At 44.0% G+C, this 63,150-nt stretch overlaps 1 protein-coding gene across 1 annotated transcript; it reads left to right on the top strand.

The window, feature by feature from the left end:
* The first annotated feature begins 21,740 nt into the window (after positions 1-21,740).
* On the top strand, positions 21,741-35,474 carry Nnmt (nicotinamide N-methyltransferase). The gene is made up of 3 exons (XM_031344053.1): positions 21,741-22,059; positions 23,239-23,446; positions 35,002-35,474. The coding sequence occupies exons 1-3, from the start codon at positions 21,906-21,908 to the stop codon at positions 35,432-35,434; spliced, it is 795 nt and encodes a 264-aa protein (XP_031199913.1). The 5' UTR covers positions 21,741-21,905; the 3' UTR covers positions 35,435-35,474.
* Positions 35,475-63,150: the final 27,676 nt, after the last annotated feature.

The following is a 63,150-nucleotide window of genomic DNA, read 5'->3' as shown; positions in this document are numbered from 1 at the left end:
TTTGAACTCAGGACCTTCAGAAGAGCAGTCAGTGCTCTTAACCACTGAGCCATCTCTCCAGCCCTTAAATGGGCTCTTGAAGAACAAATTCAGTTCATACACAAGACAAATATTCCTTACTTGGCATCTGTTTCCAGCTCAGAGCTCTCTGTCTGTGAGTCCTGGACCTGAGTCAGATTTCTATAAGGGTTCTTCACCCCTGCCCACACACACCCTTTAAGGACACCTATTCTGCGTATGCCCCCAGTCCTATCAGTATCTAGCACTGGTCTGGAACAGAAACCAATGGGTTGTGTAGGAAGGTGTGGTTCAGTAAGAACTAAATATTAATACCTGACTTGGGACTCAGTAGAGGGCTCGCTTAGCAAGTACAAGGCCTGGGTTCGGCCTCCAGCATCACAGAAACATTTTGTGGTGGTGCACATCTGTGCTCGCAGGTGGGGGCCATTCTAAGCTACAGAGCAGTTTGAAGCCAATCTAAGACACACGAGACTTTATCTCAAAAGTAAAAACAAAAATCCAATCAAGGTGCCTTCATCTCACTAGTGCCCATGGGTGTTCATAGGAGGTTTATTGGATACCAGGCAAGCTACTTAAATGATTCGAAGGCTTTCTATAGAAGAACAATAATGGGAGAGGAGGAGATTGGGGCTCTGACCTAAAATCCAAAGCCACTGAAATGCCTGGGGGTGGAGGAAGAATGTACAGTGATCTATTGGAGGTGACTAGACAGGAAAGGTGACAGAGACAAGTAGCTACAGAATGGAGGGCTCAGGGAAATCCCTTCACGGGCCACTTTGTCCTTCACTCAAGTACTTAGGGCTGGGTCTTGGGTTGTGGCTGGATTCCTGAGAGGAGTCTGATCAGGAAGGCTCCTGAGGATCAGACTGCCCTTCTATGAAGCTCCACTCCGTTCCATGGCTCCTTAGAGAAGCCGTAGCATCTAGTGGTTCACACAGCATCTGATATCTTGCAGGAGAGTCTTGAATTCACAGTAGATATCTACCTGGATTCTATGCCTCCCTCAGGAGGCAGATTCCTTTGTTTCTTCCCGAAATGTTGCTTGTTAAAAGAAGTGTGGGTCTCTTTCAGCTCAGGTGAGGTTTGGAGGCTTGTAGAGGACTATGCCATTTTAAAATCAGATCTTCATTCCCTTCAACCAGCACAGACCAGAGTGTGGGGCTGGAAAGGTGTGATGGTTGGCTTTAATTGTCAACTCAACACAATCTAGAGTCACCTGAGAGAAAGACCTCTGAGAGCATCCATGAGGAATAGTCTTAATTCTGTCATTAGGATGGGAAGACCAGTCCACTGTGTGGAACCATTCCATGGGCTGGGGATTCTCAAGTGTGTTGGAAAACTCAAGCTGAGAACTAGTTAGTGTGTATGTGTTCATTCACTGGCACCTGGTCTTTACTATGATATGATTGGCTGCTTCAAGCTCCTGCCACCTTGACTGCCCTGCAGTGATGGACTGGAACATGGAGCTGTCAACTAAAATGAATCCTTTCCCCCTTAAGTTGCCTTTGTTGGGCATTTTATCACAGTAAGAGGTAATGACACTAAGGTGTTACTGGCAGGAACTGGTCACCTTCAGAGTGTAGATCCTCCCTGAAGGAAGATAGTTGTTGCCCCTGACATATGTGGTGGGAGACTCTGAACAGCTCTAAGTTTCTAAAGTCAGATGCTCTTCATTCTCAGCAGAGGGAGCTACAGGGCATCTGGAAGTGTAGGGAGCCTCCTTCCAAATGCAGTGTGTGGCCTTGGCAGTCCTTACCGTTCTGCCTGATTGCCTCCGTGACTAGTGAGAGTGTCATCATGAGGGGTTTTCAGATTTGTCCCTAGAGGAGGAATGGCTAGAGCATTAAAAATCAAATAACGGACATTGTCCTAGTCAGCTTACATTGTCACCTTGGTTGGGGAGTTGCTGATGGACCTGTGGGCATATCTGTGGGAGACTTTTGACTATTAATTGATATAGGAGGGCCTCGTTCACGGTGAGAAACATCATCCCTAGGCATGTGGCCCTGGGCTATATAAGGAAGCTGGCTAATCATGAGCCAGACAGCAAGTCAGAGAGTGAGCCAGCAAGTGGCAGTCATCTGTGGTTCCTGCCTTGTCCTCCCTCGATGATGGACTGTGACTTGGGAGTGTAAGCTAAAGTAAATTCTTTCCTCCCCTAAATTGCTTTTGACTGGAGTGTTTTTATCACAGCAACAGAACGGAAATGACAGGTGTCTCTCCACAATACCCAGAAGAAGAAGAAAATCCAATATACTTCTCCAATTAAAAATTTCCCGCAATTAAATTTTCTAATATCTTTGATGCCTGCATCAATTTATTTGTTACCATAATACGTTCCCCCCCCCCCAGGATAAAACAAATGAACAGGATGCAAATAGCAACTAGTGGCATGCCAAGTTCAATAGCCCACTCTCCTCCTTGGATCTGTGGGCACGCAGCTCTGATTCTGATACACAGATACATCTGAACAGCGCACAGTCGTGCTTCCTGCTCGCAAAACTATTCATAATTTGTTTATTAGAACTACAGAGACAAGTAGTTCCTGGTGTGTTCCAAAAAAGGACCAAGACTTCCAGGCGCTTTGCCATCTGAAGATGTTTAAGAAGCAGTTAATTGCTCAGACATCAGATGGCAAAAGCCTGCAGGTAGGCAGATGGGTTCAGGCAAGAAAATCGCTGCCCCACTGAACAATAGGTTAGAGGCTGGGCCAGAGGCAGGATTATAACAAGACCCCTGGGTTCAGGCAGTCTTTTCTCCTCATGCCCTTTTTATCTTGCAAGTCTCTTACTGGGGTCCAAATGCTACTGCAATTTTATGTCAATTCTGATTGCTGAAAGTGCTGTTTGAGCAGGCCCCACACTTTCCATCTGAGCCCCACTCTGTCAAGGAAGGTACTGGAAATACAGCTGGTACTTAATGAATGTTCATTGATTGGCTTTTGGAGCATTAGATGATCTCAAAGGGACCTCTCAGCAGTGAATAATGAAGAGAGTAGGGAGCCAGTGACCTGTTCTTTCCTCCCAGGGACCCATTTCCACACGCTTTGCCTGCCCTCAGCATCCACACTGAGTCCTGAGCGGTGTCTATGGCTGTGAGTCTAGATGAAATCCCTCATTCTAGAGTTTATATTTCCAAGTTGTTCACTCTCTGCTGCCAATTCCAGCCGGTCTCGAGCTGGGTTAGATGGTGTCTTAGTTAGGGTTTTACTGCTGTGAACAGACACCACGACCAAGGCAACTCTTATAAGGACAACATTTAATTTGGGCTGGCTCACAGGCTCAGAGGTCCAGTCCAATATCTTCAAGGCAGGAGTATGGCAACACCCAGGCTATACTCCTGCCTGGTGCAGGAGGAGCTGAGAGTTCTACATCTTGTTTGGAAGGCTGCTAGAAGACTGGCTGCCAGGCAGCTAGGATAGGGGTCTTAAAGCCACAGTGACACACTTCCTCCAACAAGACTACACCTCCTGATAGTGCCACCTCCTGGGCTAAGCATATTCAAACCACCACGTTCCACTCCCTTATAGGCTTGTTTAAACTCGTTAGTCCACTGGGGCCATACCTAGCTGTAGCATAATGAAAAATATATTTAGTCCAACTTCAAAAGTCCCATAGTCTATAACAGTCTCAACAATGTTAAAAGCCTAAAGTTCAAAGTCTCTTCTGAGATTCATCCAATCACTTAACTGTAATCTCCAAAGCAAGACAGGAAACCAGCTGGGCAGACTCCAAATTCTGCATCTCCATGTCTGATGTCAGCAGTTTTCAGATCTCCAACTCCTTTTTCATCTTGGTTGACTGCAACAAACTTCTTTCTCCTGGGCTGGTTCCACTCCCTGTTAGCAGCTTTTCGGGATAGCAGCTAACCCGAAGCTCCGGCATCTTTAACATCTTGGGGTCTCCAAGTCAACTTCAACTTCACAGCTTCTTTTTCCAATGTCTGGAATCCATACATGATCTTCTGGACTCCTCCAAAGGGCTTAGGTCACTTCTCCCGCTCTGCCCTCTGTAGCACTCTAGGCTCTGGTTGACTCCACTCCACTGCTACTGCTATTCTTGGTGGTCATCCCATGGTACTGGCATCTCCAATACACTAGGATCATCTGCTGCAACCAGGCTTCACCAATAGCCTCTCATAGACTCTCTTCATGTGCCAAATCTCAACTTCTTTGCATGACCCCCTGCAACTGAGGCTGAATCTCCACCAATGGCCTTCCCTGGCCTCTCACCGTGCCAAGCCTCAGCTGCTCTCCATGACCCCTTCATATCTTCAAAACCAGTACCTGGATGATTCTTACATATTACCAAGTCTAGCTGAAGCACGAATTACAACCTTGGCTATCTCTGGAATGCAACTTCTCTGTGATCTCAGAAAACACTTCCCAGAAGGTTTTACCTTAGTGATGTTGTTCTCTTCTTAATCATCACTAATTTCTTAGCTCCAGCTAACCAGCATCAATTGTCCCAGTAGTCCCTTCTGTTCTTGACTCTAAAGCCAGAGCCACACAGCCAGTCAAAGCTGCTGAGTTCTGCTGCTTGTTGTAACTGGAACATGGCCCCCTTATTCTATAACCAGCTTCCTGTTTTCCAACTCCCTCACTATCTAAGCCTGGCTGTCCTGGAACTTAGTGTGTAAATTGACCTTGTATGCAGAGATGTGCATGGCTCTGTCTCCTGAATGCTGGGATTATGATCCTAAACTTTTCTCTACTTGGAATTTGCTCTATACCAGGTTGACCTTGTACTCAGAGATTTCCTTGCCTCTGTCTCCTGGGATTAAAGGTGTATACCACCATGCTTGGTTGGTTGAGATCTTTCCCCAAAGTCACCACTCTCTTAATCTGTTTATCTCCTTGAACATAGGATTCAGCTCCATCTCACTTCCTGGTGCCCCTTTATTACCATAATTTGATATTTTTCCTTTCTCCTTTGCATTAAAATGCTCTTCATAAGAGTTAACTTTAGTAATCACAGAACAGAATTTATATCAGGCTGTTTTCAGACTTCCTTTGTCAAAGCAATTAGTCAAAATCTTTTCACCTTAGCCTCAGGCAGACTTGAACAATAGCAAAAGGCAGCCATGTTTTTCATCAAACTATCACAAAAACAGTCTCTAGGATACATACTAGCATTCTTCTCCATTGAAACCTCTTGGGCAAGCAGGTCTACACAGTTTAAATGACCCGCAACACCACCAACTTCCACATTCTTACTAGGATGGTCCATTAAGCCCCACTTAAAGCATTCCATGGCTTTCCAAATCCAAAGTCCAAAAATCTACATTCTTCCAAACAAGAGCATGGTCAGGCCTATCACATCAATACCCCACTCCTGGTACCAACTTCTGTCTTAGTTAGAGTTTTCATTGCTGTGAAGAGACATCATGACCAGACAACTCTTATAAGGACAACATTTAATTGGGGCCAGCTTACAGGAACATGGCAGCATTCAAACAGGCATGGTGCAGGGGGAGATAAGAGTTCTCCATCATTATCTGAAGGCCTCTAGGAAAAGACTGGCATCCAGGCAGCTAGGACAAGGGTCTTAAAGCCCATACCCACAGTGATACACTTCTTCCAACAAGGCCACACCTTCTAATAATATCATTCCATGAGCCAAGCATGTTCAAATTACTGCAGATGGACTAGAGCCTTCAGGGAAATGTGCTCCTTCAAGCCTGGTGTTGGTTCTGAGAGATTAAAACTGTTGTTGTTTGAATAGGAAGTGCTCCCTATAGGTTCTTGTGTTTGAATATTTGATCCCCAGTGCTAGTGGCACTGTTGGAGGAAGTTGCTGGCCCTTTGGGAGGCAGGACCTATGTAGAGAGACTAGGTTATCCTGTCATCTCCTGGCCTTTCTTCCCTGTATTTTCTACTTGGTCTGAGGAGATAGAATGTGAACAAAGCATCCTTGTACTCTTGCAACTACAGCCACAGCTGCTCTGTTCTGGTTCCCTCTCCTCCACGGTGCACTGTATGCACTCTCATCCATGAGATCAAAGAAATCCTCCTCGGGGATTTGGTGAGGAGAAAAATAATGAACATAGAATGTTCTGGAGCAGATCCATGTAAAGGAATGCTATGGTCAGCATCAGCTATCATTCATTCATTTATTTACTCATTCATTCAGCTCTCCTGTGCCCGTGGGCTTTCTGGAAAGTCTCAGTCACTGTCTGTACAGATGAGACTATCTCGAAGCTGAGAACACAACTGAGGCACATGTCTGGCATTTGGTCTCCAGGGATGAAATGGGCACCTTCAAGGGAGCAGGGAAAGGACTGGGTTGTACCTCCAGAATACATAGCTCACCTCCAAGGATGTAATGGGAGCATCGTGTAGAACTGTCCAGGAAGATGAGGACTAAAAAAGAAGGGGAACAGAGGGGCAGAGAGGAAAAGGGGGAGGAATGAACCTACCTCCTGAGCAAAGGAAGGGACATAAGTAGCTGGCTAGAGACAAAACTGGAGCCATAAGGAAACTGTTCCGGATACACAGGCCAGGCCAGAGCACACATGAGCGAGTGAGAGCTGGCTCATGAGGAGTGAGTTTTCAGCTCCAATGGGTCAGCATCACTGCTATCCCAACATCAAACTCCAGAACCTTCACACCAAACCTAAGGAATCCCTGTGGGTCTCACAAGGTAACCTGTCCCCGTTGAGATTCGCAAAACACCGAGAAGCCCATCTCTGGAGTTGGGACTGGGGGATGGAATTACCAGTCATACACAGATGGTGAGTGGAATAGAATCTTTTGATTTCATAGACTTTCAAAGAATGAGGGAGATACACCATGGTGCCTCCATTCCCCAGATATATACCCCTCCCGGTAACACAAGGCATTTGGAGTTGATCTCAGATCCTGATATAGCTTTACAATCTGCAGCCTTAAAAATAAATACAGGACATGGAAGATTGTCTAAGAACCTGTTTTCTTTATATATCAACACAAATGATATGCTGAGAAGGCTGTCTTTAGGAAGTTAATGCTCCTGACGACGTTTGCTGAGTAGGGCTTGTGGCAGAGGACACAGATTGTAAAGGATTGGAGTCACTGTATAACCTCAGCAAAGGCTGTGGGCTCATGAGGCAGCTGTGCTGACTTCAGGCAGAGTCTCTGTCTCCCCTTGTACTTTCTTGAATTCTCTGAAACCCTGGGTCAGACAGAGGACAAACAGGCTGAGTGTCCGGCATCCTCTGTAGAAAGAATACATGAATAAAACAAATACAGCATAGAGTCAGTAGTCCCTGGGCTTGGTCAGTAGCTGGCTTCATGACCATATCTCCCTGTGGGTTTCACTTTCTTCACCTGTAAGATGTGTGACTGAGACCCAGGCAGTTTATGGTAGGGAGAGAGTGGAAACATTTGTCCCACGAAATGAGCATCACCCAGTAAGACACACTTTCCCTTCCGGAGAGAGCACCACAGACAGGTACTCGGGTATTGCAAATGGCCTGACAGAAATGAGGATATTCTAAGTGATGCTTGTGTGCCTCACTTTGGCTATTGGACTATTGGAACAATGGATCCCTGAGAAGTTAATTTCCCACTATCAGTCTGCCCACCTTGCTTTCTCCATTAACCTGCTTTATTCAGAGCCCGAACAGCAAATGCTTTCCACGTTATTATAGGAGATTGCCAGGTAAATAGAGATGTTTACTTCAAACAGGGAAATTTACAATATACTCCACTAATGGCTTGGGATAGTGAAAAGAGTTGGACCAGAGACATAAAACTACACTTCACTGTACTTTTGAGGGCTTTGCAGGTTTCGATAGTGTGAAGAGGGGTGAGCTCCCACTATCTCCCTAATTTAAAGGTAATTTGGGATTTGCACAGTGTTTTTAATGATCCTGGGCATTGAGTCTGGAATCCTACAAATCCCAGGCAGAGGCCGTACCACCAACCGCGGCCCCAAACCTCTCTCCTCCTTTACTTTTGCTTTTGAGGCAGTCTTTCACTAAGTTGCGCAGGCTGACTTTGAACTCCCTCCCTCAGCCAGAAAGGCCTTGGGCTCGTGATTCTCCTGCCTCAGACTCCTGAGTAGCTGGGATTGAGGGCCTGTACCACCAGGCACAGCTGGCATCTGCACAGTTTTTGGGCTCATGCCCTGTGCCCTCTATTGTTACCCCTTCTAAGACTGAAGGCTTGCCTAATGAAGAGGTGGGCCTCTGCACAGGACGATGTGGGGGTTCACCTTTAGCTTCCTCCTTGGCTCTGTGATCTCTGGTGTGACATCAGTATCTCAGAAGCTCACTTTCCTCACCCCTAAAATGGAAACAACAGCTGTGCTGGCTAGATTTTGTCAGCTTGACACAAGCTATAGTCATCTGAGGGGAGGGAGCATCACCTGAGAAGTTGCCTCCATATGATCAAGCTGTCGACAAGCCGGTGGGGCATTTTTGTTAATTGGTAATATGGAAGGGTCACCTCATTACGGATGGTGCTGCCTCTGGGCTGGTGATCCTGGGTACTATAAGAAGGTAGGCTGAGCAAGCCTTGGATAGAAAGCCGGTAGGGGTAAGCTGCACCCCTCCATGGATCAGGTTTCTTCCCGTACTCCCTCCAATGGTGGACTATGGTATGGAAACATAAGCAAAATAAACCCTTTCCTCTCTAGAGCACTCTCCTCCTTCTCTTCTCTCTCTGTGTGTGCTCACCCTTTTTTTTCACTTACTGCTCCCCTCTTTCTCTCTCCTCATGACAATAAAACTTGCCTTTATATATTTAAAAATCAATCAATCAATCACAATCAATCAATCAATCAATCGAAAACCTGTTCCTTCCCAAGTTGCTTTTGGTTGTGGTTTTATTGCAGCAAGGACAGCAGCTCTCTCTGATATTGTGATACCCCTCTTGAAAATGAAGAAACCTGGAGCTGGGCACACAGACAAAGTGAACCTCATCCAGCAAGGCAGGTTCTTTTTGCAGAAAGGGTGATCTATGACCCAAATCAGGCTAGCAAGCATGTGTGGACAAGAAAGCCTCTGTCTTACTTGGCTCTTCCTCACTGGGTAAGTGAGGTCCAACCTCATACTAGGCGAATTTGGAAAGCAGGGCTATAGAGGGAGTGAGTTCACGGATTATGTAGAGCCTGGGAAATAAGGAAGCATGCACACTGCTTTTAACGTGGTTTTGAGGAAAGACTGTCGTTCCCAGACCTCTAAGGGCACATTGCTAGTAGACACATATACAATGTTATGTATAAAGATCAGGGGCTGCCTCATGTATATGTATGGATAAGGAATCATGAGGAAAGTTAGTGTATCCATTATATTTCTCACTGCTGTAACAAAATGCCCAACAAGAAACAGTTTAAGGAAAGAAGGCTTTGCTCTGGCTTCTAGTTTGAGGAGATCCTCCTGTCATGGCCAGGGAAGCAGTAAGAAGGAAGTCACACACAGTGACAGTGGCAAGAGGCTGGCAGGTCACACCCTGTTACAGTCCAGAAGCAGAGCAGGAAGGAAGTAGGGCCAGGATTGGCTGCAAAACACCAAGGTCTGTCTGAAAGGAGACTCCGCCTCTTAAAAGGCCCACAACCTTCTACAACAACAGGGCAGGATCCTGGGGGGACATCCCACATTCAAACTCCAGCAGCTAGGGAAGCCCTTTTATTTTCTTGGTCAATATGGTCCACCTAACCCCATCTAGTGAAGAATTTTCTCAGGAAATGGCAGTGTTTTTTTTTAAAATATTTATTTATTTATTATATGTAAGTACACTTATTTATTATAAGTACATATATATTATATGTAGCTATCTTCAGACATACCAGAAGAGGGCATCAGATCTCATTACAGATGGTTGTGAGCCACCATGTGGTAGCCGGAATTTGAACTCAGGACCTCCGGAAGAACAGTCAGTGCTCTTACCCACTGAGCCATCTCTCTAGCCCAATGGCAGTGTTTTTATAAGCCGAAATTTAAGAAAAGTAAAGAGAAGCAGAGCAAAGGAAGGGTAGGGTCCTGTGGGGGTGGGGGAGAGTAGGGGTGTGGGTATGTGTGTGTACTAAGATTGAGCCTAAAGTTCTTCAGGAAAAAAACTAAAGACCTTTGGGTGCGAAGCCTCTGCATTTAAAGGTTGTCCCCAGGTGAGACCTTCCTTTGGTGGAGCTTTGTGGGAGGTCTTTAGGTGACTGGGGAAAAACTCCAGAATCTTGGGGAAGACCGTGGGACTCTGCGTCCTTCTTTCTCTTTGCTTCTTGGCCACCGAAGTAAGCAGTTTGCCTCTGGGCCATTGCTATCTCATGGTGTACCATTGCCATTATTACCTCCAATAGACGCCACCTGATCTTGGATTAGAACCCCTTTGTGACTGCAGTAGCTTTTTCTTCTTGTTTGGAGTTAATTGGTTCAGGCATTTTGTTACAGTAACATGAGCACATACAGGGACAGTGTCTTAGAAGGCACTACTAACACATTGAGTACCTGGGGTGGCTGAAAAGGCCAGTGCTTCAGTCAGACAGATGAGTGTGGAGGCAGCAGTTGGCAGGGATGGTAAGTGATGAGAAATTAACTTATTCAGCAAGTGTTCAATCAGAGGGGAAGAATTTGTTCCTGAACCCCAGACATCATCTTCCTCTCCTCCTTCTCCTTCTTCTTCCTCCTCTTCCTCCTCCCTTTACTTTTCTTCTCCCTCCTCTCTCTCTCTTTCTCTCTCTCTTCCCCCCTCTCTCTCTTTCTCATTTTGGATTTTCGAGACAGGGTTTCTCTGTGTAACAGGGCCCTGCCTGTCCTTGACTCACTCTGTAGACCAGGCTGGCCTCAAACTCACAGAGATCTGCCTGCCTCTGCCTCTTAAGTGATGAGATTAAAGCCATGCACCTCCATGCCCAGCTCAACACCATCATTTATATTGAAGGGATCGATACTGCAAAAACAGGGCCTTGAAAATTTTCAGAGGTGGGGACTTCCAGGTACGGTAGTGCACACTATTAATCCCAGCATTCAGGAAGCAGAGGCAGGTAGATCTCTGATGTTCAAAGCCAGCCTGGTCTACAGAGTAAGTTTGAAAATAGGTGGGGTTTCATGGATTCAGATTTCAGAGCAGGGGAGACATCGAGGGAGGTAGCTGGGAGCACTGAGCTCCGGAGTAACCACGGTCCATCGGTCAATATTTATTCAGCTTCTGACATCATCTGCCAGGCACGAAGACTGTGAGAATGGGTAGTAACTGTCACCACTGTCCTCTCTGGGCTGCCAGGGACTCATAGCGGCCATGCTGCAGAGGCACAAGTGTGCACAATAGACACGCCTAAGTTGAGGAGATAAGGGATGCTTCTCACAGAAGCAGCCTCAGCAGACCCTCGGGCTAAGAGTAGGCGCTGGGCTATAGGCAGGCAGTGTGGTGGAAGTGGAGGTGGGCTCTCTGCAGATGGATGAAACAGTGTGGCTTAGATGGGAGCCACAGACAGGCTCGCATACACAGACATGCATGGAGACTCGATGAGGAAATGTCCCAGTGTTAACTTGTGCCAGCACTGGCTTGTCAGGCTCACATCTGAAGACTGAGTTCCGAGAGCAGCAGGACATAACCTCCTATGTCCTTTTTTTAGTTTCCTATACGGTAACATATGAAGGGACTCTAGCCAGCCCCAGTTTGGCAAACATGGTTCTGGCAGGTTTTGCCCTTTACTTATTCCCTCAGCCTTGCTAACAACTCTTAGATTCCATTCCTAAAGCTAGTCACCAAGGTCTGTTTCTTTATTTGGCTACTTTCCCCCCCCCCCCCAGGCTGATCACCAAAGTCCAGCTACCAAAGTATTGAAGTCCAGCAATTGAAAGCTGCCTTTGGCTGCCCTAATTAACCTGTCCAATCAAAATCAAACACCTCATCCTATCATGGGGGTTCCCCCCCACCGTTTACCTTTAAAAACGGCCATTTGCCTATGAGCCACATCTGTGTCCTCTCTATCCAGGGCAGTCCTTTGTCCTCTGGGTGAAATACCCCTTCCCCTCTCCCTTCTTCTCTTTCTCCTCTCCCTTGTCCTCTGCCAACTCTCTTTGTCTCTTATTCACTGCCTTTTGCTCCTCTGGGGCAAATGAATCTCCTTTGTGCTGAGAACGTGGTCTTGGGGCATCTTGTACTGAATACCAGTCCCATCAACATACATTTTTGACTCGGTGATCTATGTTACAGGGCTATGAGAGTCACACATATGTACATATACTACTTGCCTTCCGTTTGTTCTGAGATGACTCGTCACAGAAACACAGCATGTGCCTGCTGTGTAAGGCTCTGCCTCATTCTAGTTGGGAGGGAAGATATGGCAGATAATAACAAATAAAGACGGATGCTTTTATGTGAGAATCCATGAAAAAGAATAAACAGAGTGGTACCACTGGGGATAACAGAGGCTGGGGAAGGCTGTGAACTGGGAATTGGTAGAAACACATCAGAACTTGAGCTCCCATAGGCAGCTGGCATGAGAACAGCATCTATACACCTGGTGCTGAGCCCAAGCCTCACTCTGTAGCAGAACTCCTCAAAAGTAGGACAGGAATTGCTTTTGGAACCCAGGTGTGCTGGCTCATGCCTGCAAGCCCACCACTGAGGAAACTGAAGCAGGAGGAATTCCATGATTTTAAAGCCTGCTCCTTGGATGCACAGCAAATACCAGACCAACCTGGGTTATAGTGTGAGTGTCCAAAGAGGGCAGGGAAGGGCCTTAGAAAGATGGCTCAGCAGTTCTGTTCTTGCAGATGACCTGGGTTCAGACACCCACATTAAACAGCTCATGACTGCCTATAACTCCAGTTCCAGAGGACCTGATACCATCTTCTGGCCTCTACAGATACCATGTACACATGTAGTACAAATAAACTCATGAAAACACACACACACACACACACACACACACACACAAATTTTGAAAAGAAAGAAATGCTTCTCTAATCAGGACCTACAGGCAGAATGGAGCAGCTTGCAGGATAGACTCGTCTGAGGCTCCCACAGAGAAGTTGCCTTTTAACTTGTCAACCTTCCCTTCTTCCCCTCAGGTCACCCCTTGAATATCTGTCTCTCGTTGTGAATACTGGCCTGGAAGGTGCTTTTCTGGTCCTAACAGAATGCTGCTTGGACACTGCCCTGTAGCCATGACAACCAGAGCAGTACAATACAGAAGTAGCCAGGTCTCTGGTTATGATCATGGCACCACTGGTACTCCCTAGGGAGGGTCAGAAGATGCTCCTCTGTATTTCAGCTCTTAGTTCCCTTGGGGGTTGCTAAAGAATACGGAAGTGAAAAGTTGATCAAAGGCTGGACTCCATGATGAGCCTCCATCTTTTGTGGTGATGAAGCTGTTCGGAGCCACCCACTCTCCTGTAAGCGGTCTCCTACCTGTGCTTTGCAGGAAAGGCGAAAACAAATGAACAAACAAAACCCAACAACACTGGGCTCACCAAGCTGGATTTTGGTGAAATCGTATTTTGATCTTGCACTGTTGCCCTTCTGGGGTGCCTGGATGTGGGTCTGCATCTTTCCAGGAAAAGCTGTTAAGACACAAAGCCCTTGGGAGGCTGAGTTCTGTTCCCACTCTTAGACCAGTGGGAACAGAGCTGGAGTTTTCTTGGTTTTTCTTTCTCTGGGCACAAGGGGGCAGCAGAGCTCTGAGCTTAGCAGGCTTCAGGGTCAACGTGGCTAGGCAAATCCTTCCTTCTTCCTTTACTAGACCACTGCCTGCTTAATGCCTCTTGCCCTCCTAGATCCCAAGCCCTGAATGGGATAATCAGGAAGAGGAGGTGGTGGAGGCCGCACGGAACATGCGGCCTTCACTTGAGCATGTGCAGTATGTATTTCCCTGCCTCCACAACAGACACTAAGGCCCAGGGAATCTCATGTACTGGGAATGTATCCTGGAGGAGATACCAGAGCACAGTCACACCAGATAACCTTTGCAAGAGAAAGTTCTTTTCAGCTCTCAAACCTCCCAAAGGCCACGGAGTTAGGGCCAGGTAGCCAAGCCCAGTGGGCAGGGCATACCCAGGCAATTCTATTCTGCAGTTATTAAGGCCAGAGCAAGTGTGCTGTCCTTTGTGAGGCATGGAAAGCCTAGTGGTGGTTGGTGAAGGGAGGGTTCAGACAGTGAGAGCAAGAGATTAAAGTCAAGAAACCATGTGGGCGCTGAGAGAATTCCAGTTCAAAGAGGTGAACCCTTAGTGTTGCAACCAAGAACAGACTCGTGCCCCATGAGCTGGCTATGGGCCTCTTTGGCCAGTTGAAAGGGCTTTCCAAACAACTTGGGAGATTTTCATGCGTGCTTTTGGAGAGCTGACTCTGCAGGCAATGAGCAGCTGGGACTGGAGGCAGGGGAGGAGAACTGGAGGCCAGAAAATGGATTTTAAAGGGGTCTTTTTCCTTGCGTGGGTGGGGCTTCCATTTCCCTGTGCCCAAATAAGCATTTCTTGTGCAAACTGTGAACCAATAGAGACATTGATAAAGGAGGCTGAACTAATTAGAGATGCCTCAAAAGAAACACAGTTTCAGAAGCAAAAACTGCAAGCAAAAAAACTTGCTTAGTTAGTTAGGGTCCATCAAAATTAGGTTTCTGATGGAGTCAAACTGAGTAGGCAGACAGGCCAAAGGAAATACTTGGAACAGACGCAACCCAGTGGCCCCATCCTGGCTAGAAGAGACAGAGAAGGGCTGCAGTTCTAGCAACAACAAGATAAGCCAAGACCAAAAGGACTGAGGGTGTGGCTGGGAAGTTTCCAGAGATTTCGACAGCCAGCGAGAATGGATTTTTGGCAGAGAGTATTTAACTTTCACCATTTTTCTTCACGTGTGAGAAGGGACTGGAGGGAGGGTTGGGGCCAGACCAGCTCCCAGCCTCCTTGTCCTAAGGGATCAGTGGATGACTTTGCTTGGGTCAGATTCTGCAACCTTCTGATTCAGTCCCATTTTCTCTCCTTTCTTAATGCCTCAACTCTGGGATCCTGGCTGATCAAAGAGCCGCACAAGAGAAGAAATCTGAGTGTCGAATGACCACAGGCTGCCTCCCAAGCCTCCAACCCACTCACTGGGGGGAACACAAATGAGCACTTATTTTGTGAAGCCTGTGATCTGTGGGGCTCATCATATTGTTTGGCTAAACTCACTGACATGCAGGCTTGGCTGCTGTCAAATTTCTCAGAGAGAAGCAAAAAAACCATTAAAGTATATGTAGATTATATTAAGAATAGAGGCTGGGGAAGTGTAGTGATGTAGCAGCTGGTAGGGATATGCTCCCTGTGCCCTGGACTGTCCGTGGCCTGACCCTACTTGTCCTTGGGGGTTGGAGATGAGGTGTCGTGGAATCAGCAGCACATACTCCAGGAGCCGGTGAGAAATGCTGCAGTAAGTTCATCTGAATGCTGCTGCAAGCCCCTTTAATACCCTTCTTCTGTGCCCCCCACTGGTCCCAAGAAAGCATCTCTTCCAAACAGCAGTTCCTGATTGGCTGGCATTGGCAGACAGTCTTCAATTTGGTCCTCCTGCAAGAGTTGCCTTTGTGGCTGCACACACACACACACACACACACACACACACACACATGCACGCACGCATGTGCGTGCCTGAGCTCTGCCTGAGCTGCATTTTCTGTTCCCTTCCCCTCTATCCTGGATGAATTTTTAAAGATTTGTTTTACTTTTACTTGTGTGTGTGTGTGTGTGTGTGTGTGTGTGTGTGTGTGCTGGTGCCCACAAGAGAGACCAGAAGAAGATGTCAGATACACTAGAACTGGAGTTACAGATGATTGTGAACTGCCCAAGGGGGATTTGGGGAACTGAAAAGGGGTCCTCTATCAGATAAGAGCTCTTCTTTCCAGCCCAAATGGCCCCATGGCTGCTAAGTGATTTGGCCCCATTGGATCAAGAAGCAAGAAGAAGCATGCTGTATCTTGAACTTTAAACCTGTTTGGGAAGACTTTGTTTGGACATAACTGGATTTGGGTGGTCGTGGGTTGCTTGTTTGATTTGATTAGAGTTTGAGAGAAAAACTATGGGGCAGGCAAGCTGCAAATCATAGTAGCTGCTAGAAGGAGGGGGATAGAGAAAAAAGAAAGTCATAGTACAGTCAGCAATAGAAGTCTGAAAACAGCTGCATGGAGAAAGATTGGGTGTGGCGGGATGGTTCTGCAGAGAACTTCCCAAGTGAGAAAGCCCAAGAGAATTGGGGCCAGTGTGCCTTTGGCTTTCATTGGTATCCAAGGAAGAGACAGAAAAAAGAAAAGTTAACACTTTCCAGGCAGATCTCAGAAAAGCAGGCAGGCTTAGCCATGAAGATTGCAAGCAGCTGAATACAGGATAGATAGATAGATAGATAGATAGATAGATAGATAGATAGATAGACGATAGATAGATGATAGGTAAACAAATGCTAGATAGACAGATAATAGATGATAGATAGATAGATAGATAGATAGATAGATAGATAGATAGATAGATGATAGATAGAGCAAGCATGCGACTAAGAGTTTCAAACCATTGCCACATAAAGATGACTATGGGATGGATGTTGGTTAACACTGCAGGATCTTATAAGTCTTCCTTTCTCTTGTACCTGTAGTGGAACAAGTCTCTTCTTCCTCCAGCTGGCACTGGGGGTGAGGGGTGTTTCACTACGGTGACAGCTGACATGAACACTCATTGCTTCTCTTTGCAGCCTTCCTACTGTTTAAGCATCCCTAAACAGTAGTTCACTTTTGTCTGCTTTGTGCTTCATAGAAAGGGAGTCTACAAGGTTCTCTTGTGATTGGCTGTTTTCATCCCATGTCACTTGGAGAATCCCCAGCTGATGCCTGCAGCTGCCATGGACGCCTCATTCTGGCCTATTCCCACTTGATTCCCTCCGCTGTTGCTGGGCAGTTACATTGTTTCTAGTTGGGGCTGCCATGGTTCATCTTCATTTACCATTTGAACGAATGATTTATGACACATACTTCCAGGTGTGTCCTTCAGACAATTCCTGAAAGGGTTAAGTAAGCAGAGAAGACTCAGCTTGGGGGCGGGCAGCAGCATCATCCCATTGGCTGAGGTGAGGGAGAGCCAAACACCAGCATTCATGTCTTTCTGCTTCCTGTCTGTGGACACAATGTGACCAGCCACATCACACTCCTCCCACTATACTTTCCTGCTGTGATGGTTGTATTCCCTCAAACTATTAACCAAGATAAGCACCCCATGCCATAAGTTGCTTTTGTAGGGTATTTAGTCACAGCAACAAAAATGTAATATAAAAGGGAGATTCCAAACAATGCTGTAAAGGACACCATAGTTATGCCCCTGGTTTTCTCTGGGCATGTACCTTGTAACGCAATCTCTGAGTCTGGTGTATGCACACACTCATGTCTATGGTTAATGTGAATAATTTGATCATTTGTCTATTCTCTGACAAGTGTGTTTGGTTCTGGTCACATGTCACTTGTGCCCGTTTGATGCACGTGTAGATATCTCACTATGGTTTAAATTATATTTCATTGATGAAATTATCATTTTATAGTTTTTGGTCATTCCTTTGTTATAAAAGGTCTATTCAAGTCTTCTCTTTCCATCTTTTATCTTCTTTTGGGTTTGCAAAAGTGTCTTTTAAATACTGTATGCCAGACTGGCCTGGTGGCTCACACCTTTAATCCCAGCACCTGGGAGGCAGAGGTAAGGAAATCTCTATGAGTTTGAGGCCAGTCTTGTCTACATAGACCGTGTTTCAAAAATTCAAAAATAAGTAAATGAATGAACTATCTTAGCTCATTGTCAGCTCTGTATACATAGCTTTTCTTATCCTGTCAGTTGGTCCTCCTATCCCCTGGAATGGACATTCCTTGTGCATGGAATGGACATTCTTAACCGTCATATACTCAAATTTATAAGTCTTTCACTTATTAACAGCTTTTGTTTCTGGAAGAAATGCTTCCCAACACCCAAGGCTATGACAACATTCTCCTATATCAACCTCTGAATATTGAGACTTTTGCTCTTTACATGTAACTGGTTAATAAGACTTAATTGACTCCTGCTTGCAGTGTGAGGCGGGGCTCTCACACCGTTCTCCTCCCTACAGAGGATAGCTGAGTAGCTATCCAAGGGTTACCCAAGTCATCTCTTTCCCTGGTGATCTGCGCTACCTCCAGAGCATATGTTAAGTGTACACAGGATAGGTCAGTCCACAGGCCCTCCACTCTGGTCCATGGATGGGTCAATTTATCAAGCCCAGTGCCAATACTACTCGGCCTTAATGATGATAGCTCCCTAATAGGTGTTTATATCTGGTACAGGGAGTCCCCCAACCTTAGTCTTCTTTTCTGAGAGTTCCTACTCTTGGCCCTTGGCACTGCCATATAAATTTTAAAAACAGCTGGTCAAGTTCTAGGGAAAAAATCCTATTGGGATTTTAATTGGGATTTTACTGAGTCTGTAAATCAATTTGCAGAGAAATGACATCTTTACAATGTTAAGCTGTCTACTCCATGGAGTGGTGTTTTTCTCCATTTATTCAGGTCTTCTTTAATGTCTTTCAATAAAACTTGATACTTTGCTCCATTAATGTCCTGTATCTATTTTGTTGTAGGTACTTCATATTTTTTTAATGTCACCGTGGGAAAAGCTGATTTTGAACTTCATTTTATAACTGTTGCTAACTGAAAAGGAATTAATTTTGTCAGCTGATTTTGTACCTGGAAGTTTGGCTTCTAGTGTTTTCTGGCAAATCTGTAGCTACTTTTTATTTCCTAAATAAAGGACCATGTTCATAGTGGATCCTCTCCTTCTCTTTCTAATCCTATTTTTTCCTTTATTTTTTCATCTTCTATGGTTCTAATACTTCTGGTAGATTTGATTTTATTAAAATTGATAACTGTTGTAGGATGTAGTTGTACATGCCTTTAACCCCAGCATAGCAGGAGGTAGAGTCACATATATAGCTATGAGTTCAGGGCTAGCCTGGTCTACATAGCAAGGTCTAGGCCAGCCAGTTCTTCATAGTGAGACCCTATCTCAAAAACAAACAAACAACCCTGATCATTGTTAACACACAAATTTGATCTTATGTCAAAGAGAAAGCTTTCAAATGCATGATCATTCAGCCAAACGTCTGTGCATAATAATCTTTATCAGTGGATCAAGGAAGCCTCATTGTATCCTATATGTGAGAAAAGTAATTATTGTGGATGTACACCAAGTTTGAGCTTTCTTATTTTGCATCTGTTGAATAAATCCAGTCATTTCCCCTGTAATGTGCAAATGTGGTAGCTAGTATTCATTGAATTTTAATTGTTAGACTGTTGTGAGTCTCAGGGATAAACTGCTTTGCTTGTCATGTATCTGTCAGGAACAGGCTTTTGAATTAGGCTCGGTCTAAAACAGGGCTGTGACCAAGTCAAGTAACTGAACCACGCCTGTGCCTCAGTCTCCTCACATGCTGACATGGAGACAACAGTCCTAACTCACACAGCTGCTGTCAGGTTTAGCAACATGTGAACAATGTTGCAGGCACTGGGATATATTAAGCACCACAGAAGTTTTAGTGGTTTAACTGACTAGGCGATAGTTAATTTAGAATTTTTGTAAGAGTAAGTTTTAGTTTGTAATATTTCCTTTTTGTACAGTACTTGGATTTTTCCTAAACTTATACGCACAGTTGTTGAAGAATTGTGTGTGAGTATAATTTAATCTTTTCTTCCTTCCTTTTTTGTGTGCATGCATGGGTGTGTGTGTGTATGTGTGTGTGTGTTCATTCTGAAGCACATGTATAGAGGTCAGAGGATGAATTGAGAGAACTGGTTCTCTCTGTCCATCTTGGGCTTCAGGGGTTGTTCTCAGACTGTTGGATTTGAAGGCAAGCTGACCTGAGGCACCTCTCCAGGCCTGAATGTAATTTTCAGTTTAATTTATTTAATACTAATAGCATTATTTGAAATTTGTAGGTGTTATACCTTCACTAAGGAACTTATAAACCTAATTTTTATAATGTATTGGCCTAATTCTAGTTGTAGAGCCTTATTATCACTTAAATATCAGTGTGTCAGACAAATCAGGAGGCATTTCTCCCTTCATGAGTAACTGAGATGTTAGAATCCTATTCTCATTTCTGACGATGGATGTAGGGAACGTGGCTCTTGACTGTTTGGAAAGGCCAGAATGTAGGTGCATTCAGTCGATGAGCTGATGTGCAGAGAATAGAGGCCTCTAGCCCCACAAAGACAGGCAAAGGGACACAGAAACAAGGGAAAATAGCTAAGCTGCCTGGTTTTTGTTGTCATTCTTATTTTCTTTTGTTTTATCAACCAGTTACATTTCCTATAATTTGTTTTTATTATATTATCAACCAAAAAAAAAATATTTTTTGAGACAGGGTCTAACTATGTAACCTGTGGGCCACCTTCCATTCCCAACCTTAGTGGAGATTCTTTGGATGAGCCTTTATGCCGTGTGAGCAAAGAGCTCTTGCTTAATCATGACTCATGGGATGCCAGGAACTTACTGCTTTTGCATTTGGTGTAACAGCTCTGGCTGGTTAATCAAACACTATTTTGAGCAACGACTCTGTGAAGCAACTCATGGTGTAGAGCAAGAAATACAGACTCAAGGCACAGCCCCTAGTCTACTGGCCAGTTCATCACTTCTATAATAGTTGTGAGAAAAAGAATTGACAGACAAATTCAGGAACAAATATATGCTGGTCCAAAAATGAAGGGTTTGGCTAGACAGGGTGAATTCTAATTAGCATGTGAACCCAGAAATGGAAACTGAAGAATTCTTTAAGGAAATTGAGGTTTCTTGGAGCTTACTTTGAAAGAACTGTCAAAGTTTGAATTCACTGGGAGCAGCAGGGACCCTGGGGGAGTGTGGAGCAGTGGCAGAGGTGGGAGCAAGCCACAGATGCATTGGGCTGGCCTTGAACTTGCTATGTATGTAGCCAAGGATGAACCTGAACTTCTGACTCCTAGTGCCAAGTGCTGGAATTACACGCATGCAGCACCTGGGCAGGTTTATGCAGTGCTGGGGATTAAGCTTTAGGCTGAAATGCATGGTGGGCAAGCACTCTACCAACTGAGTTATGTTTTCAGCTCTTAACCATGTTTTTGATTGATTAAGTTGATGTTCAGACTTTTTATTGTATCTTCTGATTATTCTTTGGCAATTTCATACATTTTCGCCTGCATCCTGATGATATCCATCCCTGGCTAACTGCTTATACTCTTCATATACCCTCCTTCCATGTTCATGACCCCTCACACAGCTTTAGAACTCATTGGGTCCTAGTGGTACTGCCTGCTGGCATGTTGGTTGATCTTGTTAGCTTGGCCTTGTGCAGGTAACCGTAACCGCAGAGTGCTCAAGAGTGCAGCCACCATACCGTATCTAGGAAGACACTGTCCATGTTTTAAAAATTAATCTTTCCAGACCCCATCTGAGATTATTTTTCTCTAGCCAACATTCCTTAGCCATGAGCTCATTTCCTTACTGCACATTCTCTTTTCTTTCTTTTATACATTCAAACTGAAACCCTTCTTTGGGACTCTTCATTCCCCCCTGGGAAGAATCCTTCCAAGAACAAGAAGACTACTGGATTGTCTGGAGAAGACCCCTCTCTGAACTCAGGGCTTCTGTAGGTTTGCAGTTAGCTTTCACCACTGGACAGAGGGCTACATGCCATGCAAGGCCCTCCCACTGCCACTCCTCTCTTCTCCTAAGCTCCCTTCTCCAGGAATTTCATCACTTCCTGGAATAGCCTGCACATCTGAAGTCTATTTCACTGTTAGTACTTAGCAAACATCAGTCTCTAAGGGATGGGCCGAGCTGGAGGAAGATTGACAGCTCTAAGACTCTAAAATCCAACTTCACAGGGTGACTCCCTGCTTGTGGAAGAGGGGACAGGAGAGCATTGGGCTGCTGCACGGAGCTGAGACACGATGGAATCTGGCTTCACCTCCAAGGACACTTATCTAAGTCATTTTAATCCTCGGGATTACTTGGAAAAATATTACAGCTTTGGGTCCAGACACTGTGCAGAAAACGAGATCCTCAGACATCTGCTGAAAAATCTTTTTAAGATATTCTGCCTGGGTAAGTTTGTCTAAATATGAGTCCCATTGTGTCTTGAGGGATGACTGGACTTGTGTCTAGTCATCACTATTAGACAGTCTCTTGACAACAATTAATTGTTCAATGAGAATAAAAGTTAGTGTTGGCTTAGCTATTTTACAGTTTACAAAGTTATTTTATGTCCATTGTCTTTTGTATGGTTGTGAAAATGGAGGCCAGGGGGCCTGAGTGCTAACCTTGTAACTACAGTGACTTTTCTAGGTGGCTTGAAGGAGCCATTTCTCCTCACAGAACAGTTTAGAGAGTCTAAGAGAGCTGAGTGGGTGGGGATCACAGGACTCAAGAAAGAAAGATTGACAGCTCTAAGACTCCAAGACCCAACTTCACAGGATGATTCCCTGCTTCTGGAGGAGGGGCCAGGAGAGCATCGGACTGGTGCACAGAGCTGAGACACAGTGGAATCTGGCTCATCATTGAGGACAGCCTGGACTACATAGTGATTTTGCAGGGTAGCCTGGGCTATAGAGTGAGACCTTGTCAAAAAAAAAAAAATAGAGAAAGTAAGTAAGGAAGGAAGGAAGGAAGGAAGAAAGAAAGTTTAATTCTACTCTTGATTGAAAGGAATGTTTGTTTACTCATGAGGTAAAGATCTCCCCAAATATTAAGAACTGGGTGATTTGATCATTAATTAATCTCAGTGTTTTAAATTTTTTAATTTATGTTCCTGTGTAAGCGTATGTGTACATGTTCCATGCTGGTGCATACATGGGGCCAGAAGAGGGCATCAGGTGTTTGCTTTTATCACTTTCTTCACATATTCCTGGAGGCAGGATCCCCTCCTAAACCTGGGGCTCATGTGTTGGCTAGACTGGAAGCCATTAAGCCCCAGAAAGCCTCTCCTCTCTACTCCTCTCAGAGATGGGATCACAGGTATTTGTGAGATGCCTGACTTGTTACACAGGTTCTGGGATCTGAATGCTGGCTCTCATCGCTGGACCATCTCTCCAGTCCTTAAATTCAGTGGTTACACAACAACAATGATAACAACAACAACAACAAACATGGCACAATCCCAGTAAAGACAGTGTAACTTCATCTCTGCCTGTCCCCTTATGATGCCTGATTCCCTGCCCCTTTTCTGTACCAGGCGGATGGACTGATTGACCTTGGCTCTGGCCCCAACCCCCTCTTCTGTTCAAGGTGGTGTAAAGGGAGAACTCCTGATTGACATTGGCTCTGGCCCCACCATCTATCAGCTTCTCTCTGCCTGTGAGTCCTTCACGGAGATCATTGTCTCTGACTACACAGACCAGAACCTCTGGGAGCTGCAGAAGTGGCTGAAGAAGGATCCAGGAGCCTTTGACTGGTCCCCAGTGGTCACCTATGTGTGTGATCTTGAAGGCAACAGGTAGAGGGATGGGTATCTACCCTTCAACTTTCTGGAGGGACCTGGATGTTTCTATTAGCCAAAACTACCACTAAAATCCAGATAAAAAATGCAAACTAAACTCAAAGACGGAGACCAAAGAGAACTCCGGATGGAGGATGAGGGCTCAGGAGAATAGCTGGGCTCTCAGATGTACCACCTCAGTACTATTTTATTACCAGTCATCCAACACAAAGGTGGTAGCTCTGTGCGTGCCTAATGCTCACACTGCCAGAAATGGCAAAACATCGACAGGTGTATTTTTTAGCCAACAGAAATAACGTGAAGCAATTATGGGGAAAGAATTCATTACTTACCATCCATAAAGTTAGAGTCTTTAGGATCTGGGAGATGGTCAGTAGGTAAAGTTCTTGTCACAGAAGTTGCCCTTTCTCCAGTGTGTCTTCTTAGCATCTTTATTGAAAATCAGCTGAATGCAGGTCCATGGCTTAGTCCTTTACTGTCTATTCTGTTTCATTATTCTGTGTTTTCTGGGTTTTGTTGTTGTTGTTGTTGTTTTGTAGAATGACTGTGCTGGTTTGGTGATGCTAGCTTTTTTGTTGCTGTTGCTGTTGTTGCTATTGTTGTTGAAGTTAAGTAGTACATGATTTCTGATATTTTCTTGGTGCTATTTGGGCTTTGTGTGTATAGTTGCCTAAAAATTCTAGAATTGTTTTCTAGTTCTGTCATTAGTGTTTTAAGAGGAATGGTATTGGCTCCACCAATTGCTTTGCGTAGTATGGACATGTTCATGATCTTGGTTCTTTAGGTCAGTGAACAGATCTTTCCATTTTGTTGGTGTCTGCACTATTCTTCTCCATTGACATTTTCAGTGTAGAGATCATTGGCTTGTTTTAGCTAAATTAATTTTGAATTTATTTATTATGTTCATTAATATAGTAATAAAATAATATTAAATATTATATTTACCTATTTATAATAGCTATTGCAATAGGATTGACTTCTTGATTTCAGTTTCAAATAATTCTCTATTGGGGCATGATTAAAGGAACTAGCATCTATCCATCCATCCACCTATCTACCCGCCCATCCACCCATCCATCCATTTATCCATCTACCCACTCACCCATTTATTTTTCTGTCCATTCACCTATTCATCCACCTATCCATTCTTCCATGCATCCATCCACCCATTTATCTGTCCATCCACCCACCTATCCATCCATCCAACTATCCATCCACCCATTCATTCATTCATCTGTTCATTCATCCATCCATCTATCCATCCATCCATTTATCTGTCTGTCCATACACCCATCCATCCTCCTACCCACCCATCCATTCATCCATCAATAAATTTATTCACCTGTCCACCCACCCATCTATCCATCCACCCACCCACCTGTCCACCCACCTGTTCATCCATTCATCCACCCACCTACCTACCTACTCACCCACTCACCCATCCAACCAAATTAGGTTGAACAACTGTGATGCATCCCATAATACTAGCTCTTAGGCCAGAGCAGAGAATGAGATAGGAGAAGTCCTTCTGTCCTTTAGCTCCTATCAGAAGTCAGACAAATGTCTGATCATTTAGGGCCTTTGAGGCCACATTTAAGATTATGGCATTTAGTAACAAGTTGAGAGGCTGTTTTCATATGTCAATTTAACTTAGAAACCTCTTACACACCTAGCATAAGTGAGGATACATTCTCAAAAATGAAGGTGAATCTTACCACTCTGTTTTTAATATGAAGTACATGACTCCCAGGACAGAACTGGTATAACTTGCTACGAGCATTTGGACACTATCACAATGTATTAAGCAAATAAGGACTTGACCAGGATTGATAGAATTTAAGAGAAAATGTATTAAACAGAAATTCTCTGCCACTATGAGATGACATATCTTTCTGAAGTCCAGAGCACATGTCCTGAAAGCCCTGGGAGCCGCATTCCCACTTTGCCTAGACATCACAGCCTACATCTCATTCAAAGACGGACTCTCTTCAGTCTAGGAAGATACTAAAAGAATTGCTTATCCCCAATAGAATCATCAGTTCAGAACAATTGCCTCTTAAGATGCACTCCCATCCCCATCACTTGGCCTGGATGAGGAACTGTACTTTTGGCAGGAAGTGCCTGCATCCCTTCCTTATCCTTGCACCAGATCCAGCAGCTTCAACTATTTTGAGAGCGATAGTGATCCCATTCAGCTTATGTCTCTCTCACATCTCCAAGTACCTCTATCAACCGCAGTCTATTTCCCCTGAGATTATTTCTTCTTTATCTGGAGATATTTCTTGTGCTGATGGCTTCCAAGGATAATACGAGCTAGCTGCTTTCTTCTACTGCTTTGGGAGTACAACTCGGACATTTAAAAAATCATTCATTTCATAATTATTTGAAAGTTTTAAACATTCAGTTACCAAACCCTCACTGTAAACCATGAGATATTAATATCATTAATGCCCCAGGTCTTTCATGAGCAAGGAAAATGAATTCTTTTCTTAAGGAATTATATAAATAGGAGTTGGCGTGATATTAGGAGCTTTTAGGGGACTTGCTGCTGTTGCAGGGGGCCTGAATTCAGTTCCAAGCACCCACATTTGGGTAGCTGATAGTGTAACTCCAGTTTTAGAGGATCCCTCTTCTGGATTCTAAGGATATCCACAGACACACACACATACACATACAGAAAAAAGAAAAGAAAATTTAGAAAAGAAATCATGGAAATTATGTGAGCTAGCTTTTAGCCCCTTGGAACACATTGCTTAGCTTTGGGATCTCCAGATTAGCAGCTTCAATGTATCCTTGTAGCAGCATGTTTGAAATGCAAGTTCTGGGGCTGGAGAGATGGCCCAGTGCCCAAGAACACTGGCTGCTCTTTCAGAGGACCTAGTTTCAATTCCCAACATCTGCATGGTGTTAATTACTGTCAGTTATCCTCCAGTTCCAGAGGACCTGACACCCTCTTCTGGCCTCCAAAGGCACTAGGCACACATGTTGATGCTCAAACATATATTCAAGCAAAACACCTATAGATTTTTTGTTTATTTGTTTTGTTTTGTTTTAAGAAGGAGAAATACAGACTTTTAGGCCTCACTGACTGTCCACAGAGCTTGGGTTTCTACTTCCATGAGATCTGCTGAGGTGACCGTGTGGATAGGTGGAGAGCTACATCTAGAGTCAAGATTCTTACAGACCCAGGGGAGGGGAAGTAAGTCATGGGTGTGCTGTCCAAGCTCTTTTCTCCACCTTCCATACAGCCAATGGTGGGTTGGGGAGGACAGAGACTTCCAGGCGCCCCTTTAGAAAGCAACTGGCCTCACTGAGCCTCCGAGGAAAGAGCTGAAACACTGAAGAAGTGGCTGTTCGCTGAAGCCAGAGCTCTCCCCACTGAGGTTGGTAAGGGTTAGGCATGGTGGTATACTTTGGTTATCCCAGCACTCAAGAGGCAGACAGCAGGATTATCAAGTTCAAGGCCAGCCTAGAGCCACAGAATGAAGTTGAGCCTAGCCAAGGCTGCAAAGCATGTGTTTATTTCATTACTTTATTAACCTAGCTGTCCGGTGCTTTTAATTATAAGTTCATTACAATCAATTTTTTATATTTAAAAAAAAAGCAAAAAAAGGGGGGGCAAAGCTGTCACAAAACAAAATAAAACAGATACCATACTAACAACAGAGTTGGTATATTGTCCAAAATTATACACAGCTGTGACAAGTTTGTTCTTCACTCCAGTGTTCTGTGTTTGTTGCAAGTGTTTCTGGATTTTCAAACCCACAAAAAGCTTACTGATACTCCTTCTCATCAGGATCTTGATGGTCATGGCGACTGTCCGCATGGTCACGGTTACTGTCCGCATGGTTGCGGTGACTGTCTGCATGGTCACGGTGACTATCCACATGGTCATGGTGACTGTCCGCATGGCCACGGTGACTATCCACATGGTCACGGTAACCGTCCGCATGGTTGTGGTGACTGTCCGCATGGTCACGGTAACCGTCCGCATGGTTGTGGTGACTGTCCGCATGGTCACGGTGACTGTCCACATGGTCAAGGTGACTGTCCGCATGGTCACGGTGACTGTCCGCATGGTCACGGTGACTGTCCGCATGGTCACGGTGACCGTCCGCATGGTCACGGTGACTGTCCGCATGGTCACGGTGACCGTCCGCATGGTTGTGGTGACTGTCCGCATGGTCACGGTTACTGTCCGCATGGTTGCGGTGACTGTCTGCATGGTCACGGTGACTATCCACATGGTCATGGTGACTGTCCGCATGGCCACGGTGACTATCCACATGGTCACGGTAACCGTCCGCATGGTTGTGGTGACTGTCCGCATGGTCACGGTGACTGTCCACATGGTCAAGGTGACTGTCCGCATGGTCAAGGTGACTGTCCGCATGGTCAAGGTGACTGTCCGCATGGTCACGGTGACTGTCTGCATGGTTGCGGTGACTATCTGCTGACTGATTCTTTTATGGAGATGTCTCTCTTTCTCAGATAGGCACTCTCCCATCTCTCAGGTATATTAGCTTTCTGCAAATACTGATTGGATTGGTTAAGAAACCTTCAATTAGCCATTTCCACTCAATTATAAACATCTCTGTTTGTAAGTCTCAAAGGACCTGAAAAGTCAGTGTACCCAGAGTAAAGTGATGACCCTCCTGATCTCCTCCATAGCTAGTATCCCTGGCTCCCCGAATGACATCACTAGACAATTAGTTGCATGACCCCGAAGCCTGGAGGTCAATCTTGTCATGGCCTTCTCAGTTATGGACCACGTCTAACCAGTTCCAGCTTCTGTCCTCCTTTTCTTCTTGTGTGGTCCCTTTTGTCAGTGTTATTCTTGAAATATGTACCTACCTCTTTATCCAAGCTACCACTCCTAAGGAAGTAGACTCCCATCCCCACTCATCCCCACGACTGTCCTTTCACTCACTCCTCTACATCTCAAGACATACTTCTGATCAGGACCCTCCTCCCTGTTTTGAAGCAAAGTCTTCCTTGGTGGCCTACAACTTGTGCTCTTGTTTCTGCTTCTGGGATATTTTGATTACTGGCATGTGTCATCACATCTGGTCATGACATACCTTTGAGTGTCACCCTTTTGATGTCCTAGGAGAGAAAGCAAAAATCCCAGTTTTGGAGACTTGTCTCAGGGTGTAGCCCTGATCACTTAGAACTTGCTTTGTAGATCAGGCTGGCCTTAAACTCACAGAGATTTGCCTGCCTCTGCCTCCGGATCCTGCTGAGATCAAAGGTGTACACCACCACACCTGGCCCAGAAAGTAAAAATGTAAGCATAATTTACAAAGCTTTCTGTTGTCAGGCACCTAGTGTTTCGTTGCCTGACAGTCCAGGCCCACCTGCACACGCTGCCCCTTATGTCTTGCACTGGGTGGCCTTTGTACACGCTGTCTTCTCAGCCTGAACCATCTTTCTCCCCTTGCTCCTCTCTCTGCCTCAGACAATGATGGCATATGTCTTCTCCACATCTCTGCTCACATGGCTCTGTTTCTTTCCAATAGATCAAGCCGGGATCCCAACATCCCATGCTCTGTTCCTCCTTGAATTTATCTGTTGATTTCTATTTTGACGAGTAATCCTTAGGTTAACTATTTTCTTTCGTTCCCTCTGTAACCTCCAGGGAGACAGGAGCTCTTTGTCTTTTGCTCATCCTCGAGTCCCCAGTACCTTTGAGTCCCCCAGTACCCATCCAGCACATAACAGAGGTTTAGATGTAAGTGTGAAATAACTGAATGGATCTATCCTGTCTTTATGACTCCACGGTTTTCCACCTGATTCAAGTGTGGGCTGTGCAGAAGGATGATGGGCAATCCTTCCTGCCTCTTATCAAGTTGGTTTGCCTTCTCTTTGTTATTTAGAGATAGGGTCTCCTGTATCTCAGCTGGCCCCAAGCTCCTTATGAACTTAAGAATGACCTTGAACTCCTGATCCTCCTGCCTTCAACTCCCAAATGCTGGGATTTAGGGCATGTGCCACTACACCAGGCTTCTTTAGCCTTTCTTTCCTTGAGATGTTTTGATGGCTTTGTCACTGGAGGGTTTGTTGGAGTCTCTAGGGGTGGGACTTAGGCAGGGAATCATAATGGAAAAGTCCCTTATGGACATTCTGACTTAACAACATCTGCCTTGCCTCTCAGGGTAGGCAGAATCTCAAGATGACTACTGGGTATGGGAAGACATCCTCACAAAGGGCTCGTTCAGGAGTCCTTACCTATTCTTTCCTTCTCTTCCATCTTTGTGTACATAGCATATTTACAGAGGAAATGGCAGTCTCTATTTGAAAGGATCGATCTTAACACGGAGAGCAATGGCCACGCTGCAGTTAGCTTTCTGTAAACCAAGCGCCATGCTGTTCTGGTGTGTGTTTATCACCTAACTGTGAGTCTGAGTGGTAATTTCCCAAGTCTCCAGGCGAGTCCATTTCCCTGTGGGTGTGATCCGCAGTCCTCGAGGAGCCCTGAGGGGTAATCTTTACACAGCTGTCTTGGCAACTGAATTCACCAGTGTTTGCTATGAGGCCAAGGACAAGCAGGTACCTAGGCAGTGGGAGCGCCTAAGAAACTCCCCTCCTCAGATTGGCACATTTCCTGTGAGCTTTTGAGATTTCACAGTGGGTTTCACCATGTGGGAACAATTTTCGTCATCATCTGACTGGCAGATGCTAGTTCTGTGGTAATTTGCGTCTTTAAAATAGCTTAATACACAATAAAGCACAAAGGTCCACTCTGCTTCTGACGTAATCAGTTAAATACACATTCTCACGATGTCCCCGACCTACAGTAACATTTTAAAACATCCAAAAAAAAAAAAAAAACCTCACAAACAAACAACAACAACAATCAAAACCAAACAAAACCCCCAAAACTGCCGTGCTGTATTTCCTTAGCCTATTCTATACGCTTGTTATGTCTATGCGCAGACAGGTAATTTCATTTTTTTCTGATCTACTTTCTTTAACTATTTAAATCTGTTTCTCATAGCTGTCTATTGTTTAATTATCAGCTTTCCTTCTTAGTAGGTTCTGACAAGTTATCTGTGTTTACAGGATTAGGTGGCAGCCTTGGAACAAGTCTCCCTACCTTTAAGATAACAGTTGCTCTATGCCGCCCAGTACTGTGAGGAGTTCCCAGTGTAGGAGATTTCACCCTAGGAGACTTTTAAATGAGGACAAACCAAGACAAATTAAGCCAAAGTGGTTGTCATAGGACTGTCTTCATTCCTGATAAGGAGCAGGTAGACCCAACCAAGGGGAATTTTAAAATGTATTTTTATTATTTTAAATTATGTATACATGTCTGTATGTGGGTATGTGCCGATGGGTGCAGGGACCCATGAAGTCCAGAGATGTCAGATTCTCCTGAGCTGGGGTGTCAGGAGGTTGTGAGCTGTCCAGTGTGGCCACTGAGACCTGAATTCAGTTTATAAACTGATGACATCACTGCTCCATGGTATGGCTAAGAAGAAGGCTTTTATTGTAGATATGAGCGAGAGAACAGCCAGAGGCATCTAGAAGAACCCAAAGCAGAGAGAGAGAAAGAAGTGCACTGGGTATGGCCAGCATACTGGACAAGACAAGGGCTCTTTGCAAGATAGGGGAGAGTAGCAGAGGATAGAAAATAGAGAAAACATGGTAAAAGAAGCAGGGACAGAACACACACACACACACACACACACACACACACACAGAGAGATGGACAGACAGAGACAGGCAAAGACAGGCAGATAGACACACAAATAGACATGCACACACAGAGACATACACAGAGAGACGAATAGACAGAGACAGACAGACAGACACACAAATAGACATACACACAGAGAGACAGACAGACAGAGGCAGACAGACAGGCACACAAATAGACATACACACACAGACACACACAGAGACAGACAGACAGAAGCAGGCAGACAGACACACGAATAGACATACACACACATAGATACACACAGAGAGACAGACAGACAGAGGCAGACAGAAAGAAAACATAGTGAGAATAGCAGGGTTATAAGGAGATTGAGTACCTGGGGGACAGAAGCCAGGCCTGTGAGCTAGAGGGAGTGTGGGGTAGGGGAGGAGGTGAGAAGGGCTAGGATGGCAGCAAGGACATTGAAATGTGTAGCAGGTGCTTGGGATACTGAAGGAGCCTGGAAGCCAGTCTGAGCTTTGATATGCTGATAGGCACCACAAGTAGCCATTTGTCCCATCTGCCAGAGGTAAGGGAAATGACTCCTTCTGGTAGATGGGAATCAGTTTCACAAGTTTCTAAGGAATGCTGGCTGGCTATTATCTAACTGTCAGAAATCCTCCAATAGTCCAGGTGCAGCTCATTGGACTGCCTTTTGGAAGTCTGGGGAAATGGAGTTTCCTCTGGCCCTGACACTCAGATCCTCTGCAAGAGCAGGATGTACTCTCAACCTCTGAGCCATTGCTCCAGCCTCCACTTTTTATTCCCTATGTAGACACCAGTGTTTGTTGTAGAAATTCCCTGTAACAACTTGCTAAGCCTCTGCCCTTTCTGTGTATTTCTCACTCTCTCCTCCCCTCCACTTCTCTCTTTCTCCTCCTCCTTCTTCTCCACAATATCGCTACATAACCCAAGCCAGCCTGGACGCACATATTACCCATACTGCTCTTGAACTCACAATCACTCTTGCTTCCCTTCAGCCTTGTAAGAGCTAGGACTGAAGGTGTATGTCACCCTTCCTGGTTGCCCCCTTTAGAGAAGGTGGCTTATTAAACTTGAACCATACCATCAGTAGATACATTTAAAGCAGGACCCAGTGGTTTCTAGTGTATCCACAAAGTTGTGTAATCTCACCTCAAGTAATTTTAGAATATTTTTGTTATTCCCCCAAAAACCCCTGTGCCACTTGGTACTTGGTGTAATTTCTCACCCCTCGTCCCCTGTCAAATCCCTTAGCTTCTGGCAAGCTCTGCCCTGCTTTCAACCTCTTCAGCCTTCCAGGATGTTGTGTGTAAGTGAGCCTGTGTAGCACATAGCCTTTGGTTTCAGGCTTCTATTAATATAATGTCTCCTGGGTCCACCCATGTTATAGTATACACCAAAATCCACTGCTGGCCATTAGTATTCTCAAGTGTGTGTCTCCCACAGAGGAGTTACCGGTATATAGGCTGATGGGTATTTGGACTGTCTTGGGTCATTCAAGAACACACATCTACAAGTTTTTATGTGGGTGTATGTTTCTCTGAGGTATACATCTATGAATGGCATTCGGGGCCATGCAGAAAACTTAAGTTTAACTTTTCCCAGAAATGTTTAGACAATTTTCCAAAGGAGCTAGACTATTTTAAGTTCTTACCAGCAGTGCATGCAGGTTCCTCGTCAATGCTTGTTATCTGTGTTTTTCCTGCTAGCTCTCTCAGTGGATGTGAAGTATGACATTGTGGTTTGGTCATGTTTCTCCGATGGCTCCTGTTACTATCCTTTCCTATGTTCTTAATCAAACCACTCCTATGAAAAGTTATGGTAAACTCCAAGGACACTGGCAACGAACTGGATACCCCAGGCTTAAAATTTTTAATCAAACACTCAGGCTAGCTGTCCATGGAGCACTTCTCCCACCTCAAGTCACTCTGCCCAAAGGCAGATTTACATCTTCCTCAAAGCATGGGCTTTTCCTCAGGAGCACAAGTTGTCCCAACTTAAGCTCTTCTTTCTTGGCTGAGGTTGGAGCACCCTCTTCTGTCCATCAAGCTTTGCCCTCAGGTGGCCATCTCCACTCTGGGGTCTGCATCAGACAACAAGCTGTGTTCCCCAGTGTACAGCTGCACATGCACCAGGTGCTTTGCCAAGCATTTTCGTCTAAAGGTTCTGCAGCAGTAAGCAGGGCTTCCAGTGGAGCTCAGAGCTCGGTATATCACACAATCACTCCTTCCTCCTTTCCTTTCTGACTTTCTGCTAGTTTCCCTTTTCTAGATCCCCTCTTCCGTTTCTCCACTGGGCTCTATGTGTTTATTTACTTGGTCCCTTCTTTTCTCCCCTAACAGACACAAAACAAATCCTGCGTGCCAGTTGGCCTTTCCTTTCCATAGCTAATACCTGAGACGGTTGATATACAACAAGGAAGACTTAGTTTAGCTCACAGTTTCATGTTGCTTATAGGTCTTTGGTGGAACATCATGGTAGGAATGACTGATGGAGAAAAGTCACTCGCTCTCTCAAGAGAGGGAGAGAAGACACCCAGGCTCTATAAATTGCCTTTGAGAGCATGCGCTCTACCTTCTAATGGCTCTACCACCTCTCAACAGAACCGAGCTGGTGACCAAGCCTTTAACACAACAAAGCCTTAGAGGAACATTGCAGATGTTAACTTTAGGACCATACATGACCTCATCTCCAGCTTTCTCTTCTCCATTGACCAGGAGAATGACCTGTTAGGAAATAGATGGCTATCTGCAGTCAGGAGAAAGGAAGTGATTCTAGACCCTGTCCTGTGCTGCCTGTGTCCTGGACTACTCACTGCCCGACCCTAACTGCCCTTGGAGATTGGAGTGAGGTGGATCAGCATCAGTGACACAGTCTGCACCACAGCAAGCCCTTCTGAACGCTGCTGCAAGCTCCTTTAATACCCTCCACCCAGGCCCCACTGGTCCCAAGAAAGCATCTCTTCTAAACAGCAGTTCCCGATTGGCTGGCATTGTCTGCATCCCCAATCCTTGGTCTCTCAGGCAGTCCTCAATTAGGTCCTCCTACAGCCATAGTGATAAGATCATCAATAGGGCTTCTTTCTTTCTTTCTTTCTTTCTTTCTTTCTTTCTTTCTTTCTTTCTTTCTTTCTTTCTCTCTCTCTCTCTCTCTCTCTCTCTCTCTCTCTCTCTCTCTCTCTCTTTCTTTCTTTCTTTCTTTCTTTCTTTTTTTGAGCCAGAATCTCACATAGGCTCTTATAGCCCAGAGTGCACTGGTATTCATTAGGTAGACAGCTTCTGATCCTCCTGTCTCTGCCTCTACCTCATGAGTGTGTGCTAGACTTGTAGACAGATAGTACCACATCCAATTTCTATGATGCGGGGGATGGAACCCAGGACGTAGTACATGTTAGGCAGGCACTCTTGTCAACTGAGCCAAATTCCCAGGCCCCATGATCAACAGCTTCTAAACCTGTTTCTGCTGGATCCCATCCCATCATTCATAGATAGCTTCTGTAACAACAAATCATTCAGCACTTACTCCTCATTATTATTTACTGTGTGAGGGTCAAGAGCTACCACCTTGCAGTTTGACAGAGGTCAAGGACAGTACTAATACTTTAAAAAATATAAAAATAAAAGATCATTCCATGGAGAGCAGTTCATTTTAGAAGCAGATAGGACTGTTGTGACTATCCACGCCATTATTTGCTTTATAAAGAGATTAGACCCAGCTTTGGATCATACGGTAAAATGCAGACACCAGATTGGGACGAACTTAAAGTCCACAGTGTGTACCACACTGACATACTCAGACCTGACCAAAGAGATCTGGGATCCCCCATATCTAGAGCAGCAAGTGACTTTAGTTTGAATCTGTTTTTCAGAACCAAGGGACCTGAAAAGGAGGAGAAGTTGAGGCGGGCAATCAAGCAGGTGCTGAAGTGTGATGTGACCCAGAGCCAGCCTCTGGGTGGGGTCTCTCTGCCTCCTGCTGACTGCCTGCTCAGCACACTGTGCCTGGATGCTGCGTGCCCTGACCTCCAAGCCTATCGCACTGCCCTCAGGAACCTGGGGAGCCTGCTCAAGCCAGGGGGCTTCCTGGTGATGGTGGATGCCCTTAAGAGCAGCTACTACATGATTGGGGAGCAGAAGTTTTCCAGCCTTTCCCTGGGGTGGGAGACTGTTCGAGATGCCGTGGAAGAGGCTGGCTACACCATTGAGCAGTTTGAGGTGATTTCTCAAAATTACTCTTCTACCACATCCAATAATGAAGGACTCTTCTCCCTAGTGGGGCGAAAGCCAGGCAGATCTGAATGACATTCTATGATCCCAATTAAAGGCTTGCTGGTTCATTTCAGGCTGTGTCTCTGAATGCAGTGCTCACTGTGTGGTGTAGAAACTGAATGGGGAGGGCAGGGGTGTGGTTAAGGGTTGGGTGGGCAATCAAGGATGAGCTCATGGACCATTCCTCTGTGTTCTGTACACATATTACGGCTATGGAACCCTCAGGGGAGTAACTGAGAAATCTGGTCTCCTCTACCTGTACTCACAAGAGAATGTTTCACTACCACAAATATGCAGTTACTGCCACACCTGTGCATCACACATGAATCAAGCTCACACCTGCCTGTGGAGACATCAGTTATTCATGATTAACCTCCCAGGGAGCTGCTACATCCTTCTCTTGTGTTCTTCTTGGAGAGATTGGCACACCCAAGCCTCCAATGCTGATGAATCTACTCTGGGCTCAGCCAGGATCTTAATGAGCCACCTACCCCCTCACCAGCACCAGTCTAACTTCAAGGATTAGAGGAGAGCTGATTGGTTTTTCTTCCTATTCATCCTAGTGGTCTGTTGTTTTTGTTTGTTTGTTTGCTTGTTTGTTTTCTAAATCCCATCTCATTTTCAAATTCTATCACTCCGTAGACGTCTCTCCTTAGGAAGCCATCTAACCAACTCGTGCCTCAGTTTCCTCATTCACAAAATGAGACTGGAATAGAACTGCTGGTTAAGATGATGGAAGTGAATTACAAGCCAGAAAGAATCCAGAGGAATGCTTAATACTCACCAGACATCCGGTAAATGGTGATGGTTAGATCTTCATTATTATCACAATCATCATAATCCCAATTTTGCTATCAGTTGCCAAAGCAGCTGAGAAGAGATGTTTCCATCTCCATATAGGAGAGGAGCCCTTCACTGGGTTCTCCACTGGTGTGCTTGTCAAGAGCATCCATGAGAAAACAGTTCCCACACCACGTGCCACCAGGTCCTTCCTGATTCAGGAGCTCCTGTGCCAGGTCCTGGGCATGTAACTGAAGCCCCCATGTCAGCTGGCTCCAGAGCTCTATCTTTGCAGACAGTGACATGACAGGTGCTCCCAGATGCTGCCAAAGACAGCACTCTCTGTTGCCCCCACCCAGAGGCCACCTGCTCAGCATCCCTGCTCCGTATTACCAGCTTGTCACTTCTGGAGAGGGTCATGTGGAGAAAGCTACTACCCTGCCTATGTGTCAGAGCCATGCTGGCTTTCTGCCCAAGCAGCAGAGTAGTTTTTCTGTCTAGACCACGGTTGGCCAAGAGCAAATGCTTTCTGGCATCATAGATCATACAATCTTTTCTTATTTGTTTGTTTGTTGAGAGAGGGTCTCATTGTCCTTGAACTCAGAGACCCATCTTCCTCTGCCTCCCAAGTTCTGGCATTAAAGCCTTGATCAAGGCTGCTCAATCCACAGTTGGAGCAGAATCAGCTACAGATGACAGTTAAATGAAAAATCGAACTTTACCCGCTGAAATATCTGGGTAGGGAGATTTGGATCAAGGCTTGTGGTTTGTAGACTTTGGTGGGCCTAGAAACAGCCTTACCTGCAGCTCAAGTTTAATGAAGTTTCTTATGAACATGTTGGTTTAGCTTGTGATACTCGGTCAAAACTGTAAGGGAGCTCAAACCCTATACGAGGGTCAGGCCAGGGGATTGTCCATACCCTTTCTTTCTCTTATTGCTGTTTCTCTCTATCTAAACCCCTCAGCTTGAAAGCATCCCATAAATACAAACAGAAAATGGGAGAACAAGCGGGGGCAGGGGAGTGCCAGATGAAGTATCCACTACATCAATATTTTCACACTGCAAGTTACCATCCACTGGAGTATCATAAAATCAATTGACAGTCACAATGCACATTATAAAAATGACAGAGAACAAACTGGACAAAAAAATGCTAATAGTGGAGCAGCGTGCAACAATATTTTATGAGGTTTTGTTTTACAAATCTGCATATCTCTCTGCTCACATACTGACCTGCACTTAGACACAGTTAAGTGAGCCCTGTAGGCATCCTCCACCCAGAGTTAGCTTCCTGGCTGTGTAGCCATCTGAAAGATGGTTATTACATTCCTGTTACTGATGTTTTCATTTCATTTCTGTTGCTGTGAGAAATTACTCTGACAAATAGCAGGTAATGGGAGAAACTTACAGTTCCAGGGTGCAGCCCACCATTGTGGGGAAGTCAAGGCAGAAACTTCCAACAGCTAATACTACCACACTCACAGGAGCAGAGAGAAACGAATGTACACACCATCCATTACTTGCTTGTTGATCAACTGCTCAGCTCAATCCCTCCACTCTGTGATAGTTTAGGACTCCCTGCACACACTAGGCGGCTGGGTCTTCGCATATCAGTTGATGTAAGACAATCTCCCCACAGACATCTCCCCAGGCCAAGCCAACGCAGATGACTCTTCACTGACACTCTCATTCTAGGTGATTCTGGGTTGTGTCAGGTTGCCAGTTAAAAGCCAACCGTCACAACTTGATGATGTGCTACTGGGTTATGATATAGCATCCATTTATTTCTGACTGTGATCCAAAAGGTTGAAAAAACACTTGCCTATACTCTGGGCTTCTGAGATTGGATGACGAGAACTTACATTTTTCTTTCAAAAGATGTTGTTTCTTTCTCCTAAAGAGTAACTAGTGGCTCAGAGAAACTGACACACAAACAGATATAACACCAGGAATGAGAGAAGGGCACAGATGAAGAGGTAATAGGTAGTAGTGGGTGCTTGAGGGGAAGGTGCCAAAAAACCACAGTGTTTGTTCTGCATCTTGCAGGCCGAATAAAGGTGTGTTTGGCAACTAGGGAGGGAAGAGGAGCCTAAGTACAGTGTGTACCAAAGCATGAAATGACTTCTGCCAGTAGCAGATCCGCCCTTAACTGGCTTGTTCTTTCAGTAAAACCCAGACCTAAACAAACATTTGGCTTCTGTTTTTGCCTTTTCTGAAATCAAATAGACCAACCAAGTCATGAGCAAACAACAGATTCAGGGGTCACTCTTGTCCCAACTTGTAAATGTCTTTGACCTCTGACCATGCTTGGCTTTTCCTAGCAGGCTTTCTAAGGGAAGTGTTGAAGAGTTTCACCCTGAGCAGACTTGGATGATGAAGGAGTCTGGAGAGCCATGCATAATGCCCTGGGGAAGAACAGGGAGAAAGAAAGCTATTAAAGAGGTGGTTAGGCCATTTAGTGTTATGCAGCCCAGCCTTGGTAATTCCTATCATCTGGCTGTCAAGAGTAATCAAAGGACATGTTCATGATATGGCTTACTAGGCTTCGCTTTGAAGACTGTGACTACCTCTCTAATTTCAACCTCCGGCCAACTCAGAGATTCGAGGCAACCAGTAAATCATGTGGAGGGAAGGATGTTGGAGATTGAAGACAGAAAATATGATCATCATTAGAGTGCCACACCACTCTCATCAGGCTAGAGACCCGTCTTGAAAACAGGGGCAATAGGCATCTCTCAGGACTGGATTGAAATCAAATGAGATGCCCATAAAGTCATTCCATAACCTGCTATGCTATATTAGAAATCTGCAGTATAATTAACTCCTTCTAGAACAGCTGTTGAAACACAAGGTGTAGCTGGACAGTGGTAGCGCATGCCTTTAATCCCAGCACTTGGGAGGCAGAGGCATATGGATCTCTGAGTTCGAGGCCAGCCTGGTCTACAGAGTGAGTTCCAGGACAGTCAGGGCTATACAAAGAAACTCTGTCTTGGAAAAAATAAAAAAATAAGAAAAAGAAAAAAGAAAAAAGAAAAGAAAAAGAAATGCAAATTGCTACATTCATTAGATTTTCTTAAGGAACACTTGGAATCTGACCTTATTTAGAGCTGGGCACTCACTCAGAACTTATTTACCACACTCTCACTACATTCTAAATCTTGTCTCTGGCTTCATGCGAACTAAGGGATATCTGGGGGGAGGGCAGAGGTCATGGAGTCTCACAAAATCTAGAAAGTATGTGTGCTAGTTAGCTTTAATTGTCAAACAGCCTCTAGTCATCTGAGAAGAAAGCCTATATTGAGGGATTGCTTAGATTAGATTGGCCTGTGGGCATGTCTTGGGGGATTGTCTTGATTGTTAATTGATGTAAAGGGGCTCAGCCCACTGTAGGGAATACCATTTCCTAGGCATCAGTGGTGGTTCTGGGGGCTATAAGAAAGACAGGGGAGCATAGAGTACCTTCCATGATATTTTGCTTAGGTTTCTGCCCAGACTTCCATTAGTGTTGGACTGTGATCTGGAAATGTAAGCTAAATTAATCTTTTTCTCTCCTGAGTTGCTTTTGGTTAGACTGGGGTGTGTGTGTGTGCTTTTCTTTCTCAGCAACAAGATAAAACTATAACAGTACACTATACTAAATTGGTCTTTTGGTGCTCAGGAATCGTCAGCCTTTTCTGACAGAGTCCATCCATATGAGACACAGCGGGCTTGCCTTACAGCTGTGCCTCTTGGGCATAGCCCAGGTCTGTGCAGCTCAACTTCCTTACAAAACATGTTCACCATCTATGCTGCATTTTGAATACTACAGCAAAGAGAAGCACCACTGTGGACGGACTCATGAGCACATCCTGCTTCGTATTTTCCAGTAGGAGTAAGAATCTCAACTTTTTGGTCCTTCCTCTCTTCTTTGCTGGCCAGTTTCACGCTGAGTGGAAGCACATTGCTTGATCTCTATGAGGCCAGCAGAGGGCGCACACGGCTCTTACTAAAGCCCTTCCAAGCCTGAGACCATTCACACCAGAAGGAATTTAAATAGAAATTAAACCTTCCAAAACAAGAAACCTATTTCCTTTGGACACTCTACTTATGAGGTTGCTAGGAAAAGGGGACGAGTGCTCAGCACATTTTTCTCTAACAAAAAAAAATATGTGATTGCTTTCGCACATATAAAATTTTTTCCCTTTTGGGTCTATACACAAAATGCAAATTTTAATCACCCTGTACAGAGGCTCCAGGCCAGTTTAGCATGAGAAATGTTGAATATTAGATTATGTGGTTAACTTACCATCATCTTCTATTTCCTGTTTATTTAACAAAGGGACAAGAGGTTTTTGTGCTTTTGCAAATCTTTTAATATTCAAAAAAATCAAGAAGCATTTTGGTGGTTTTGGTTGCTAAAAGCCTAGGGTCTAGATTTTAATTTTAATTTTAATGGTGTCTGATAAATAAGTGGGAAGACTTGGGCTGAATTGCAAAGCTTCCACAGACCATTGAGTTAATATTACCTTTGTTCTGACTTAAGGGTTGAAAACCAGAAAATAGTTTCTCTCCCGCTTAGATACCATTTCTCCCTTTTCAGGGAAAAAAGGCCTTTGGATATTTAATAAACAGGTAGGTTGTTTTTAGCCAAGTGACTTTATACTCTGGAAGAGCAGGTACATAAGCAGAGCAACACAGGGAGGAAGACAGATAGATGGTCCTAGAACAAACTGTTGGCTGATCGCTCCCTACTGATCAACGAGGAGTCTCTGTTCCCCTTAACTTATCCCCACCTCTCCAACTTTCTAAGTGCAGTAAAGTTCAGCAGTTTAATATGGACCTCTGCCCTTGCCAAATCAATATATTGACTACATCTCTCTAATGTGAGTCAAGCCTTGGAAAATGAAAAGCTAAAACCTTTTGTTTAATTGATGAAAAGCTGAGACTGGGGTCAAGCCAAAGGACTTCCACCTCTGAAGGCCCTGTTTTCCAAGGCACAACATGAAGGGTTGAATTATGTACCCACAAGGTCCAGTGCTCTGTGATTTTATTCATTAAAAACCATGCTTTTTGGAAGAGAATTCTAGCACAAACGCCACCAGAATTAATCTCGTCGTTAGGTTTCAAGTAAAGCAGACGGGGCTGAAGCTCAGTTGGTAGTGATTTCCTAGTGTACACAAAGTCCTGGGTATCACAGGAGATCTAGTGTGGTGGCTCGTGCCTGGAATCCCAGCACTCAGGTGCGGAGACAGCTGGAGAGCAGAAGTTCAAAGTCATCTCTGGTGGCTACATATGAAATTTGAGCCCAGCTTCAGACCTTATCTCCATAGAATTGTTCTTTTTTTTTTTCAAGTGAAATTAGCTGTACCCATCCATCATTCACACAACCCATCATTTCCCTCAGCTTCCAGGGGTGGAGGTGGGGGTGGCTTGTATTTTTCCTGGTGACCCCTGGGTCAGAGATTGCCCTTATGTTTCATTTGGGAACCATCTCTTTCTGATCTTGGCCTGATCTCTTTTCTGTGTATCACTACCCTGAGCCTATGGTCTCCAGGAATCCTACTGGCTATCACATACTTGAGCTATAGACTTGACCCAAGCTTCAAGATTTCAAGATAACGGGGAATCATTCACTCCGTAGGATGAAAGCAATTTAATCTTGGTGTCTGCACTTAGCTACGGTTCTTCATAGGAATAGAACGAATGGAGTGTATGTATAAGAGGGGGTTGATGAGATGGTCTTGCATAAGAAGAGACTGGAACATCTTATGATGCTGTCTCCAGGCTACAGAGCCAAGGAAGCCAGTAGCTGCTCTGGGTAAGAAGCTGGAAGCCTTGGAAAGAGGAGCCAATAATGCAGCCCCAGGATGAGTGGGGAAGGCCTCTCTAGCCCACCTCAGGGGTCAAAGGCTGAAGAATGTGGAAGTCTAACGTCTGTGTGTGACAACCACAGCAAAACCTGAGCTAGTCCAAGAAAAATCAAGAGTAAGATCCAAAGAGAGGGGAAGTGAACAGCAGCCCCCATCCCTAACCTAGAAGCTATCAAAGGAAAAATTAGTTTTCTCCAATGGAGTCTCACTGGGTATATAAACCACACCTAAGGGCATGCCCCGTGCCCAGCAGTAGATGACCAATAACAACCAACAGCAAAATTAATTCAGTGGTATTTTTGGAGTGTTTTGTGTTTGTTTGATTGATTTTTGTCTTATAATGCTTTGTCTGGGCATATTTTTCTAACCTTACAGGTCTTTTTCTTGTATACTATAGTTTTCAATTTTGTGTTTTTATGGGATTTCTGTGTGAGCAAATGTGTGTATCTCTACATCTATATGTGTTTCTTGTGTATTTTCTTTGCCCCCTTTTTCTGTTTATTTTTTATCTCTTCCTTCTTTCCTTCTTTTCCTCCTTCCTTTCTTTCTTTTTCTTTCTTTCTCTTTCTCTCATAATTTATCTTTCTTTCCTTCTTTTCTTCCTTTCTGCCTTCCTTCCTTCTTTTTTCTTTCTCCTCCTCTTCCTCTTTTTCTTCTCCTCTTCCTCCTCCTTCCTCTCCCCCTCCCTGTATTCCTCCCCTTCTCTTCCTTCTCTCCATACCCTTCCTCCTCCTTCTCCCTCCTCCTCTTCTCCCTCCTCCTCTTCTTCCTCTTTCTTCTCTGCCTGTTTCTTTTCTAATGAGAGACAGAAAGGCAGGGTATGGACTTGGGTGGATGGGGAAGATCTGGGTCAGGCTAGGAAAGGGAAAATGTGATCAGAATATTCTGTATGAAAAAAGAAAAGACTGGGAGCAAAAGCTTTCTCTTTCCAATTTGTTTTCACATCTTATTGATGGAGAGAATGTTCAGTAGGATCTCCCCACTAAACTCACACTCCCTCATGCCAATCATCTCTGGAAATACTTTCAAACACACAACAAGATGTAGAGAGAATATCTTGTGTATTGTATGGATGCATCACTTGTCAATTAAAAAACCCATGACCTATGGCTTAAGCAGGGAATAGAAGGTGGAACATCCAAGAGGCAGAAAGAATTCTGGGATAGAGCCATGTGGGAGACCAGTCCAAGAAGATGTGAGGAGATAGATGCATGGTGTCTGAGCACAGGTAACCAGCTACATGGCAGAATATAGGTTAAAATAATTGGGTTATTTTAGTTATGATGTAGTAAGAGAATAGCCTAGCTGTATGGCCAAGATATTTGTAAATATATTTTGAGTCTGAATCTTATTTCTGGGAGCATAGTCTGGGAAGTAGGATTGGATCTAACTTTCACATCTAGAAATATCTTATCAAATCTCTTAGTCCAGCCCAGTTGTTACTAGAGTAGTCAGGGGTAAAGCCTGAGCCCAGACAGCTCTAACAAGCCTGGGACACCTGACCTCAGCAGGCCAACTAGGAAGACAAAGTGATTGGGGAAATGCAGAGGTTTATTCAATATGGCCACACTGAGGAAAGGAACCAAGAGGCCAGTGACTCAGCTCTCACTCCAAGGTCCACCTTTGGAATTCTCATGTAAAGTTTATGTCTAAACAGAAAGCTAAGAAGTCCTGGTCAAAGTGTCACCCATCCCTCATCCTTGCCTGGGTTCCAGGCTCTCCTGCAAGATTATCTGACAGGTGTCACCACCGTGTGACATCTCTTTTCTAGAACCAAGTTTTCAACTCGTTGGCACGGAGGCTTCAGCCTTTCCTTCTCCCAGAACGAGATTCTTGGGGGAAATTCCAGTTCCTTAGGAGTTGTTCCAAAAGTATGATAGCCAAAACGAGGGGAACACATGTCTTTTTAGAATTTCCGCATCCCTGCTATGATGGTTCAAAGTTAACTAGTGTCTGAGTTAGGGTTTTATTGAGTTAGGGTGAAGAGACACCATGACCACAGCAATTCTTATAAAAGAAAGCCTCTAATTGGGGCTGGCTTACAGGTTCAGATTTTGCCCATTATTGTCATGGTGGGAAGCATGGTGATACACAGGTAGACATGGGGTTGGAGTGGTAGCTGGGAGTTGTACATCTGAATGGGCAGGCAGCAGGAAGAGAGAGAGACCGGGCATGGCTTGAGCTTCTGAAGCACCCATAGTGACACACTTTCTCCAACTAGGCCACATCTATACTAAGGCCACACCTCCCAATAGTGCTGTTCTCTGTCCATAATCCTATTGTAGGCATTTTCATTGAAACCACAACAACCAAAGTCAGATATTACAACCCCCCTGCTTGTCAAGCCACCCTGCAAACAAATTGCTTTAAGCCATACCTACTCCATCTCCAAATAGAGACAGCAAAGCTATGATTTCCCTAACACATTGTCCAGGATTCAGCCAAAAGCACACTGACTTCTTCCTCAGAAAAGAGCTGGGGTTTTCCAATAGTCTTCCTTTATTCCTGACACACTGTCACAGTCTCTTGATCCTAATCCTATTGAGGAATTTCTGCCCTTAACACATTATTGTGCCTCCCACCATCCTTTCTTTGGTCCCCAGGCTCCTCCTCTGTAGATGCTGCTTAATCCCAAACAGCTCATCATTTTACATCTTCAAACCTTGACTAGACCCTTAGAGCTTCACTTCCTTTGAGAATTCATGGTATTTTCCTTGAAAGGAACTTTTAAAATTGTATTTAAATTAAAGAGCAGGGGCCAGAGGCAGGAGGGCCATCAACTCTATCTTAGATAGATAAATGGATAGGCAGGCAGACAGATAGATACATGATACATAGATAGGTGATAGGTAGAGAGAAAACAGATAGATATAAATGATAGATGATGATAGACACATAGAAGATGGTAAATAATAGAAAGATGATGGATGACAGAGTGATGGATGGATGGATGGATAGATAGATAGATAGATAGATAGATAGATAGATAGATAGATAGATAGATGAATTCTAACCAAGAAATCAGATTCTGAGCTTCCTAACACTCAAAACAAACAGAAAAAAAAGAGTGCTAGGAATGGTCATTAGTGCTGGTCAGACAGGACTACAACTCAGACACACTCCTATCCTGACCTTCAAGTCACAGTCAAGGTGGATACAGGTGAGTAACTTTATTATATCACATGGTGTCACTAGGAAAGCATGGAACCAAACTTGTCTTAGAGGAATTGACACATAGGGGAAGAGATGTCTAAGATAAAGTAATATTAGCTAAAGAGGGGTATGTATGCATGTGTGTGTGTGTGTGTGTGTGTGTGTGTGTGTGTGTGTGTAATGAGGTTGAGATATAGAAAAAAAACACATGTGCAAGAACATACAGAGGACAGGGAGACAGTGCCCAGGCTTGGTGACTGTAGATGTGGTAGAATGCACCTAGACACACACACCACCCCCACACACATTGAACCAGCACACCTAGCCTTTAGCTGCTCTTACTGCTGGCTGTCCACAGCACATAGCAGCTCCTTCTCAGGAATGTTCTCATAGCTAATGGGAGACATCTCGTCTAGGGATAAGCCATTGTCCTCAAGGCAGCTCTCAACCCATGGTCCTCTAATTCCAGAAGATTTAAATGGCACGTCCTCCCATAAGGGAGGCCACTTGTTAATGCAGCTTGTGTTACTGTGCCTTTGTCCTCATGAATCAAGGCACCCCCAGAGTCTGCCTGATATCACATCCTTGCTAGGTCTCTCCCATTTCCCACGTTAGTTCCCCTTAAGTGTGATCCCTGAGGTCAGACATTGCAGAACATGCCTTTAATCCCAGCACTCAGGAGTAGAGGAAGACAGATCTCTGTGAGTTAGATGCCAGCCTGGTTTACACAGTGAAATCCTGCCTCAAATAAAAACGAAAACAAAACAATAACTAAATGACATCTCAAATCCTTGGACTATGCTTCTGAGAAACAAGTTTTAAAGATGGTGCTCCTGAGGCTGAAGTTGCCAGGAGAAGCTGATTTAAAGTTTTCATTGACTTAAGCTACAGCTATTTTCAAAACATTTCCTCTGATTGGATTTAGTCAGCACTCATCTCATAACCACCTGTAACTCCAGTTCTGTGGATCCAATGCCCTCCTCTGACTTCCATAGGCATCTGTACATGTGTAGCAAGCATAAACACACCAAGCACACCCAAACACATAAATATAAAATAAACAAGTCCTTTTTTCAATAGTTCCTCTATGATACAGCCAATTACACTTCTGATTCCAGAATCACAGTTGAACTTTACCTTCATCCACCACTGATTTTACAAATAAGAGACACCAAGATCAGGATATCACGGCGCCTGAATCTCTTTTAAAAGCAGGAATAATAATCTGTGCTCCTTCATCTTTATTACAGACCAGGCAGAAGAGAGCCTACCTCAAGCTAGAAGAACATTGTATCTTATTTGAGGCTAAGACCTACAAACTTTTGCCATGCCTCACATCAAGTAAAGAGAGTCTCTTATGTAGTTTCATCTCTTATGTGTTTGGTCTCTTACATGGTTCACCAGTCAATCAGTGACTATATCCACCTTGAAAATAATGATAAATTAAGTTTCTAAATCTATAAGGTCCTGACATGGACAATTTCTGACACTTAATCCTAAATAGCCTAGTGTTTCTGTTATGGTTTGTATATCCTCGGCCCAAGGAGTGGCACTATTAGAAGGTGCAGCCTTTTGGAGTAGGTGTGGCCTTGTTTGAGTAGGTTTATCACTGTGGATATGGGCTTTACAATCGTCATCTTAGCCACCTAGAAGTCAGTATTCTGCTATTCTCAGCTCCTCCTGTACCATGCCTGCCTAGATGCTGCCCTGTTCCCACCTTGATGATAATAGACTAAACCTCTGAACCTGTAAGCCAAGCCCAATTAAGTTGTCCTTTGTAAGACTTATATTGGTCATGGTGTCTGTTCACAGCAGTAAAACCCTAACTAAGACAGTTTCCTTCTTCCCTTTGTCCCCTATAGATTGAGGTGAATGACCACCCATGATTCAGGCTGGGAGATGGACCGGAAAGATGAGAGAACTCTGGTAGAACTTACCATGAGGAAAAGAAGTGGAGCCCCTCCCCAATATGCAATGAGCCTTTCAGTTTCTTGCTCCTGGGCAGTGAATACAATCCATGAATTAAAGATAATTAGTGCCCTTCTAGAAAGCACAATTTTAATTACAGACAGTTAAGTGTGTTTTGGGCATTTGAGAGGAATCAAGTGTTTCACAGTTCACAGAGGGTCCTTGCTAGCTGGAGGGGAAACTTGGCATTCTTGATAACTCAGTTATCACTAGAGGAATTTGAGAAAACCAGTATTCAAGGGACAGTGGAGGATGGGGCAGTCAACCTTAATAAAATAGAACACCCTATTGATGGGTACCCAATGGAGGCTGAACACTCAAGCCCCTGGGATGAACTTGCTTTCTCCCTTCCTTTGATCTCACAAGAAACTACTAAGTGTCAGGAACTAGGCACTATAAAAATAAACAATAAATCTAGCATACATGGCCTGCCCTCTCAGAGCACTTGGTTGATTGGCAAATGCTGTGGGGTAATGCTATACACTGAAGCTATATGTTGAAATCTAACTCAAGGTGACATTTCCAAGTAGCTAGTCAGATATTATCAGGCTTGAAGGCCCCTGAAGATGGATGCCTCCCTCATAGACAGCAGTCACATTTCTGCTCTTGGGTTGAGAAATAACTTCTGAACTGCTCAAAAGATCACAATGCTACTATCAGCCAGATAGTCTCATCCTTTCTAGTAAAAGTAAGAAATTCCATTGTCCCTTCCCTTAAGATTTAATCTGGAAGGACTTGTCAACCACCTGGACAGGACTGTCTCCACACCTCCCTCCCAAAGTTTATTTTAAAGCCACCCTGGGGACTTTAAGAAATAATATAAAACTCACCTAAAAATGTATGGGCCTGTATCTCTCTTCTGCTGCTGATGCCTGTGGCTGCACGGTGCATTAGTTAGTTAAAAGGAGGTAATGAATGAGTGAGATATTTTATTATAGGAAAGAGAAAATAGGCTGGCCATGTAGAGAGAAAGAAAGGAGAGGAAGGAGAGGAGAAGGGAAGGGAAGAGAGAGAGAGAGAAAGAGAGAGAGAGAGAGAGAGAGAGAGAGAGGAAGCAAGAAAGCAAGAGAGGAGAGAAAGAGAGAACAAAGAGCAAGAGAGGAAGAAGACAAGAGAGAGGGGAGAGGGCGAACCGCCCTTATATTGTGTGAGGTGTGGCTATCTGTCTGTGGGGCGGGCCATGCCTGGCTGTGATCAGATGACTGGGGGTAGGGTTCAGCTAGAATGCTGGGAGCTTGGGGCAATGTCTACCTGACAGAGCACACATCTCCTGTGGGGGCAGTTGTGAGAGGTTGTGACTGAAACAGGAGTGAAGGACTCAGGCGTTCTGGTTGAACACCTTCCATCCCTTGCAGGCAGAGATATTGTCAACTGGGTCACTGGGGTTCAGACCTATTACTCGACTGGGCCTAGATTGCCTGAACAGACCACTGACCTACAAAAATGTAGATTAGCACAATAGACTCTGGCCACTGGCTACGTCACCCCATGGAAGTGTTTTCCTCTGGAACCATTCTTATGCACTGGCCACTGTCATCCCTTGATAGTACCTCACTTGACTCTAATGCAGTCGGTTATCTATAGTATACACAGTGTGTCTCCTCTGGATTCTTTCCACAGAGATCTCACGACATGGGGAAGGTGTGGACCAGCCTGGTCTTGCAATAGCTACAGGAGATGGAGTCAGTGGGAGTCAATTTGATCATGAAAATGGAGCCCTCATGAATGGGTAGGACTAGAAACTTCATGGAAAAGACACAGAGTGACAAAGCTCCTCCAAGTGAGACAACATTAGAAAACAGCCATTTAAAAACCAGAAAGAGGGCAGTCACCAAATGCTAGGTGTGTGTGTGTGTGTGTGTGTGTCTGTGTGCACGCACATAGGTACACAAGTTCCATTGTACATATGGTAGTCAGAAACAATTTTCAGGACTCAATTCTCCCATTGCAGTTGGTTTTAAAGCAGGGTCTTTCTTGTTTCTGCTACTATGTATGTCAGATCAGCTGGCTTGTGAGCTTCCAGCCGATTTTCCTTTCTCTGCTTCTTGTCTCATTATAGAAGTGCTGGAATGACAGATCCGTACAATAGCTTTTTCAGGTGAGTTTTAGAAACAACTAAGATAGGCTTGCATGGGAAGAGCTTCTACCCATTAAGCCTTCTCTCCAGCCCCAACTCTTGCCAAAGACTTTTAAATTAATTATTCTTAGTTATCACATTAAAACGATAGGTTTCATTATGACATTTTCATACATATATTATTGGACTTGGTCATACTTGCTTGTGCCCACCGCCAATCTTCCTCAGAAGTTTTTGAGCTAAGATCTTGGAATGAATAAAACCTGGCCAGGTGTGTGGTTAGAGGACTGGGGTCGGGTGGGAGCAGAGAGGAGAACAATACACAACAAGGATGGGGCAACAAGGAAGCATGGCTCAGTTTCAGAATGGAAGCAAGTTCTCTGGAGCTGTTCTGTAGGACTTCAGTGAGAGTGGGTCAAGATAGGCTCTAAAAAGAGATGCAAAGAGTGAAGGCTTTGTATTTAATCTTAAGTAAAGTGAGAGACACTCCGCTGTTTAAAGGGAATAGCAAAGCCTTAAAGAGATTTCTAGCATCTTTAGGTTTTATCCAGGGAAAGAATCTACAACTTCTTTGGATTGTTAATCTGCCAGGTAACTGAAAAAAGATGTTTACCTGAGCCTTTTACTCTTGGCTACATTGGATCCCTTCACAGCTGATCCTCCATGGACAAGGGATCAGATCTAGATCCTGTAACTCTACATCCATAATGTGTATGTGTGTGTGTATATGTGTGTATGGTGTGTGTGTGTTCATATATATGGGTACATGCATGTATAAATTCATGTGCACATATATGCATGTGCATGTCAAAGTCAGAGGCAAATTCACATGTCATTACTCAAGTGCTGTCCACTCTTGTTTGCAACAAGACCTCTCATTGACTTGAAACTTTGCCAAACTAGTCTAAGCAGTGAACTCCAGGGGTCCACCTGTCTCTCTCCCTTCCATGTTGCTGTTGATGGGACTACAAGTGTGCACTACCATGCCTGGCATTTTTGAGTCCTGTGGTTCTGACTCAGATCTTCACATTTGTAAGGCAAGCGCTTTACCAATTATGTGGTCTCCCTAGCCTTCCACATCCCTTCACAACAGCTCCACCTACTTTGCTCCAATGTTCAGTCCTCACTCAACATACCTAACAATTAGAATATATTGCATAAATATTTGTCAAGTGAAACACTGGAGAGATACCTTTGAGTGTCTCTCTCAGTGGCTCACAGGGCCATTTGACCTGTCCCTGTATGCACTGGGAATCTCTAATTACCACAAGGTTGAGTCAGCAGATATAGTATTACTGCTCTTCATAACTTAACAAATGATATTGACTCATTGACAGTGAACTCATGTTAACAGCATTGTAACACACACTTGAAGGAAGCTTATTGAACAAACCTATTTCCCTGTTAGATACATTACAGCCTTCTTGTACTTAAGAAGAGAAGGTGGCATATGGGTATAGAAAGATGACTCAGTGGTGGAGAGAGTAGGCCTTCTGCAGAGGACTTGAGTTCCCAGTACCCACATTGGGTAGCTCACAACCACCCTGTAACTCCAGTTCTAGAATATCCAATGCTGACTTCTGGTCTCCATGGACACTGCACTGACACTCACAAACCCACACAGATACAGGAACCTATACATAATTTTTAAAAGTAGGAGGACAAGGAGGAAAGAAAAATAGGAGAAGGAAGAGGAAGAGGAAAAGAAAAAAAGAGAAGAGGAGGATTATTTTTCAGAGCTATGCTTGGGGGTTTATTTTAAATTGGGATGACTAACCACAATGCCAAGGACCAGCCTCAGCTTGGAGAGGGATTCTGAGGAAGAGATGTTTGGGAGCAGCAAAAAGAATGACTTGAAGTCAAATGATGGTGTGCAAGCTGACAGCCTTGTAGCCTGCTCAAGATGGCTCCCTAGATAGCTCAATGTAGATAGCTCTTGGCTCTATAGTCTGCTCAAGATAGCTTTCTGCTTAAGACAGCTCTCTGCTTGAGACAGCTCACTGCTTCAGACAGCTCTCTTGTGCTAGAAAAATTCTAAAAGCTTTCTTGATAGCTCATGGGTTATCCAACCAAGTCGGGAAAGCTGCTATAAAAATGTCTTGGATTTTCTGGAAAAAGATTCTAAAGAGCTGTGTTCACTCTCTAAGCAGTTTTGAGTAGCTCTTTCTTGCAAGTCAAAGCCCAGTCTTTTATTTACATATCAATTCAGTCATTTACTCCAGGTTCCCTTTTGAAATCCCAGGAATTAGCATTTTATGACCTTAGCCCCTGTTTCCTAAAAAGAGACAACAAGTACATTCTTTTTAAAAACATGGCAAATGAATTCAGAAATCTGCCTGCTTTCATAAGCACAAACAATAAACTTAGCAGGGTGGGATCTTGCCCTGTGATCACCACTATCCAAATCTCTTTATTTCCTTTTTTAATATCTTTCTGACAAGCTACCTCATAGGGCAGCTGCCCACTTCTTTTAGGTCTGTGAAGACCCTCATATGATTCATATTGCATCCTTATATTTTGCATAGATGAGAAATTATATATTTTGAACTCATGTTTTTAGCATTCTTTCCCACAGCCTTAAGGGCTGTCCTGAAGGTCATGGCATTCTACCATTTTGCTGAGACATAGACAAACCCTCCCCTCCCAGACTCATGTTATCTCTGATTATCATGGAGTCATTAACCTTGGTAGAGAAGACATTCCCCAATAACCTCGGCAAGGAAAATATTTCCCAAAGGAGGAACATGAAGATATATAAATAAGCCTTACACCCAACAACTGTCAACACTCATGGAGGCCACACCCTCCTGGCTCTATTCCAGGAGCAGGAACCATGTTACAGGGTTGATTCCATGACCATGTAGGACTCAGCACTCAAAGTAAAAAATGTAAAGATCATGTCAGTAGATAGACTATGACAGGACCTTTATTTACAGTTTGAGAGCTAAGATGAGATGATGAAATGCTGCTATCTTTGATCTCAGCTAAGGATGTGTGTTGGGCAAATCAGAGTTTTCAGTGCTTCACAAATGTCCATGAGAGTGCAGTGGTGGTGATATATTAGTTTAGGGCTTACAAATTTTCATGAATAAGTAAATCCATACATACAGAATCTATGAATAATGACCATCAACTATCTTTCTAGTGTAGGATTTATTACTCTGAATTGAAATGATTCCTGTATCCTTTCTTCTATTAGAATCTAGTGACTACCCAGTGAACAACTCGAAGAGTTAGCATAGACCTGAAATGACACACTAACCTGGGAGATTCTGCTGTATGTTTTTTTCATATGTGCTTTCCCATAAAGTGCGTGTGAGAATCCTGTACCATCGTTACTCCTAATGTGCAAGTGGCAGAATCAAGGCTTAGCAGTGATGGCAATGCTTGCTCGCAGGAACATCACTAGCATTTAAGCAAAGACTAACTTAAGAAATCCACATGCTTAGTGACTATGGTATCCTGTCTAGGGATTTTAAATCATTTAGAGAAATCTCTAGAAAATATATGGCCTTCTTAAAATCAGCTGGTCAGCCTCAGAAACAGGTAGTGAAGTAGCCTAGCAAGAGAGGAGGGAAAGGGCTTCTTGAGAACTCTTGGAAGGTCTATCAGGGAAGACAGCTACTTGTACACCATTGACTGAGGAGGTGTCTGTCTCTCAGGAAAAGTCCATCTTTTTCCACCTAGCAGGAAGCTTTGAGAAGATGCTCATGAGTGGTAAAAGAGGAAGGGGATACCTGCCTAACATGTAAGATCAGCCAAATCAATCCTGACAATCAGTGGGGTGATAGATGTGTCAGACAGATTCCCTCCTTTCCACAGGTAGAGGAGCTTCCAGGAGGAAGTGACTCTTATACATGACTCTCACTAACTGACATCACCCATTGATTTAAGAAGGTGACTGACACAGATGTAGAGGCTCACAGCCATCCATCGTACTGAGTGCAGGGTCCCCAGTGAAGGAATTAGAGAAAAGACCAATGGAGCTGAGGGGTTTGTAGCCCCTTAGGACGAACAACAACATGACCTAACTAGTACCCTCGGAGCTCCCAGGGTCTCAACCATCAACCAAGGACTGCACATAGAGGGGTCTGATTGCTCAAGCAGCATGTGTATGGTAGAGGATTGCAAAATCGATCATCAATAGGAGGAGAGGACCTCAGCCCTGTGAAGGTTCTGTGCCCCAGTGTAGGGGAATGCCAGGGCCAGAAAGTGGGAGAGGGCGGGGTGGCAGGCATGGGGAGCGGGGAGGCAACAGGGGTTTGTTTTTGTTTGTTTTTTTGTTTTTTGGAGGGGAAACTGGGAATGGAGAAATTCACATGTAAATAAATAAAATCTAAAATAAAATAAAAAAAATAAAATAAAAAAAAACAAAAACAAAAACAAAAACAAACAAAAAAAAAGGTGACTGACCAAAATCTTATGCAGAAGGAGGTATTTTCCGCTCATTGGAAAATAAGATGTATACTTAGCAGTGATGAATGAATCACCCAAGCTGGACATTTTTATGGTTTGGTTGTAAAGTGCCCAACCCTTTATGCATTTGAACCATTTTGAAGATGGGTGAATCTTTAGAAGATAAAACCTGGCTGAAGGAACTGAGTCTCATAAATTGTAGACAAGCATTTAAGGTTATGGGGTGGCCTAGCTTCCTGTCCCAATTCTGCTTTCTGGTCCACAGAAATATGAGCAGGCAGCCTCATGCTCCTGCTACCACAGCCAAAATCCACTCCTGATGCCATGTCTTTCCCAACATGACATATCATCAAACTGTGAGCCCAGAAAATCCTCTCTCCCCTAAGTTGCATTTTTGACAGCTCTTTGGTTGCAGCAACAAGAAAAGTAAGTCAAGAGACAGTGGGATGGGCAGAATTGGAATGCAGTGGGTCCCAACAGCAGAAGAAAGAAAAGAACAGTAAATTTGGAACCCAAGGAGATATGATCCAGCATGTGACGATCATTAGAGAAGCAGTTTGATGTCTGCTTGTGTCCAAAGAATGAGACTGTGTCTTGACCACACAAGAGCACTAAGTGTCATTGGTTACATGAAAGAAGCCTCACAGGGAAGACACCTCTGTGATTGTTTCCCATGTCTTAAGTATGTGCCATTTGAACCAGGCCAAATCTCTGGCCATTGACTTATCCACCACGATTTGTTAGATGTTGTGCCCAGGACTGAACCATGAGGAGATGGCTGTGTGCTCAAGGGATGAAGGAGCATGAAGAAGAATATCACCTTGGGTTAAGAGACAGCCATTACTCTTGCAGCTGGGCTACTCTTACCCTCTCAAAACTCTATTTGTGCCTAGAGTGTCCAGCTGTCAACAATGCTGTGGTCAGCTCCCAAGCCCAGCTGCTTGGCACCCCCATTTGAGTCCTTTTCATGGTGACAAGAGACAAGGAGGCCAGCTTAAAATGTCTGCCTGGAAGGAGATGAAGATGTCTCCAGTGAGAGCTGTGTCCATAATTCAGAGCAGGCTGTCAGCCTTTCCAGGGGCAGAAAGGACAGAGTCTCCAGAGAGGAGCTGCTGTCTTTGCATACATTGCTGGGCATTTGACTCAACTGCCTCATGTAAGATAACTGAAGAGTGCACTCTGGTTTCCCCTAACGGCCTACCTGCCTGGCCTTGCTATGATGACTTCATCTGGGGAAAGAGCCAACCCTCTCCTTTCTGCCTAGAATTTCTAAGGTCATGTAGCCTCTTCAAGGTCTACATCTCTACTCTCTCCCACCTAGGGGTGCTGCAGCTTTAGGACAGCCCCAGAACTGCAGCTACTGTGTTCCTCTTAAATAAATTCTCTCTTGATCCTGGTTTATATTAGGTAGAGCTTGTCTGATTTTCCCAAGACTTTTTTTTTTTTTTTTTGCAGTAAACATGGTTGAGGTTGATCAAAATGATAAAGTGACTGAAATCTGTCTCTATTAACTCCACAGCAGCCTGAGTTTTCAATTCTCCTCTAGATCACGACTACTGAGTTATAATAGCTCCCTGTCCTGTCCTGTCCCTGCCCTGCCCTCTCCTCTCCTCTCCTCTCCTCTCCTCTCCTCTGTTCCCCTTCCCCTCCACCCCTTTCCCTCCTCTCCTCTCCTCTTCCTCCCTCCTACCTCTTCAACAGCAATAGGTTTCTTTTAAGATTTGGGGTACTGTATCCTGGGACTTCCACTATTAGAAAAATGCAAATGAATATGATGTCCAAATAAAACTGGGCCTTCTGTGGCAACTGCACCATTATTGCTTCACATGAAACAAACAAACAATCTCTTACTCCAGAAGCACCAACAACTACTACAGATCTGGAAGCTTCAGTGCCCTGCTTCTCAAAGCATAAAGATGTCTTAAAGCTGTCTTAGAGTCTTGGGCATCTGTCAGAAGAATGAGGTGTGTTTTGCACCCTCAAAATCCTCAGCGTTTTAGAAGTATACCGATTGAGATAGTCGAGCGAAGCAAGGGTTAATTTTGAAGAAAGTGTTCCTGTATTCTAAGCAGTGAATGCACTGCTAGGGTTCCATGCCCACTGCTGTTCTCCAGACTTGTTCAGATCTCGGCTCCAGGGTCATGGCTGCTCTATTGTTCCTTCTGTTTGCCCATGAGTGCCCGTCGCTCTAACCCAACTTCAGTATTAGCATCTTTTTACACGTGTTAACCAGTTCATTTCAGAGAGCCCCGCATCTAGCCTCTCCCTTCTCTATACTATGCTAAGCAGCACCTTCTTTAATTCCTATTGTATTATAAACAGTCAATTCTTTACAAGCAACAGGATAGATTAAGTTAATAAGACATTCCTTGTATTGATAAATGAAAGAATGAGTTAATGAAAATTGTTTAAAAGATTATGCTGTATATCAACACTTTTATCAATTAAAAAATAATAATTTTGGTGAAATTTCCCACTGCCGGTGAGTCAATATACTGAATACATTTTTTCTTTTCTTTTCTTTTTTTTTTGCCATCTAAAGATTTGCTTCTTCCTCAAGTTCTAGAAAATTGTCTTAGTGTTTCTTGTTATGTATCCTTTCCTATCATCTGACTATCCTCTCAATCTAGAATGCCAGTTTTATTATATATATTTTTATTAGTTATTTTATATAATATATATATATATATATATATATATATATATATATATATATAAATGTGAAAGTAGAGCTTCTTGCTTGAGTGTCTCTAACTTCATTTCAGTCTTCCACACATTCACCTCGTTGTATTCAGGGCAATTTCCGTATATGTTCAAGGTAAGGTGTCCTGTAAAACAAATAGGTCCCACAAGAGGAAAGTTTATTTCTTGTCTACATCACAGTTCACTGCAGGCTCTGGAGCTCTGAGTGGAGGACTCAAGGCTCCTTCTCTCGATGGTGCTGCTATCAATATGTGGGGACCACAGCCTCAGGGAGGAGGATGGGAACCCAAGATGTGTCATGGCCAGGACTACAATTCACTTCCTCTCACAGCCCAGTCCTGTTTCCCCAGTCTCAGTGCCAAGACCTCCAGGAAATAGAATTTGCACGTGTTCTCTGGAGAGGAAATGCAGTGATGAGTGTGTACCCAGACTTCGTCATATTTGCTTAATTCTTTTTTCCAATAAACTTGTTCTCTTTTTTTCTAATGTAGCCTACTAAGTTTTAATTCCATTTTCTATCATTTGGAATATATAAAGTTTAGTAGCCTCTTATTTATCCAAGAGTGATATTTTCTCACTTGTGGTTAAGGGTTCTAAACACATTTGTTTTAAGCCTGTTAACAAGTTACCTCATTTATTTCTGTTTCCTTAGATGTAATGTGCCTCCTTTGATGACTATGCCAACCAGCTCTTAATAGTGTAGATATCACGATGCGCTTTGTAATTTTTATTTGAAAACCGATCGTGCATGGGAATGTTTTTCCTATGCTGGTCCTGTCTGCTGGATGCTTTCAGAATTGCCTTGGACAGATCCTCTGAGAAGCCAACACTGAGCCAGGTCTTTGTACCAGGGACTAGACATTTCGCTCCACTGTAGAACACTATGCTTGAATAGTATACCTATGCATAGTAAAGGCATTATTCCAATTTTTATAACATAGTCATTGTTTCCCTTTGTCCCAGAAACATGAACATCAAATTCTGAGATAGCCCCAAGTTCACTTTCAGAGAGCTCAGGCCTAGCCCATCTTTTTACACAGGGCTCTAGCTTCTGCTTCTCATTCATTACCAGGGAGCTTGGCCACTTTGCTGAAGACTTGGTCTGCACATTTAGCTGGCCCCATTTTTTTTCTTGTACTGGATATCTCGATTCTTGCCACCTTTTTAGAAGGACTGACCTACCCTTTCACACCAAATTAAGTGTGCTACCATCTCAGTCACCTGGCACACATACCCCATTACAGTTATCTGTGTCTTCTCGACTAGACTGTAAGAACTTTGAAGGTAGATTTTGTTCCCTATTTATCTTGCTGCCCCAGTGCCCAGACAATGGCTGTAGACCGAAGATACTTAATACTAAAGAAATTAAATTTGAGATGTTTTAGGGCCTCTCGAGAAATCCAATTTTAACCATAGCCCAGAAGATGAGTCCCTAGTCCTACAACATGATGTTTGTGGAAGATAATTTACAGACGTAACCAAAAGGCATGCATTTGGATTCTGTAAATGATGTTCTGATCTGCCTGTTTGTATGGTAACTTGTGCAAGGCCTTTCGTTTGCTTTCACTTTGCTCTTTTGAAGATATAATTGCTTCTTGGTTCCATATTTCTATTGCTCATTACACTGTTCCGTGCCATTTCATTCTGAAAATAAAACAAAATAGGATATTTAAAATTAATGGTGCAAGGCACGGCTTTTTTCTCTCCCTCTCTCTCTTTCTCTCTACCTCTAGGCAGAATTAGCAAATGACTTGAACACAAGCCATTCTTTTTATTGGAAGCGTCTGGGTTTCATTAGGGTAAGAGAAATCACTGGTTAGAAGGAGAGGAGCCTCGGAGCTTCTCCGCAGAGTCACTAAGGTGTTTGTCTACCCCTACTGCCTCTGCCCTACCCTGGCAAACTCATGATGGCCGCTTCTGTTTTAATGTAAATTGAAAAGTCAATCCAAGTTCTCTGAAACCAGGTAAGCAAGAAGGTGGAGTGAAGTTTTTAAAGTGTTGACAGAGTAGATCCATCAACCTACAGAAACTCTTGGCAGAATTTTTCTTCAAAAACAAAATCAGTTGTCAGGAAAGCAAAAAACGTGAGAGGTAGATCTGCCTTCAAGAAACGCTCAAAAAGCCAGGTATGGTGTTGCCTACTTTTAATCCTAGTAGTTGAGAGGCAGAGGCAGGTGGATCTCTGTGAGTTGGTGGCCAGCCTGGTCTCCATGGTGAGTTCCATGACATCCAGGGTTACATAATGAGACACTGTCTCAAAAATACATACATACATACATACATACATACATACATACATACATACATTGGGTTTTTCCATGTTCAACCTCTCCCTCCCTCTTGTTATGTGTTCTTCCTCTTCTTCCCCCTCTCTTCCTCCTCCTCCCTATCCTATTTTCTTCTTAGCAAAGTTTTAACTTGTTTCTGAGGCTGGCCTGGAACTCACTCTGTAAACTGGCTGCCCTCAGACTTGCTGTCTGCATCCTATCTCAGCCTCCTGAGTGCTGGGATTAGAAGGATAAACCACTGTACTAAGCCTAAGACGTATTTCTTCCTTTTAAAAAAGGTAAGTTATTTATTTTTCTGTATATAAGTACACTGTCACTGTCTTCAGATGTACCATAAGATGGCATCAGATCCCACTATGAATGATTGAACCATCATGTGGTTGTTGGGAATTGAACTCAGGACCTCTGGAAGAGCAGCCTGGGCTCTTAGCCACTGAGCCATCTCTCCAGCCTGACTTTTCTTTTCTTAACCTTAATTAATCTAATGGAAAACTGTATAAAGCCACTCTAAAAGTACATTTGATTATATATACTAATGTTTGTGAATAAATGAAGTGATTTATATCAGTGATACAAGAGTTGGGAGTCATTTTGCCACTTCTCTGAAGCAAAGAAAAATGAAAGAGAGAGAGAGAGAGAGAGAGAGAGAGAGAGAGAGAGAGAGAGAGAGAGGCTGCCTTCTAGAGTCAAGGCAGGTTAGAGTCTGTTGGCAGATTTCCTGGTCTGCTGAGGCATGGAATGATAAAAGGAGGTGCACTTGAGGCTCAAGGTGAGAGACTGAAGATTCTATTGACTTTGGTGGAAGGAACAAAGAGGTTTTGGGGGTGGGAACAAATGTCTTGTGTACATCTTAGCAAAATTGTTTTTGTTAGCTTGTGTCTTTGCTTCCCACAGTATTGTAGTGTAAGAAGACTATGAGAAATACACTCGAGGCTGGTATGGTAATGTTCTGCAGCCCTCCCATATCTGTCTCTTGCATCTTGTTTCTATCTTTCCTATAATCAGCCTCATTCCCCCTTCTGAGGACTGTTTGACTTCGTACTGGCAGGGCTGGTATGCACAAGGTAGGGGAAGAACTATTATTACTTAGTTATAAGCTGGTTGTACCTCCCATGAGGTAAGATAGTACTATTAGGAAGTAGAATTTGACTAATCGAACATGTATATTGCAAACTCCAGAGTGGACTGAGTATAACTTATATACAAAAAGGGAAAAAATGAAATAATATCAAGTGATCAGGCAAGCCCAAAAAAGACAGAATACAAGGGAATAAAGAACAAGAATAATGAATAAGAAATACTAACAAATCAACAGAACTTAATACAACAATATCAACAATCATTGTGAAAGCCGGCAGCCCAAATGGACCCATCAAAGACCAATTAAGAATCTGTACTTATGGATCAATAATAGAAAACAAACTATATGCTCTCTATGACAAACCCACTTTAATCATAAAGTCACACAGAGATGAAAAAGAATGGGTGGAGAACGATATACCATGTTAAAACCAACCACAACAAAGTAGAACAGTGCTGATTTCAGAAGGTAACCAGTATGGATGATTATTGCAAAGATGAGCTGAAGTAATCAGTTCTTGGATGTAACAGTTCTTAATACTTGTGCACCTGAAAACAGGGTCTCAAAATACATGTGTCAACCGAAAGGAGGCGCTGGAGAGGTAGCCAAGCTGCTCAAAGTTCTCGCTGCTTTTGTAGGGGACTTGAGTTCAATTCCCATCACCCACATCTGCAGGCTCACAGGGACGGTTCTTGGTCCTGGTCCGACATGGCAGAGTCTACATTCTTCTCAAAGTCACATGAAATATTCACCTAGAATATCTGGATGAGGGTATATCCTCATCCAGAAAATGCACCTTTGCAAATATAGAAGAATATGTATTCCAAAATCTCAGCTTTTATACTACAATGAACTTAAACTAGCAATCAAGAAAAGAAAAACAGCTGGGAAATCCCAAAATTCTTTGAGGTTAAAAAAAAAACCCTCATATTTATAAGTAACACAAAGTTCAGTGACTTAATCTCAAGATAATTAAAAAAAATCAAACTGAATGAAAATGAAAACACAACTTACCAACTTACATGGGCTGCAATCAAGAACAGTAATAAGAGATAGATCTGTGTGTTGGGGAAAATAAGCTTTTGCCTCTGAAAACTAGGAGAAGAGCAAATTAAATTCAAAGTAGGTGGAACAAAAGTAATGAAAATGAGAGCACCATTAACAAAGATGATCATAGGCCACCCTGTCTACAAACCTGATGACCAAGAGGACATTGACTTACAAATCACAATCTGTCAAGATACACTCAAGAAAAAATATAGACGCTCTGAAATGGGCTCATATCTACAAAATAAATCTAATCAATAGTTAATAACAGATCTTTTAGGAAACAGTCCATTGATGAATTCTACCAAATGTCCTATATTCTCTTCCAGAAGCCAGAAGCAGAGGGGAACTTCCTCAAGTGTCCTATCATCCACCATCACCTTAGTAGCAGAGCCAGGCAAAGGCCTTACACAATATAAAACTATTAACCATGGTCATCCACAGAAGACAGATGTAAAAAACACATTTTGAAAAGACTAAAGCCAACAATAAAAAGAAAAAAGATTATGTACCATGGCCAAGTGAGATCCTGCACACGGTTGTTATGGCATCTCTTTCCATCATTTCCCACACTTGGAAGTAACCAAGGTATCCCTCAGCGGATCACTAGATAAAGACATTTTAATATGTCTGGGCAATGGGGGGAAAACTAAAACACATACTACTGTTTTCCGGGTGTAGATCACAGGTAAAGCAGTTGCCTAGCATGTTTGAGACCTGGTGTTTAATACACACCCACCATCCACACACACACCATATACAAAATTACTAAATTGAAGAAACCAATCTAAAAAAGCTATATCCTATATGATTCCAAATACTTATGTTTCTAGAGAAGGTATGGCTGCTTTTCATTTCTCCCTCTGCCTTGGAGATGTCTTTCCCCAAGTGGCCACAAGATGGCTGCCAGTAGCTTTCAGTAACCAGGCACACTTTCGCATACTGAAGATAAAAGGTCCCTAGTTTAATTTGTAAGAAGAATAACGATGTTCTTTTCCAGAACCCTGAGAAAATGTACTTGTCATCTACTTTCATGGGTCCTATGCTTTTCCTTCATCAGCCATGGGGTAGGAGGGCTGTGCTAGTTGATCATTTCTAGACCTGAGGGTGGAGTCAGCCTTCAAGACTTCCCTCTGTCTCACAAATCTAAGGGACCAGGGAGATGGCTCAGCAGGTGAAGACCGGTCCCACCAAAGCTGATGACCTGGATTTAATCCCTGAGACATACGTTGTCCTCTGACCTCCATACGCATGCTGTGGCCCATGTGTCTTTCCATCCCCTAACCCCAAATAAATAAATGTTTCTCTTTATAATTAAAGAAACTCTTCAAGAAAAGTTTCTCCAGTTTCTTTTTCTTTTCTTTTTTTTAAGGCATGGCCCATTCCCTACCCCCTGCCAAGGAACATATGTAGCAGATGTGCAGCTCAATCTTCATGTGGTCTTCATGGGCGTCCCTTAACAATTGGAGCGTGTTGGGGGTTGTCCCTAATCTGTTGCCTGTCTGTGGATTTATGTTCTCTAACTGAGCAGCCTTGTCTAGTCTCGCAGAAATTTGATGTGTCAGAGTAGGGTGATACTCAGAAGGAGCCTCCCCCTTCTCAGGGGAGAAGGGAAGGGGTTGGGGAAGGGACTGTACGAGGTGGGGACTGAGAGGAGGGGGGCTGCGATCGTGATCTAAATTATTAATTAATTAAAACATCCCTGTTAAAGTTTATAGTATGAAGTTTAAAGGTGGCAATTTTCTCCAACCAAGATAGCTCCCAAATAATTGAGTCAGAGGCCTATTGATTTATAAACAACAATTACCACAAAAAAGTTCTGCTGTGTGAGGGAGGGAAGGACACCCAGTCTAATCATTGCATCGAGGAACTGGGTGCCATGTGTTCAAACCAGCATACTTCCTCTGGAGAGAATTATTTCCTCTTTTTCTTTCTCTGACCTTACAGGGGGAGACTTAGGGGTAAAGAGACAAAAGTGTAGGGGAAGTCCGACCCTAATTCTGGAGATTGCTTATCCGTCTGATTCTGGAGCTTGCTTATCCGTCTCTCCACCTCTAGGAGCTGACTGGGGTGACTCCTGTGGAGGACCAGTGCACATGCGTGGTCCTATGTCCTTTTTCTCCCTCTGTCAAAAGTAAGCCATCTGATTAAGGCTGCCTACTTCCGATGTGCTTTGATCTCTCCAAATGACAAATCTAGCTAAAAAGAACTTATATGCCTTGGGCTAGCAAGATGGCCTCATGAGTAAAGACACAGAAGCTGCCAAGACTGATATCCTGAGTCCAGTCCCTGGGACCCACATGATGAAAGTAGAAAACCAAGTCCCTCAACACACACACCACCACCACCACCGCCACTGCCACCGCCACCGCCACACCTCACCACA

Source organism: Mastomys coucha, unplaced genomic scaffold (assembly GCF_008632895.1).
Source record: "Mastomys coucha isolate ucsf_1 unplaced genomic scaffold, UCSF_Mcou_1 pScaffold23, whole genome shotgun sequence".
Taxonomy (NCBI): Eukaryota; Metazoa; Chordata; class Mammalia; order Rodentia; family Muridae; genus Mastomys; species Mastomys coucha.
Note: the sequence above shows the minus strand (reverse complement) of the source record. Positions and strands in the feature narration are given on the sequence as shown.

Coding starts and splice junctions, on each gene's coding strand:
- Nnmt (XM_031344053.1), top strand. CDS start 21,906: ATGGAATCTGGCTTCACCTCCAAGGACACTTATCTAAGTCATTTTAAT. Junction 22,060..23,238: donor TTTTAAGATATTCTGCCTGG/GTAAGTTTGTCT, acceptor CTTCTGTTCAAG/GTGGTGTAAAGGGAGAACTC. Junction 23,447..35,001: donor TGTGATCTTGAAGGCAACAG/GTAGAGGGATGG, acceptor TCTGTTTTTCAG/AACCAAGGGACCTGAAAAGG.